This window comes from Mytilus trossulus, chromosome 5 (assembly GCF_036588685.1).
Source record: "Mytilus trossulus isolate FHL-02 chromosome 5, PNRI_Mtr1.1.1.hap1, whole genome shotgun sequence".
NCBI lineage: Eukaryota > Metazoa > Mollusca > Bivalvia > Mytilida > Mytilidae > Mytilus > Mytilus trossulus.
This window is the reverse complement of record NC_086377.1, coordinates 39,955,521-40,027,609: the sequence shown is the minus strand read 5'-3', so window position 1 is coordinate 40,027,609 and position 72,089 is coordinate 39,955,521. Positions and strand designations below refer to the sequence as shown.

The 72,089-nt window shown below is 32.9% G+C and overlaps 2 protein-coding genes across 2 annotated transcripts; one reads left to right on the top strand and one right to left on the bottom strand.

Annotated features, from left to right (window-relative positions):
- The first annotated feature begins 27,024 nt into the window (after positions 1–27,024).
- On the top strand, positions 27,025–33,838 carry LOC134717940 (uncharacterized). Its single transcript, XM_063580440.1, has 5 exons — positions 27,025–27,141; positions 28,218–28,305; positions 30,902–31,075; positions 31,822–32,034; positions 33,027–33,838. Exons 1-5 carry the CDS (start codon positions 27,025–27,027, stop codon positions 33,245–33,247), a joined length of 813 nt encoding a protein of 270 aa, XP_063436510.1. The 3' UTR covers positions 33,248–33,838.
- Positions 33,839–46,555: 12,717 nt separating this feature from the next.
- Positions 46,556–56,815, bottom strand: LOC134719639 (uncharacterized). Its single transcript, XM_063582623.1, has 5 exons — positions 56,393–56,815; positions 55,328–55,415; positions 54,265–54,438; positions 48,677–48,892; positions 46,556–46,861 (listed from the first exon to the last, which is right to left on the bottom strand). Exons 1-5 carry the CDS (start codon positions 56,735–56,737, stop codon positions 46,641–46,643), a joined length of 1,044 nt encoding a protein of 347 aa, XP_063438693.1. The 5' UTR covers positions 56,738–56,815; the 3' UTR covers positions 46,556–46,640.
- Positions 56,816–72,089: the final 15,274 nt, after the last annotated feature.

Sequence of the window (72,089 nt, the reverse complement as noted above, 5' to 3'; positions counted from 1 at the left end):
GCTTCAAGGTACTGTGGTTTCATTGTTTTCCTCTTATAGTTGATGCATTTTCCTAGGTGATAAGTTGTAACCCAGATTAGCTTTCTCTCAATCGATATATGACTTTTGTACCGCAGTATACTACTACTGACTTTATTCATCAGTTCGGAATAAAATTTGTGTTCCTTTCTTAGCTTCGGTTTAACAAGAAGTGTAATGAAATATCCAGGTTCAAATAGTTCCTTATAAAGATTGATCTTACATATGATCAGATCTTCTGAGTTTCAAAAAGTCAGCACTGCCTTCGTTAAAAGAGAGTATTTCGCTAACAATTTTAACACAAAAGTTTTATTTAGTTATTGCTGTTTGCCTATCACCGAAAGGCTGATCGTGAATAAATAGTTAATTAAGGTAGCACAATACAAAGATTGTATACCTCCAACTCACTATTTTTAAAATGCTGTAACTTTCTTTATAATGCTTGAAAATTTATGAACAGATATCAAAGGTACCAGGATTATAATTTAGTACGCCAGACGCGCTTTTCATCTACATGAGAATCATCAGTGAGGCTCATTTCAAAATATTTTAAAAGCCAAACAAGTACAAAGTTGAAGAGCATTGAGGATCTAAAATTCAAAACGGTGTGCCAAATACTGCTACGGTAATATATGCCTGGGATAAGAAAATACTTAGTTTATCGCAAAATTCAAACTTTTGTGAACAGGAAATTTACAAAAATTACCACAGTATTGAAATTCATGTAAACACCGAAGTGTTGACTACTGGGCTGGTGATACCCTCGGGGACGAATCGTCAACCAGCAGTTGCATCGACCCAGTGGTATAAAAAAATATCAAAGGTACCAGGATTATAATCTAGTACGCCAGACGCGTGTATATAAACGTAGTATTTATGGATAGCTAACAGATTACTCTTTCAAATTAATGCAATGGGAGTATTTTACAACAATTATGTAATTAATTATAATTTTAACTCTGTCTACAAAATTTTACAAGAAATTTCCACTTTAAATTGAAATTAGCTTCTTCGTGGAGACCCCGAGAGGGTTTATTTTATAATATATTGTTCTTAGAGCCATTATCTACAAAAGCGTGTCTCACATTTGGATAAAATGTATAGAACAATTTTTACACCTAATAAAAAAATCTCTACTTTTAAGTGGTAAGGATGTTTACACTAATTACAGATTTATGAGAGAATGGAAAACGAAATCGAAAATTTGAGACATGCTTTTGTAGCTCTTGCTGGGTTCATTAGAATAACGTTAAAATTTCGTTTTTAGTTATAGAGATGTCGAAGCTGAATTCAAGGAAGTGAACCGACCAATATTTTGCCAATAATTGCATAATAATTGATTACGTTATGATTGCATAGCAAAAATATTTAAATTCATTTAAAATAGTAATCTTTTATTTATCTGTATACACCTCTTTTATTTATTTGTAAAAAAGTAAAAATATCTTTGTATTGTGCTACTTTAAGTAACATATGGCAATGTATAAAAGAGACAAAATCCCGACAAAAAGGACAGAAAACAGCCGATGGCGGCATTCCTCTGTCCCATGAAGAAAACGTCTTCTTGTTCAAGAAAAATGAACGTCATAAATAGGTCAAATATGTAAGATTTGAATAGGGGTCGAATGGTGGCTTTATTAAACTGTACAGGGAAAAGTATGTCTTGTACCAACTTATAAGCTATAATGTTCCCCTATTTTGCTATCTTGAAATCTTTTGGTGTTTGTGGTTTAGCTTTTATCAAATCTGTTCAAGGGTGGATTCACAATCTTATTTATTTCAAGATTAATTTGATATTCAAAACGACAAATCTTTAAAACAAAAGTGAAAAAAACGTAAAAAGAAATAAGAAAATGTAGTATGAGTGCCAATGAGACAACTCTCCATTCAAGTAATTATTTATAAAAGTATATTACCATGAGAGGTAAATGTACGGTCTTCAACACAGAGTATTGGCTCACACCGAACAGCAAGCTATAACAGACCCGAACATGACGAGTTTATAACCATTCAGACTCTAAACCCCTATGAACCACATTAAAAAACGACAACGTCTAAACATTAAAATCCTGACAGTTACAAACAATTTCAATGGGTAAAAACGTTTCAATAGGAACCAAGCTTCATCAATAGTTTAACATCACAACATAGAAAGACACACTAAAAAATATCAATTGTAACAACGTAAAGATTGTAAAGCTATCTTAAATACTTTTTAAAAAAATGCCGAAAACTCAATGCCAGTATTGTTTTCTTTCTATTATTACATAAATAACTATTATGGAAAGAATGTTGAATTTTCAGATAGGCTTTAGGTTGCGAATTAATAATTTCTTTTAAAAAGTATTCATTGGAGACTTTCCTTTTTGAATTTTACTCGGAATTCAGTATTTTTGTGATTTTACTTTTATTTGATCAAATGCATTTCAAAGACAATGTCCTGTAAATCGTAGTATAACCTATATGTATCAACCCGCAGTCTTCATTATAACGAAATTAATGCACTGCTGTTCCGATGATTACTTGTCTATATATCTTGTGATAGGTTATATATTCATATTGGCGCCTTTATCAAATTTGTAGCTATATTGTGTTTGATAAAAGCTGATGTTCTATATCAAACGTGAGCTTATATAATAATTTTTTCATAAGATGAACTTATAGATGAATTGATTTTAAATGAATTAGTGTTGTTATTTGTGTAGTACCAGTTTAAAATAAATCCTCATTTGAGTCTTTCTTTTCCATTTAAAGGCATAAGATACTTAAACAGCTCGGAATAATGTAGGAGTTATATGATTAAACATATCGGTTTGTATCTTACAGATCAAACAAATAGGTTTGTATATCGTATCTACTTTTCTTGTTATACAATGAATACATAACAACTAAGCTGTTCTTCGACATGTTTTACGGCCTAATTGGTTGCATAATTTTGATATGTTTCTATATTAAGATGTCCTCATATCTTTCAAGTGTGTGAGTGTATGTGGGCCAATAATGCCGTGGGATTGTGTTTTTTTTCTATACTTGGTTTCATAAAAATAGCAAAATCAACTAATCATATATCTGACGTTTTATTATTGTCTTAAAAAGTCTTTAGATTCCCAAAAACTGCACAGCAATCATTATTTCGCACGAGAGTATATCATGTATATTAAGCCCAATAATGTATTCTTAGCACAAGGATGTCCCACATGCACTCTCATTTTCTATGTTGAGTGGACCATGAAATTGGGTTTAAAACTTTATGTCGGTATTAACACTAGAAATTATCAAGTGGATTGGACATCAAAACTAAGTTGACCAGCAATTTTGACCTAAAGCGGGACAGACAGACGGTAGGACGGACGAAATAACGTACATACCAAAAACTAAATGCCCCTAGGTGGGACATACACATTTCAGTTATTTTATTTAATCCACAAGATATTTCTTTTTGTATCGTTGTTTGATTATTATCAGGTGGTAATTGTTCCAAGCATATTCAGAACGAGCACAAATTAAAGATACTAGATAGTCATTATATATTGGTTTGATAAATAAGTCAATTGGCATACAAGACAAGCAAATGCGCTTATAATCGCAGGACAATTTAATTTCGCAAAGAAATGTTCCCTACAACCATAAATATACGGACACTCAAAGTTTTGTTAAGATTATGTTATATTTGAAAGACTTTGTCAGTGATTGCTGTTAACGATTAACGTTTAACAATCTGACCTGTATATTTCAATTCAATGATTGTAAATGTATGTTTTGTTTTTTTAATCATAATCGGGTTTTTTTGCCATATAAATTGGAGTGGACAAGCAGTAATGAAGCAGACCAATACCAGTGGTCATTAAAATATTGTTTTATTTTGAAATTTACACTTGATTTATTTAATATATAAAAAAAAGGAGATGTGGTATGATTGCCAATGAGACAACTCTCAGCAAGAGACCAACATGGCACATATATAAACAACTATAGGTTACCGTACGGCCTTCAACAATGAGCAAGGCCTATTCCCAGTCAGATAATAAAGGCCCCGAAATGACGCTGTAAAACAATTGAAACAAGAAAAACCAACGGCCTTATCTATTTAAAAAAAAATGAATAGTTTATTAAAAAAATGCTTTTAACAAACCGAGAAAAAAGCACCAGCTACTAATTCTGTGTTTTAACGGGACATAACCGCACATCTTAACATCCTACGCAGTGGATGTTTCTGTAGCTTTGGGGTTAATAACTTCGTGAGTGCGTCAAATTTACATTTAAAACTTACGTACGTTCCAGGAATTACTAAATAGTGAACAAATATTCAAAAGTAAAACAAAAATTGTAAATTCCAAGGTCACTGGGTGTCAATTATTATTTCAATTATCACTCGCAACCAAAGGAACAGATGTCATTTAAATATGTCACCGCAACTGGTTTATGCAATTTCAGAAATATTAAGTTTATTTGCAAAATCAAAGGATTCCTTCCACTTCTTTATTAATTTTCTTGGAAATAAAACTTTTCTAGGTCCAAGAAACAAATAAATACTGTTGATGACAAAATCTTGAGCATGTTTAAGGATGGTTTAATCGTTTTCTTTTTAATCAATTAAAAATTTCACTAATAACATGCTCGTTAACAAGTTTTCGTCTTGAAATTTTTCATCTTGTAATTAGATAAAGAAAACATGAATGTTTTGTTTTGGTACAACAATTGATTAGAAAAAGTAGTTTCTTAATTCTGTAACTCGTGTTATAAAAATAATATGATCATTCTGATTATTTTCCGGAAAGTGTTTTGATAAAATTTCATATCAACAGATTATATTAACATGCATGTAAATAAACAGATTCAGAAGACAGAATGAAAGTACAGTCCCTTGTGATAATCCTTTGACATTTAAAGTCGTCAACCAACAAAATCGAAATAAAAAGCAATTGATTTTTTAAACTGTAGTCTGGATCTGTGGTTTATTTAATCTCAAGTTCAGGCAGATATATATCCCAAACATTTGAATTGTAAATGGCAATAACCTATATGTAAAATTAAACAAATTGAATACAATAGTTGGTTTGACAATATCATTTTCTGATAACTACAAGCCTCCAAATTCACTAACCACCGGTACATTAAAAAAGAAAACTTAAAATACTTCATTTAAAAAACAAATAATGACATGAATGATGCAAAGTAAGAAGTAGAAAAAAATTCCATGTTTGTCAATATATGCATTGCTAACATGTCATGATAGTACCATATCGACCGACTCAGAATGGTTATTCAAACCAACAGAAGCGTAAGGTAATGATCTAAATTATTTACCTTTTTTAGTTTATAATTGATGCAACTAATTAAAACTATTCTATGGATACCTTATACGTTTAATAACTGTATTGGGACATATCATTTCAATCTTTGATTATAGATTATTCAAAAATATCAAAGTTAAAAGAGGAAGGTAAAATCGATGTACCTTAGTTAATGAAAGTTGATTTATTACATGTTCTAGATTGAAAAAGAGGTTACAACGATTTGTTTCCTAGTTTTGTTTATTCTTTTTAAGGGGGGTATACTTTATACATGTTTCTAACAATTTTTTAATTTAACATAAAAAATAACTAAATTGAAAGGACATTCATCTTGAAAAAAAACCTACAAAAATTATCCTTTATAAAACTTAAACATCAAAAATACCTATCTATGCAAGGAGATGCTCTGATATATTGAGGTGTTTTTCCGTTTAGTATTATTAGTTGCGTAATTTCTATTACTATGTGATGTCGATTAGAAAGATTTAAGTAAATGAATTGATTGATTGAGTTATGGTTTTATACCGTCCAGTCTGGTATAGTTAATAAATAATGAAATTGTATGTCCGAGGATAGGTATTCTGTTGGTTATATTTCATGTCTATTTTTATAGTACTTTCAGACCTGATATTTAGGCCCAATAATATATGTTTTTTTTTTCTTGAAATTGCTTGAACTTACTTTGATAATCAGGTCCAATAATTGTTCTCCAAATAGCTTCGTCCCTTATTCATTTTTATATTATGTAAACAATATTCTCTTATTTCTAAACCCCATATAGGTCCTCGTTCTCTATAGAACTAGCGCTTCTCTATAAACACGAGCCTGATCTATTATGAGTTTAAATATGCTATCAAATGTTCATACAATGAAACCTGTTTAAACCGAACCTGCTCGAGACTTAAGACTTTGTTTGATTTTGACCAATGTTCGGTTTTATCAGGTTCGCAATGCATACAATTTGACATAACGGGGCTGAAGAATATGTTTGGTTAATACAGGTTTGTGCTTTATGCAGGATTTTGATAAGCCAGGTTTCACTGTATTACTAAATAATAAATCAGGCTATCAGTCAATTATAAATTTCGTTCTGTAAACAACCGATCGTTTTTTTGAACTTTTACATGAAAACGTTCTCAAGGGTATTTCTTAAAGTTTTCATTTATCTATCATGTGAGCTGAGTTAAAAATTAGTGAAATGAAACCATTTGGGGGGTGCATAAATTGATGTAATTTTAAATTTGTCATTCAAATATTAGCCATTTCATATTCAAGAAAAGAAGCATAATATAACATAGTTCAATTTCCGATTATTGACCTTGTATTTAAATACATAAAGTTACGGTCATTGTTCTCTAGTTTTATTTTTCTTCCCTGGTAATTTTTTGTTGACATAATCCATGAAATAAATATGACGTGTTCATAGTTTCCTACAATTTTGTACTTTTCAAAACAAAAATCAACTATAACTTTCAAATAAAATTACATATTCGGTTATTTTCAAGTGTTGAATTTTTTACTTAAGAATATCGTGAAAACAAAAACATGTATCTTTCATAGACAACTTTATTCGGTTTTGCATTTGAATAACCTTCACATTCATTGTATGACTAAAGATACTTACCTTGTACTCAAATCAATGTTTCTAGTTTAAATTACATTTTTGAGTCAACTCAAAGGATTCATTTTATTATCGATGTTCAGCAATTATGAGCCGATGTTAATTATCGCAATATCAATGTTAAAAAAGCTGTGATTCTCATAATACTATAAAAGAGGGACGAAAGACACCAAAGGGACAGTCAAACTCGTAAATATAAAACAAACTGACAACGCCATGGCTAACAACTGGTGGAGCAGAGTCTGATGACCCTTGAACCGAATTTTATCACTGATTATATATGTCAACACCACAAAAATCAAGCTTTACTAGATTAACATAATTGATAGTAATAGGAGAATACTCTTTAAAAAAATCTTAAATAAATTTGAAGTGACCCCAAATAATTGTGTAATTATTTATTTCTGACAATATCTAATGAAGATTATTGATAACCATTAACTTCTTTCGATTGACATGTCACTACATTTGTATATTATTTCTGTTTAAGGTGGTACCTAACACTTTCACTAAAATTAATTTGGCTCGTATAATTTTTATAAAATTTTGTCAAAGTATTTTCTTTGACCCTTTAACAAAAATATAAATTTAAAAAAAAAAGTTTAACCAACCGTTTCGTCAGAAAAAAATACACTGGTTATATAGCAATTTGAAAAACACCAATTTTGATCATTGAGAAGCTTAATATTCCTTTTACAACACAACGTAATTAAAACGTTAAGCCGACTTTACAGAGTTATCTGCCTGTAGTGTTAGGTACCACCTTAAACAAAGTAAGATTATTGTAAAACGACCGTTATCTCTCTTGACATGACTATTATACAGAAATACTAACGTTAATCAGGTCAATGGTTTGAAAGTAAGCCTTGTTTACCATCTAAAGCCGTGGTGTAGTGGTTAGTGCATCGGACTACTAACACAAAGGTTCCTGGTTCGATTCTCGTTCGGGATGAAAATTTCAGGAACTCAATCTTAGGCTCTTCCTTGACACCATTTGCGAGTATGGTCTTGATGAAACAAAGATAGTCCGTCGGAAGTGGACGATAAATGGCTTACCCGTGTTAAGAGAGAGTCATATCTCTTGCACGTTAAAGACACCCTTGTAGATTTCGAAAAAGGGAAGGCGAATTCCACTACAATTAGGCAGCACTCACACCCGCAAAGTGGAAAAGGATCAATATAAGTTGCAAAACTTGTTTCCCAATCCACTATAAATAAATATGTTTAAACTAAATCACACTACCATCAAATTTTTCAAAAAGCTTTTTTTTCTTATCATGGTCGGTAATTTAAATCAAATAATGTCATTCTATTTATGCAATCACATATCAATGGGGATTTTAAGTATATATATCCAAGGTAAATTCAGTTAATAAATCGACTGAAATGCATTGCATTTATGCAACTATTTCTGTATTTTGTCGGGTAAATAAACGTGTCAATCAAAATATATTTAAAAACATCAAGGATTTTTTTTATTCATTCACCAATAAAAGATTGATTCATCATGATTGGTGTTTATGTTTTTATTTCACGAATAAATTTATATGATGTTAAGAATATTTATATATGCTGTTTTATAAACTAATATAATGTCGTTTTCCTGTTTTTGATTGAGATAAAAAAATTAAAAAAAAAGAAATGTTACTAAAATAGCACTTTTTGGTGGAGCAGAGTCTGATGTCCCTTGAATAGAATTTTATCACTGATTATATATGTCAACACCACCAAAATCAAACCGGAACCCATATAAGTGAATAGCATGGTCTTGTTTGTAATCTTTACGTAATTGGAAAACAGAACTGAAACGAATAAAATAAGTCGAAGGAACATAACGACAGTAAAAGACTTAATTTCTATACTACCTAAATTGGATCTAACTATTGTGCAGAGAGCATGTCATTCTGCCAATAAAACCTTGTAGTATATCTGTGCTCAAGGAGTTAGTTGTATACCCTGCTTGTTCATCACACAGTACAACTCAACATTGTAAAGATGATTGACTTGCACGGTGTGGATGATTAAATGACTTTCATAACCTTTGTAACACATTACTATGCTCCTGATGTAATGAATAATTTGTAATTGTAACCTGAACTATACAAATATTCGAATCCATGATTGAAATTAGGCTTTTGCGACGGACGCGCGTTTCATCTAAAAAAAAACTCATCAGTGACACTAGAATCTAACGAAAGCTTGAAAGGCCCAATAAAATACGAAGTTGACGAGCATTACTGGTTGATTTGCGAAGTGAAAATGATTAAGGGATATGAAGCTCTAGCGAGAATTCACTTTTTTTAAAGGAATCCTTTTCGTTTTTATGATTGATTAGATATGCTGTTTGCGTATTTTCTATAACCTTACCAGCAATGACAAATGAGTGGGAGTAAACTTTGCACGATATTGCGTGGAACTTTATCATATATCAATTAAACCTGACAGACAATGATTTACGTGGTTTTACGTAAATGCTACTTAAAAAGTGTTAGATGCTTGCATAAGTGTAAACAAACCTTCCTGTCAATAGTACAAAACATGTAATATTATGTTTTGATTTTATATACATACGTCCGTTACTATCTTGGTTAGTTTATCGAATGCAAAAGTGTCATGTTATCTAGTTGTTTTACAAAAAAACAAAACGTTTCCATATTTTGATAAAAACAACCATTCAATAGCGCATCAAAAGAATAGAACCAGTAAAACAATTTAGGTTTACCTGAGGAAATTGAAACCTTAGTAAAACACAGTTAAATAGTTGTATAAACTGGAACTTTAATCATTACGTTACATGAAGTTATATTTCATACAACATAAAAATGAGGTGACTCTAATTTTATTTACAATTTCTTTTCATCATGGCTTTATATTTCACATCTTTTAGGACGGGAAAAACAGTATTTGCATTTTTTTTAAATAATACAACCCATATTAAAAGGTTCAACTTTCAATTTTCAGATTTTTTAAAGTGTTTTTCACTGTTAGCTAATATGTTTTATTACTTTATTTTTAATAGTATATACATTACGCCTCATGTAGACGTACTAAACAGGATTTAATTATTTTGAAGTTAATTCGATATGTTCGTGTTGCTTTTAAATTGTTTTATATAATAAAAATAGATTAAAGATGACTTGTTTCGAATATAAATAAACTTTATTCATCATACGCCTGTTCCAATCAGAAATCAGTATGTCAGCGGTATTCATTAGACCAATGTCTGTTATATTGTGTTTTTTTGATTGTTTTGTTCATAATGAAAATGTCGAGGCCTTCTGTAGCCGACTTTACAGCATTGGGCTTTCTCATTTTTCAAGACCGTGCGGTTGCTTGTAATAACACAAATTTCAACTTGTATTTATAGTTATTAAATTTGCAATTCTACCACATTTCCTTATGTTTATACTGTTACATCGTATTTGCCGGTGTTGATTACAATTTGTAATTCCATGCGTTAATCAACAATACTTTTAAAAAAACGTCAACATTCATATGCTATCGTTACAAACAAATCTTATTTTAATCTAGTAAAGCCGGTCGTCTAGACTTAGCCGACCGAATTTAATTGACTTTTTTTGCCCTACAGAAAATGTTTGTACTATTATTTCAACTGAAATTTTTTGCGTAATCCGTGAGCCAGTTATAATTATATTTCACAGTCAATTGTGTAAATCTGTTTATGACATTAAGGGTTTGAGTTCAAATAATAAATACGAAAAATACGAATACACAATACAAAACCGTTGGTGTAGAAATGATTGAGTAAGAAAAGTTAGTTTTTACAATACACACGAAATAAACAAATCCAACTGGTTAAGTTTAACAAAATCTATAAGTATTTCATTTTTTTTATAAAAAGGATATGATGATATGGTTTGAATGTGAATAAACTCATCATAGATACCAGGACTAAATTTAGTATAAACGCCAGACGCGCGTTTCGTCTACAAAAGACTCATCAGTGAATGAGACATGTCATGTCAAAGTATAAAATCTAAAATCAATCAATGTTATTTCAGATTATAGCCAGACCATGTTTCAGTAATAAGAAGTTCATCCAAAATTATCGATCTTGCCTTTGATTGTATAAAAAGAAATGAAAACCCACACCTCGATATTTACTTTAATAGTAAGGAAACAAACATGTCCTTTTACAAAAAAAGTTCAGTAACTAAAATACTGACCTCCCAGTAAAGACAGGAAAGTCCCTAAGCAAATTATAATATCAATGACTCAAACGTATCAAACGAATGGATAACAACTGTCATATCCCTGACTTGGTACAAGCATTTTTTCAATATGTAAAAGAAATAATAGTGGATTAACCTGGATGGATAGCTAGCTAAACCTCTTACTTGTATGAGAGTCGCATTAAATTCCGAATAGGAAATGTATGTATATACTTATTTTATAAAAAACTTATTCTACGGCTTATATACCTCAGGAACAGATTACCTTGGCTATATTTGGCAAAGCTTTAATGAATTTGTGGTCATCAATGCTTTTTTACTTGTACTGATTTGGCCTTTTTAACCTTTATTCGAGCGTCACTGATGAGTCTTTTGAAGACGAAACGGGAGTATGACAGAAATACAAAATTTAAATCTTGGTATCTATGATGAGTTTTTTAATCGATAACGATAAACGATATGAAAAGCAGATATGTGGTGAATTCCCCATAGAATAAACCGATATCACGTTACCAATCATTTACTCGTTCGAAGTTCTTAGATTGGGTCAAACTTCTTGTAAATTAATACATTGTCATGATTGATGATCACTTTATATGCATTACATTGATTGCTAACAAGACAATGTAAATTAAGAGTTTCCGCCTATATGATTAATTGTGTTTATTTAGATGTATAAAAAAAATGAATCAAATGCAATATCAATGATTTCTAAGAATCACTCGTTTGTTTGGACAATAACGGTCGCATCAATAAGTCATGGATAACAAGAATTGTTTACACGTTCCCTTTTTTTATTTGTCTAACTAACAATGTCTAGTAATTGACACAATACGTATTATAAAAGGGTTTTCGACTTCGAATATAATTTGATCCATTTTTTTTTTATTCGAGCGCCACAGATGTGTTTGTATAGACACAACTCGCGTTTGATATTTGAAATTATAACCAAACAAATGCATGTTTTATTTTTTCCTGATTTGTTGTGTGTTTGTCCAACTTCAGAGTGTAATTTGGTATGCAAAGATTGAAACCTTCGTAAGAACAGCATAGAGTAGGAAGCAAAAAAATGCAAGTTACCTAAAAAAAGATACAAGTCTACCAGTATACATATAAGACCTAAAACATTGCTTTTGAAGTACTTCTTTAGATATATATTCATCAAATGTGTCAGTGTCGTCAGGAAGCGACTTACCGTTTGGGAAAAGTTGCGCTCATATAATTTAAATGACACTTCATCAGCTAGAAGCGTTCTTCTTTTGTTCAATTTTCGATTAACCTTCATCTGGAACACTAAAACTAATAGCAAATGAATACAAGAATATCTAATCATCTGAAAACTTGATTACTTTACATCTACAATTAAATTGAGAATGGAAATGGGGAATGTGTCAAAGAGACAACAACCCGACCAAAAAAAAAACAACAGCAGAAGGAAGGTCACCAAAAGGTCTTCAGTGTAGCGAGAAATTCCCGCATCCGGAGGCGTCCTTCAGCTGGCCCCTAAACAAATATATACTAGTTCAGTGATAATGAACGCCATACTAATTTCCAAATTGTACACAAGAAACCAAAATTAAAATCATACAAGACTAACAAAGGCCAGAGGCTCATGACTTGGGACAGGCGCAAAAATGCTGCGGGGTTAAACATGTTTGTGAGATATCACCCCCCTATATCTCTAGCTAATATAAAAAAGTAAACGCATAACAATACGCACATCAAAATTCAATTCAAGAGAAGTCTAAGTATGATGTCAAATGAACAGTATATATGAAGAAAAGCTATATTTTCCCCATTCCACTTGTCCTAAGTGAGTAAGAACCTTAATACCTTACGTAGTAGTTTATAATTAGTTAAGTTAAGATTAGTACATGTATACTTTAGACTATTAAATTACAAAATACCGACTACTGCGCTGATTATAAGAGAGGCTATGTTATAATCACATTTAACAACATAGATATCTTATTTTATTTTTGCGGGTGGTGTATTCAATGATTTTTGAATTCTTATATTTCATTTTTGCTAAAATGCTTCGTTTATATACTTTTTTGTGTTACATATGACGTGGTTCTGTTCTGATACATTCCTTCATCTGCAAGGAAATTGAAAACGTTCAAATCTTACATTAGTTAAATTATCGATAAAAAGGATTTTTGATATTTGACAAAGTGGGGTGAATAAAAGAGCATGGTCGCAAGAAAAGTCTGAGAGGAAGATTCGAAAGAAAATTTTAGATTTTAGTCGTCGTCACCACACCACAACTCATTCCTTTAGTGCAAAAACATTTACACATTGTATATACACAAAACTTATCTAATATTTATTCCCGAAAAAGTGTGAAACTAAGTTTTTCAAATAACATTTTTCTCATTGACCGTCAACCATTCCGCCATCTTTGCTTGCTGAAAAAAAACTCAACAAAACTCAACAAATATTCCTTCAACTCCAATATACAACCATTTTTGTGAACAACAATTGTACATCTGCTGTTATATAAACATTTATTTCAAATCTCGCTATCCGAGGAATTACGGAGATTCATTCATCATCATTCATCATTCTTACCTTTTAAAATTTGCATATTTATTTTAACCTGTCGTATATATTTTACGTTTAGCCGTGTGCCTAAACCGTAATTAATTTTTAGTGATAAAAACATTTTTTCAACATATAATTTTTAATATCCAGCTGAAATCAATGTCCGAGAGAAAATTAGAAAAATATCTGAAACGGAAATTACCTGAGATAACCTCTGCAAAAAATCAAGTACTCCAATTCTTATCTCTGATAGTAAAGGAAATTATTTAAAAACTCATACTGAAACAGAAATTGACCACGAAATCAGATGGTACTGTGAACGGGGTAGATCCACTATCGCAGGATATTCTTGGCTTGAATCTATGCTCAACGTCTTACTGATCGTTTGGATAGCATTCATGTATATGTCTGGCTAGGCACTTGTGACCTTACATCATACAAGCGTCCTTTCATCTCGTTAGCTTAACCAACTGATAGTATCCTGCAATCTATTTTTGACACTTATGATAAATTCATCACGCTTCTCGCCAAAAACCCGAACTCACATTAAACTTTTCTGGAAATTCCAATATATTCAATTGTAGAATGGAATAAATATCAAAAGCATCAACAACCATCTTCTTTCACTCCTCAAGACGAACTACTTATATCTCAACTAGAAAAGCTCATTTGCTACATTAAATAACTGAATACTCAATTTTCTACAAATCCTTCGCCTATGTTCTCAGTAGATATTTCTCATAATCAGTCTAAAAATTTTACTCTGTACAAAGACGGCATCCATCCCAGCACTAGTTTAGCAAAAGTCTGGCTTAGAAAAATATCAAATCTGATCATCAAAGACTGTTGGCAACCTTAAAATTAAACTAACAATTATATACTTGATTGGCTTATTTCAACATTTTTGAATATGGATATGATTTCAACATTATCAAAATCAAAATCTACAGGCTCGCTAAAAGGATCACATCAATTAAGCAACTCCAAAGATTTAAATTTAGACAATATATCTACTAGAAGTAAAACTACTCTCTCAATCGCTCCAAAGCCTTGGACAAAAAACAGGAAACATGTCAAAACAACATATTCAATATGAAATGAAACCTGGCAAAAACTTCGTAATTGAATTCTCCACAGCAGCTTTTGAGGTTACAAAAAACTTCTTATTATCACATTTCACTTCTGAAAACTTCAACAACAATTTGACAGTGAAAGAGCAGAAAAATCTTGATTCAACTCACATTACTGTAGATCACTTTCACAGAATTTACAACCGTAAAAATAACGGAAAAATTGGCTTGCAACTGAAATATGTAGTTAATGTATACAATACAACTAGCCTGATCAACGTCAATGGCAGTAGAGTTGAATTATTTGTAAATGGCATTTTCAAAGATCCCTGTGCTTACCTATCCAAACATTTTGATTCTTTTGACATTTTGAATAATGAAATAGCCAACTACCTGGAGGAAATAAGTGCTAATTATAAAGATAAAGATCGAAATTTGGGAAATTCTGCGTCATCCATTCTGAAAGGGAAGTCAAGGCAACCAACAGTGGGAACATTCACGACGTGTTGCCTTGCACTGTCCCCTTCGTCATCTCCACACGTCCTGGACATTTCTTCTGGCTCACCAAAATCTACTCCGTTAGAATCATCCATATCCAAGCCTTTAACCGAAATTTGCCCGATGTGTTTAGAGTTTGTTGTTGAGGAAGGTATAGCATGTGACAAATGTAACTTTTGGCTTCACTTCGAATGCACAGCCATAAACAAAGATAAAACAAACCTAAATAGCATCCAGGAGGAGGATTTTATCTGCATGCTCTGTAACAATGATCTGTTATATGAAGACCGAAACACAAATGAGATTCTCTGTCAAGTGACTCAAGATAATGAGGATATACATTCAGATACTATATTATCAAATGTAAGCGTAATCGACCCGTCTTCTAATACTTATAAAAAGTTGATTTCGAACTCTACAGCAATATACTCTTCTAATGACGCTAAAGGGGAGTTGGGTCACCCAACAGTGGGATTATCCACGACGAGCTGTCCCGACTTCCCCTTGGCAACAGCTTCTGACACTAGTGGTTCACAGAATGAAAACCAGGTGAACATTCCAATTAATGCTGAGGTAATAAAACATTAAACCACAAAAAAAGCTTATAAAACAAAAGATGAAAAAGAAGATATCATCATTAACCAAAAGACAAGAATTCTAACTTTAGAAAACGAAATTTATCAGCTCAAAAATGTAGTGAATAGCCTGTCTTTAAATTCCTCAAACCTTAACGTTCATAGTCAAAATGAGAGTCAACATAACCAAAGTTCGTGTTGCCAACAAAAGATTAGAGATGAACTAATGGAGCAACGAATCAGAATGCTCGAAAATCAAATGGTTCAAAATATGTGCATCAATACAGCTCTAACAACACAGCTTGCAGTGCAAACAAGATCAACTTACCCCATGTCGGCACATCCTCCAAATATGCATTGCGATGCACCACCATTGAACCATTTCCAACATCCAGTTTCAACATCTAGCCACTTTTCATCAAGCCACATACCGCTGCACCCTATCTCATCTTTTCAAGCCTACAATCATCATCAATTTGTTCATAAATTTCAACCACCAGCTTATAACGACCCAAATGCACCTCATCTAAACAACATCCATATGGCTCGTCCATCAACTAACCATATGGACACTAGGGGACTACATGATCGGGTACAACACTTTCAACAGCGCAACTATCCACAACAGGGGCCACCTATTGGTCAATTTCCGGTTTCACATGCTGAAACTCAATCAAGACAATATAGTGCTCATGTGAATAAATCCCAACAACAATCTCATTCGCAATCTTCACAAAGGAAGCCTTCTCATCTGCAAAACAATTCTCAGATAATGGATTCTCATTCTCAACACAAAAGGACTCTTCATCAAACTAACCAAGTTCAACATATTGCTCATCAAAAGTCTAGAAAACTATGTACAACTAAACAATTGCCTCTAAGGGACAGGTTAGGGAAGTCAGGACAACCAATAGTGGAATTATCCACGACGTGTCGTCCTGCACTCCTCCCTACACCAAGTACAGGAGACGGGACATCTTTACAACTGCTGTCAGATTCCATAGACTTATACACAAATGCAAATCATGATGAAACAGTTTCTCACTCCTCTATAAACATTACCTCTCAGGATTCTCCAGTATCGTCAAGTTTGGATGCTCAAAAAAAATGTAATGGCAATACTAAAGGGAAATCTGCTCATCCTTTTCGTCAAACAGGCCTTTTCAAACATCCTCCAAATCAAAGAGTAATACTGAGGTCCACGAGACTATAAATATTCTTTCTTGTAATATTGAAGGCATCAAGTCATATCATCAATACCTACATACACTGGATCTGCAAAATACAATTGTGTGCCTCCAAGAACACTTTCTCTGGGAATTTCAAAAATAACTATGTCAAAATTAATACCATCTCTGGATAGTTTTACTAGATGTTACGATACTAGTGAACCTATTTCAAATTTTAAAGCGCCAAGAGGACAAGCTGGTGTCTAAATCTTGTGGCCCAAACAATGGTCAAGCAAAATTAAGAAACTTGAGGTAGGAAATGAACGAATCTTTGCTATTACAATAGCATCAGAACCTATGCTCTGTATCATCAATGCATATATGCCTACAATAAATACTAACTCTGAAATGCAATATTCTGAATGTCTGGATATAATTTTCGACATCATGGAAAAACATCAATCCAAATATGTTATAATTTTGGCTGACGATCTTAATGGCTCCCTTCTTCAGACTAGAACAAACAAACATGATAAACTGTAATACAGGAATTTGATCAGGAAGTTTCTCTTTTTCGACCAGATCTAATGACACTAAAGGGGAGTTGGGTCACCCAACAGTGGGATTATCCACGACGAGCTGTCCCGACTTCCCCTTGGCAACAGCTTCTGACACTAGTGGTTCACAGAATGAAAACCAGGTGAACATTCCAATTAATGCTGAGGTAATAAAACATTAAACCACAAAAAAAGCTTATAAAACAAAAGATGAAAAAGAAGATATCATCATTAACCAAAAGACAAGAATTCTAACTTTAGAAAACGAAATTAATCAGCTAAAAATGTAGTGAATAGCCTGTCTTTAAATTCCCCAAACCTTAACGTTCATAGTCAAAGTGAGAGTCAACATAACCAAAGTTCGTGTTGCCAACAAAAGATTAGAGATGAACTAATGGAGCAACGAATCAGAATGCTCGAAAATCAAATGGTTCAAAATATGTGCATCAATACAGCTCTAACAACACAGCTTGCAGTGCAAACAAGATCAACTTACCCCATGTCGGCACATCCTCCAAATATGCATTGCGATGCACCACCATTGAACCATTTCCAACCTCCAGTTTCAACATCTAGCCACTTTCCATCAAGCCACATACCGCTGCATCCTATCCCATCTTTTCAAGCCTACAATCATCATCAATTTGTTCATAAATTTCAACCACCAGCTTATAACGACCCAAATGCACCTCATCTAAACAACATCCATATGACTCGTCCATCAACTAACCATATGGACATTAGGGGACTACATGATCGGGTACAACACTTTCAACAGCGCAACTATCCACAACAGGGGCCACCTATTGGTCAATTTCCGGTTTCACATGCTGAAACTCAATCAAGACAATCTATTGCTCATGTGAATAATTCCCAACAACAATCTCATTCGCAATCTTCACAAAGGAAGCCTTCTCATCTGCAAAACAATTCTCAGATAATAGATTCTCATTCTCAACACAAAAGGACTCTTCATCAAACTAACCAAGTTCAACATATTGCTCATCAAAAGTCTAGAAAACTATATACAACTAAACAATTGCCTCTAAGGGACAGGTTAGGGAAGTCAGGACAACCAATAGTGGAATTATCCACGACGTGTCGTCCTGCACTCCTCCCTACACCAAGTACAGGAGACGGGACATCTTTACAACTGCTGTCAGATTCCATAGACTTATACACAAATGCAAATCATGATGAAACAGTTTCTCACTCCTCTATAAACATTACCTCTCAGGATTCTCCATTATCGCCAAGTTTGGATGCTCAAAAAAATTATAATGTCAATACTAAAGGGAAAACTGCTCATCCTTTTCGTCAAACAGGCCTTTTCAAACATCCTCCAAATCAAAGAGTAATACTGAGGTCCACGAGACTATAAATATTCTTTCTTGTAATATTGAAGGCATCAAGTCATATCATCAATACCTACATACACTGGATCTGCAAAATACAATTGTGTGCCTCCAAGAACCCTTTCTCTGGGAATTTCAAAAACAAACTATGTCAAAGTTAATACCATCTCTGGATAGTTTTACTAGATGTTACGATACTAGTGAACCTATTTCAAATTTTAAAGCGCCAAGAGGACAAGCTGGTGTCTCAATCTTGTGGCCCAAACAATGGTCAAGCAAAATTAAGAAACTTGATGTAGGAAATGAACGAATCTGTGCTATTACAATAGCATCAGTACCTATGCTCTGTATCATCAATGCATATATGCCTACAATAAATACTAACTCTGAAATGCAATATTCTGAATGTCTGGATATAATTCGACATTATGGAAAAACATCAATCCAAATATGGTATAATTTTGGCTGGCGATCTTAATGGCTCCCTTCTTTAGACTAGAACAAACAAACATGATAAACTGTAATAAAGGAATTTGTTCAGGAAGTTTCTATTTTTCGACCAGATCTAGGCAATCAACCTACCTTCTTTCATCATGCTCACCATGGTTCGTCACAGATTGATTATATTCTTTCCAACAGGAATAATTTATCTAAAAAGTATTCCATTCTAGACAAATCCTATGCCAACTCCTCAGCACATTGTGCAGTCATTTTATAAACAAATATCAGCATACCTCTTCTTGTCCGCAATACAAATCACAAGAAAATCACTAAAACGAAAATTTTATGGGAGCGAAGGGATGAAGAGAAATACAGGGAAACAATCCTAAATGAGTTGCTTCAAAAAGATCTTCCAACACTGGACATTGATAAACAAATAGATATTATCTCAAATTCGCTTCTTAACGCTCAACAACAATCCATTCCGTCAAAAATTACTCAGCTGAAAGGCCCTAAATTGAAAGCTACCCCTGAAGTTACAGTCTTACCAAAGGAAAGCTTTCACAAACTATTATGAAGATTTGAGTGCCCCTAAACCGGAACAATACGATGATTTATATGTAAATTTATGTAAAATTCGTCAAAAAGAAATGTTGAACATTCGAAGACAAGGAAATACCGTCTAACTATTTTACAGCAGCTGATATAATCAATGCTATTGAAGAATTAAATATGAATAAAAGTCCTGATGAATTTGGATTATGTGCTGAACATCTCAAATTCTCCAAAAATGAAATAGCTCCTTGTCTAACAAAACTTTTCAACAACATAATAAAAACTCTTAAGACTCCAGGCACTTTCAAGACTGACATTCTCTCCCCGTTTTAAAAAAGGACAAGGATCCCTCTGATGTCAACAGTTACCATGGTATTACAGTAACCCAAGTCATAGGAAAAGTTTTCGAATACTGCATTATATCTAAACTCAATCTGCAAAACATTACGGACTTACAATTTGGCTTTACTAAAGGCCTAAATCCTCTCATCTCTAGCTTCATTATATTGGAATCGAAAATATGATCAAACAAGGAAAAACAGTGAATTTTATATGGGTTTCTTGGATGTTAAATCAGCCTTTGATGTGGTACAGCATGACATTATCCTAGATAAATTATTAGACTCAAATATTCCTTCTTTCCTTTGGCTTGTAATTAAAGATTTATATTCTAATCTCTCAACAAAAGTGAAATGGCAAGGCGAACTTAGTGAAACATTTTCGGTCCACCAAGGTGTACGACAAGGTGGGTTTTGTCTACTCATCTCTACAAAATATTTGTACAAGACCTACTTTTAGAACTAGAAAGAAACTCTCTAGGTTTAAATACTGGAAATATTTTTGTCGGTACTCCTACATGCGCTGATGATATGGCTTTTATTGAAACAAATAGAGACAATCTTCAAATTATGCTCAACGTTTCGGAAAGATATTCTAAACAACATCACTACAAAATTCATCCTACAAAAACAAAAATTGTTACATGTGGAAAGGTTACAAATGCTGATTGGACTCTATACGATACTCCGGTTACAGTATCAAAAGAAGCAACTCATTTGGGTATAACTAGAAGTTGGAAAAAGGAAGGAGAAATAAATGTGGTCAAAAGAATAAGGCTCGCAAGAAGAACTTTGTATACATTAATGGGCTCTGGGGTGCATGGAACAAACGGCTTAGATCCAGTAACATCTTATAAAATCTACAACACATACGTTCTACCAAGACTCCTTTATGGTTTGGAAGCCTAATATATCACAGCTGGAATCTTTTCATAGAAAGATTTTAAGACATTTTCAATTTCTTCCTCACTGTCTTTTCTCCATAATTTACTGTCTTCAAATGTTCAAAGAGTTGATGATATCATCATCAGACAAATGTCGGTCAACTATGACAACGTCAACTATGACAACCCGAACAGCTTCTTCTCAACAATTCGAGAAATCCTGTTAAAGTATGGACTGCCTCCAATTCATCTTCTCCAAGAAACTCTTCTTGGTCACTTCTAGCCAAGCATCAGACTGGACAACAGTAAAATATGACGGACCCCGGTTTAGATAATTCAGTAAAGCAAGGTATTGTCCAAGAAGTACAAAATGCAGTATCTGCCTCACAAAAAGATACCCTTAACCAAATCACCGCTTTGATAAATAACAGGCTATCCACATTCCAGGGAAATATCCAGCAGTCTCAGCGAGATATCAGTCAATCCCAGATGTCCAAGATTGAGGAGACTTTGTCGGAGAATTATACTTTCCAACGGAAGGGGAACGAAAACCAGTACAAGCACGAGGTTAAAGTCCTGACGAAGTTAATGGAGGCAAAAGCACAGTTAGACGGACCAGATTTATCCGTAGAATCCATTCATCAAGCTAGAGACAAGATTGTTGAAGGTATGGCAATTGTAAGAGACAGACAAAAACTCATTAAACTCGCTGATTCATCCGAATTAGGTTGGAGAGTCGTGACTGAGTACACAACTAATCCAATTGCCGACGAATCCGAAGATGAAAAGAAAATGATAAGAGCGCAAAAAAGAGCTGAACGTAGGAGCAAGTCAGACAAGCTGAAAAAGTCAACGAAGACGGTCAGGAAAGTGCCCTATTCCACCAAAGAGAGGGATCCAACCCCAACTTGGAGAACAGGGAGATGTTTCAATTGTGGCAACCAGGGCCATTGGGCGAATGATTGTCCGGAGAAGAAAGATAAGATAAGTATATTTAAAAAGTTTGAATGTACTAATTTGTATTATAATATAAAAAAATGTTATATTGGTCAAGCTGAAAATTCATTCAGTGCAAATGTAAACAAAGAAGAAGATAAACATACGATAGAAATTACTCAATCGAAACCAAGTGTCATTGTCATTGTCAAAATTACATGAATGGAAAGCTATTACTACTAGTACACATATTATTGATGTTATTGAAAACGGGTATAAGTTACCGTTAAAAACGGAACCAGAGGTTACGCATTTGAAAAATAACAGATCATCTTTAAACAATGCACAATTTGTTGTTGAAGAAATTCACAAGCTTCTTCAAAAAGGTGTAATTCTGAGGTTTATTCGAAACCAACTGTAATAAATCCGCTTACAGTAGCATTTAATAAAAATAAACCAAGATTAGTACTAGATTGTAGACATTTGAATCCACATCTGTTTAAATTTAGATACAAGTACGAGGATACTAAGATAGCAAGAGATCTCTTTCAAAAAGGAGATTACTTATTTAGTTTCGACATTAGATCTGCTTATCACCATTTGGAAATCTCAGATATTCACAGAACTTTCTTAGGTTTTGCTTGGAATTTTGATGGTAACACGAGATATTTCGTTTTCAATATTCTTCCATTCGGTATATCAACTGCAGGGTAGTTAAGCATCTGCGATCTGAAGGCAAAAGGATAATAATGTTTCTAGACGATGGGTTGGGTGGAGATAGCAATTTTGAGAAATGCATAGAGAGCAGTCAAAGTAAATATATTAAAGCTTGAAAATTTGGGTTTTTTGATTGCACATGAGAAGTGTTTTTGGTTACCAAGCCAGAGATTAAAATGGCTAGGGTATACTTGGGATACAAATATAGGTAAAATATTTGTTAATGAAGATAGAATTATGAAAACTGAGAAAAGATTAGATTTTCAATAGAAGAAACAAACGAAGGGGTAGAAATATTTGGATCTAGATTTTTAGCTAGCATTGTTGGTCAGTTGATATCTATGCAGATATTCATTGGTGACTTAGTTAGATTGAACACTATATACCTTTATGATTGTATCATGGGTAGAGCAAGTTGGGATGCACCAGTCAAGATTTGCAAAAAAGCAATTAATGAAATACATTTTTGGTCTATTTCATTGCAAAAGCTCAATAATGCTGGAGTCGACATTTGTAAAGTTTGACTTCAAGAAGGTGTTACATTACCAAGACCACTTTACCAAATTCAGTATCTTGCATCGATTGAAATAAAAAAAAAGCTGAAGAGTTAGCAAACAATCGTCTTGATAAATTTCAAAGGTGAATTTTGCAAAACATCATAAACAGAGTATAAACTTTGGTGGTTATTTAACCTCAGATTTGAATGCAAAACTTTTTTGCAAGGAAATGTCCGGAAACTGGACAGAACGAGAAAGGAACGAAAGTTCCACATGGCGCGAATTAGAATGCGTCAATAGGTTTGTACAAACTTTTGATAATACATTTAGTGACAAAACCGTCAAAATTTATACAGACAATCAAAACGTACCTCACATATTGAGAGTAGGAAGTAAGAAATCGAAGTTACAAGATATAGCTATTGCCATTAAACAAACTTGTGTTGATAGCAATATAAACATAATTACACAATGGGTTCCGAGAGAGAACAACACACACGCAAAAAGATCAGTCGACACACTGATCACGATGATTGGTCTATTCATTCTGATATATTTGATGAAATCAATAGCTTATGGGGTCCATATACAATAGACAGATTCGCCACACACTATAATACACAGTGTGAACGATTTAACTCTAAAATATGGTATCCCGGTACGGAAGCAGTTGACGCATTTAGTCAAAACTGGAACACAGAAACAAATTGGTTAGTTCCACCACCATCGCTCATTTTCATGGTCGTACGCGAAATAGAAAACGACAAAGCCAACAGCATGCTTGTTATACCGGAATGGAAATCAGCTCCATTTTGGCCGTTGCTATTTGCATCGAACAATCTCACCAAATTTATTAAAGGCACAAAGTTTTTACCAAAACAGCACTCAGTCGTTAAAGGTTGTGGTAAAAATGGCATATTTGGTGAACGTATTCTGAAATTTCATATGTTAGCAATCAAACTAGAATTTTAATGTGATCAATATTATTTGCAGGTTTAAGATTGGAACAAAACGTCCAGGCTGCCATAGACAACAGTGGTATATACCCGGACAACAAACTTAGGAATTTAGCAAACAAGATGTCCAGCTTTATTGTGGAATCCAAAGCCGAAAATACCAGTAAAAAGTACTTTTATGGTTTCAAACGATGGAAAAGTTTTATTAATGAACACAACATGTCAGAATTACCTGCTAACCCAGTTCATGTCGCGCTTTATTTGACATATCTTATTGACAAACATTGTTCTCCCAGTGTAATAGACTCCGCTGTATATTCTATCAAATGGGCTCATGAGCTAAATGGCTTCAATGATCCTACTAACAATTCGCATGTTAAATCACTGACCGAATCTGTAAAACGTTTGAACGGTAGACCAGTAGTCAAAAAGGATCCAATTAACAATATTATTCTTATTGATTTATGTTCATTGTACGAAAGTTCAGAAGATATATTGATAGTTCGTGATTTGACCATGATTTTGATAGGTTATTCAGGGTTTTTTCGTTACGATGAACTTAGTTCTTTAAAATGTAAAGATATCACAGTTTTCGATGATTATTTAGAGATACACATTTCACGTAGTAAAACTGATCAATACCGACAGGGTAATAAAATTTTGATTTCAATAGGTAGAACTTTAGCTTGTCCATTCAAAATGTACAATAGATATATTAAGTTAGCAAGTATAGATGAGAAATCTGATTTATTTGTTTTCAGACCTATATTTAGATCTAAGGGTATAGCAAAATTGATACATAAAAATAAGAAGATGAGTTACACATCAGCTAAAGAGAATATTGTAAAAAAGAATTAGAATTGTCGCCCCTAATCTTAATCTAGGTTTTAGATTCTCTTCGTCCTGGCGGTGCTACCGCTGCTGCCCAGTCTGATGTGAACGAAAGGTGCATTAAGAGACACGGGAGGTAGAAGTCCGACACGAGTAAGGACGGGTACATTGATGATACATTTGAAAAGAGAATGTCAGTTTCACAAACACTTGGTTTGTAAACTGAACTGTGCCCGCCCTTTGTGTTTCTAGTAATGCTGGGCTATCGGCTATATATAGTATTTTAGTATTTATTGATATGCCTAGAAATAGTATTTAGTAAAGTTGATACTTATAATTTCCAACGGTTCGATAGTATAGTGGGACATTATTGTAATAACGGTACTAGTGAATACTTTTGATACGGGTACTTATGTACACATATATACATACATGTATCACGTGATACTGATATTTAGCGGGAATATTTTCCCTTGTTGGTCACTTCTAGCCAAGCATCAGACTGGACAACAGTGAAATAAATTTCATGTTCAATTGAATTGTTATTCTAATTTGTATTTAGTTGGGATTTTTATTTTACTATAAAGTAACTTGATTTATTAATGTAGTCTTTTGACTGCAGTTTAAATGGAGTTTGAACCGAGGTAACTCGTTTTTGTTGGTTTTTCCTGGCCGGCGGGTTCGTTGATGACAGAGCCCATATTTTTTAACACAATTTACTGTTTTTTTCTAAAGAATTCCTCATGATAGTTTATTAGTAGTGCATTGATACTTATGCTTCATGTATGTTGTGTATATATATCATATTTATATTAATAAAATATGGGGTCCACCAGTATTGCTATATATAGTATTTTAGTATTTATTGATATGCCTAGAAATAGTATTTAGTAAAGTTGATACTGAACATGATAGAAACCAAAACAAGGGAGATGTGTTATAAACTGTATATCAAACGCTTAAAGTTGCTTGAGGCAATGGATGGTTGACGGTCTGAAACAAACAGTTTTTATTCCGTATAAGTTGTGTTTTAACGTTTATAAAATACACTCGGATTTAATGTGTAAATAGAAGAGTTTTTTACTGTGTATTATACTGGTGGATATTAACTTTTAAAATATATACAACATACATATATTTTAATGTGTAAATAGTACTTTTACTTGGAGATAATCCTTGTTGTTCCTTATAAAGGAAGCTTATACGGAGAAAAGAAGATATCGTTACTTTAATGTTAGCTTTCTTGTAAGATTGCGCTCTACATTCCCTTTAATTAAATTAGCATTGCTAGATACCTTGTTTACATGATAAAGTAGTCAGGATTATTTTAAACTAAAGTTCAAAGCAATTAAACGAAATGCTGATATCAACTTTGAAATTAACAAATTAGTTTATTGATATTATAGTTTGTAGATACAATTTGCTTTAAATAAACTTTTTTAGAAAACAAAAATATTTGCATGCATCATGTCACTTGGAAAATATGCCATACACGTTCAGGAACAAAAAAATAAACTCTAAATACAACATATAGGTTCTTCAAGGTTGTTCGACCATGATGAAAGGGGGTCGTAAGAGTGTCGGTCACTCTATAGATTGAAAATAAACTGACAACGCCGTAGCTAAAATAAAAAGACAGACAAATAATAGTACATTGATAAAGTAGCACAACCGTATTGATTAACTTTAAATAATATATAAAGTTAACTTCATGTTGTATTAAATTTTCTTAAGAATTTTCTCTTCCGTAACTTTTTGATTATTAATGGTTGATTGCATATGTCTTTAATATTCTATTGTGATTGTATCGGTAGTAGGATGGAATTATTTTAACATTTTTCACTGCAAAATGATGATTCTTAACAAGATAAAGGAAAACAGTGGTATTTTGATCTGATAAAACTAAACCATTCAAATGAAAGGAGTCACGTCATTTTGTATTTTACTATTTTTGACGTCAATACGCTCTTGGTCAATGGATGACGTATGTGACGCCGATGCTATCGAATGTCAAAAGCCACAAATTTCTAAACCAGGGGAGATAATTTATGGACAATGTTATCGCCAGGCTGCCATACGTAGATTACCAAAAGTTAGTTTTCTCACTTGTCTTAAAGAATGTATGAAAACGACCACGTGTTCGAGTGTTAGTTACAGGCGTAACTGGAAAATGTGTGATTTAAATGGAAGCAAAAACCCGGAAGTGGAACTGGTACAAGAACACGGATGTTTTTCGTCGAATATATCTTCATGGTCAAGGGTAAATGCATAAAAAGCTTACTTGATATTAAGGCAACTTTTCTCCAAAATCCACACAAAAAAAATGAAAGATATTTTTATATTATTGTTATTTGTTTATCATGATAGTAAGCGAATATAGGAAACATCAAACTAAACATTAAAACACCTGTTTAAATATCTAAAATATGAATGTGCCAAAGATTACGGATGTCAAGCGGATTTGACTTCAACTTCATTAAAAACTACATCATCTACATTGACCAAGAACTTTAATATGAAGCGGGACAGACGGCCGTCCGAACTAACACAACAAAATATATAATGCTTCTAGGTTGGCATAAATTCAACATAGCATTTAACATCAACCAATATCTATAAAATACATATGAAAATATCCTAATGCAAGTAGATTTTTAGATTATTTTCTCTCGTCGCCATACTTTTTTAATCGTCCTGGCATACTGGTAGTCGCGTATGGGATATACATATTTTAGCTAATTCGTCACGCTAGTGAATGTTACCGTCCGGATCGGATTTACAGAGATTTAGTCTTGACATTTCAAAATCGGCATTACATAGACTATTTAACAGATTTATGTAATTTAATTCTAAGTACTCTGGATTCATTTATATTCGTTGGATACAAATTTTCATGGATTCCATGGATACAAGGGAACCACGAATTTTGATATTCAACGCATTGACAATTTTCTGAAGAAATGTATGCAGAAGTTACAAAAACTACGAATATGCAAGTTTTGCAAAACAAATTACTCACGAAAATAAAGGAATCCACAGTATCTCATAAAGAAATTGTTAGAAAAGTTTCAGTCTAATTTCGTACTTTTCAAAACGTTTCCAAGCAGTTTAATGTTATTCATAGTCTCAAAATTTCAAAACAAAATCTCACAAATATATGTCTTACAGGCACTGGTTGGAAAATGTTCTGGTCATGTTTGTTCAGAGGGATACAAATGTGTTTTAAATGGAGATGAACTGGCATGTGAAATAGCGTGTAAGTATAAAGTGACACAGATACCTTGCGTTGTAAGTAAATGGTTCACTTTTTTCTGACGAAAAACAATGGAAAAATGCCTACGCAAAACTACCGCACAGGTACTTGTCTTGATAATGTGGATGCCAGACAACCGCATAATATCTTGTCTATGAAAAAACGAAGTGTTATTTGAGGTATGTGTTATAAGTTACGAGTTTCTATTTCTAGATTCAAATTTCCTTCTTTTTTTCATAAAATGATATCTTTATGGAACTTTTCTTTGCTGTTATGACAAATTACTCAACCTACATCAGTTGGCCGAGTATCCATGTGAATAGGTCTCTGGATAACCAGGAAATTCATTCAGTGAATTCATATTAATAGATATGTGTTAGTTTCACTATTCATAATCATTTAACACATCTTGCAAAATACAATATCTCATGATTACGGAACATATACAGTTTTGTCCGGTTCTGTTTATTAAGATTAAAACTTTGTGATCATTAATTACAGACTAGGAGAAAAGCTCTGGTAGCATGGATGGAGGCGATTACATTCGGACAGATAAAAACACATCTGCTTCCATTTTCTACATTTTAAATAGACAAAGATGACGTCACAAAAAAATATACAAATTACTGACAAAAGGGGAACAACTCTCGCGTACACGCAGAAACATAATACGACCATACATACTGATACATAACACATTGAACTTAACCTTTTAGTTGAAAACCGTTACGGTTGGTTGATTAATTGTCCTGAATAAGTTATGCGTTTGTTAATTCTCGCGATAAACTACAACTTTAGTTAAAAATTGAATGTGGTAAGTCTCGACATTCTAATCCGAAGGACTTTTATGTCGAGTTTGTGAGTTAGAGACCCGGTTTACACATCATTATATACCTATATGGAGTTATTTTCTTTCAGAACGTCAGGTTATTTTTTTTCCGAATCAACCCGGACGATACCATGTTTGAATGGTATATGCTCCAAGGCATAAAATAATGACCTGTGTAAGATCATTATTTTCCTTGATAAACATGCAATCTAGGATTTACTTCAAAATTTTACTCGTCTTATAGTTTTTTGTTGCCGATTTGGAAGTTTATTTTCTAAAGTTCAACCGATGATAGATGTAAAAGAAACCGTCATTGTAGACCCGCAATTTAATTTTAGAAACAAATAACGTGAAGTTTTGTTGATTTATCGCTATAATAAAGAAACATTATCATATAGGTCAGATGAATTTTAATGTAGACTTTCTTAAAGATAAAACCAGATTTAACATATTCGTGTGTAAGATTTTGAAAATCTTATTGAGTAAAACTGAATAGGTTGTTTGCTTTATGTCCAGTGACAAATATTTCATGCATGTTCAGAACGATACACACTGAATAGGAAATCATACTATGACCTACATGTATTTATATTCGTCTTCGTGTCAGTTCGTAACTTTTTAAAATTAATGTATACCTTTTTCTCTCTCAAATAATCAACTAATAAAATAATCTTATATTCTATTGAATTACATTAACGTACCCCACGAAAGGGTCGGGTGCGGAGGGTATATAATTTTATCCTGATTATCTTTTAATAAAATGTATTGCTATTCGAAAGACGATCATTCTGAAGTTTTCATTCGATTCAAGTAAAATGGTTAAATAAATAACAACTTTTCCGCGATAGAAATAACATAACAAAACGAAAAAAAAACATACCCCTCCCCCTTTTCCATAAGCTAAGTGATACAATAAATAACTTACAATGTGTCTTGTATTTGTCATACACCGTTATCGGATGATAACAATACATTTGTGACTTACTTCATGTAGTTACAGTAATATTTTTATTGTGTATGGATAACAATTTTTAAAAGGTTTATATCTTAATTATTAAGTGAGTTTTATTTCACATATTAAATGAGCCGCAGTGCGTATTAAAACCTAAACGCATTAGAAAGGAATATCCCACTTTAGTGTTGTCGGTAAAAAAGGATACTAAATTTTACAAATCTTTATTAGATTAATATTTGTTTACGGTATATAAGTCAGATAATGCATATTTTAAGTTTGTTCTTGCCATAGAACACACCGAGTGGTGTCAGGATTGATCAAATAAAAGACCAACCGGAGGGAGGTCTTTCTTTGAACAATCCTGAAACCCCGAGATGTGTTCTACGACAAGAAAAACCTTAAAATATGCATTATCTATAACATTACCTGTAGAAAAAATGTGTTTGATCCTTATAATTCTTCAGCCAAACAAACACGGTTAATAATTTACATTATTACTTTGATGGCTACTGTATGTACCATCAGAAGCACAACGGCATGTCGTAACTAAGGAGTACGCCGCCATCTTGACATTCTTAAATATTGATATGTTCGATAAATGGAACAGAATCTAAAATGAACTAGCACCTACCTCAAAAACTTCATTTTAATTAGATACTGCAAGACTGTGTACCGCGCATGAATAGATAACAAAAGTAGTTTCGGAAACATGGTTTATCGAGGTGTAAACCAAGAGAAAAATTCTACTTGACCAATCCAATTCAAATATTTATAGATATGCAAATGATATAAGAGTTATTGACATATATTCTTAGATTGTATCGGAAAACCAAGACTTGTAGAAAATGCTGTGCTGGATGAACCATTTGGACTTTCTAGAGACCTTGGACACGGCATGATGTATAAGTGTGCTGACGGAATACAAATATCTGGGAAACCATTTGCTGTCTGTCGAAATACAGGAATATGGACATCTCTGTTTGTTTGTGGTAAGGCATTTTTCGATTGATAGCAAATTCGACGGTTCATTATTTATTCAAAGGCTTTCCGTTTACCTCAAAACTGAATTACGGCGCTTTGCTTCTCAATTTTTGCCCCTTGATATCTTCTTTCTTTTTTATATCAATTTTTTTTATAATTTCTTGTTAAAATTTTTGTACAAGTATGTGTCTCTTTTTTCTTAATTAAAAATCATGAATAAACACTCGTACTTGTAAAACTAAACAAGAAAATATTTCATTAGGTGTATGAAATGTGAATCAACTGTTTCACAAAATTTGGCACCCAAAGCAATATATATATATATATACACTTGTATATAACTATAATAATTTTTGAAATTTAAAAAATCAATAGCGAACGGCACCCTCGTCCTGTTATTGACAAGAAAGACATTTTGGACATTTTAAACAATCAATGCACATGAATTATGCATGACGAAACATGTTCGATAAATTTGGAGACAGGTTTGTACATTTTTAAATGTTTCACATTCTTGCTGTTTTGTGGTAAAAAGGACATTTGCTATCGATTTGTTTTATAATGTGTTTGAGGTTTTGGTTTTGCTATTTGATTTGAAACTTTCCGTTTTGAATTTTCCTCGGAATTCGTACCGCGTATGAGTGTTATTTAATTTTTAGAAACAAAGTGTACCCAAAATACACAAAACACATGTAACTACTCGCGGAAAAGACATATACAATAATGTTATGATATGCATCTAATATTCATATAGGAGAAGGGCCTCTTGTGTCTAAATTCAAGGCAACTGGACAGAGTACTACCTTACAAGATTATCCACCAGGACATGGGGTTGACGGAATTAAAGAACCTAGCAATATGTTCCATACTCTACTTGAATTCGAACCGTACTGGTGGGTCGATCTCGGCCGTGTATACAAGATACAGAAAGTGATCAGTACAAATAGGATAGGTTGTGATGTATGTGGTAAGTAGATAGTTGTTTTAGATATGGATTTTACATGTGGACGAGTATTAATATTTATATCCATTTGGCTATAGCTGTTTGGCTTTATACAATTTTTAAAATTGTATGAAGGAATGACCAAAAAAAACAATTTTTGAAGTTTGTGAATTTTTCAAGATTTGCCTTCAGTTTCACAAATTACACAGCTCGAAAATATTATTAATATGTACCAGGACAAAATATACGAATCCTTCTACATTTAGTTTTACATTATGGAATTACAACCATTTTTCCAATATTTTCTCAATAAATCAACGGTGCCATAAAATAAAGTCTGCTTTAAAGCATGTCAGCACTTAAGCATTCACTACTGAAATGATGATACCAGTTTAGATTAGCACTTAATCAGCAGCAGGATTAATCTAAAATACTGTTTTTGCTTATTTGTCGGCAGAAAACTCTAAATTTAAAAGAAGAAAAAAACACAATCTGGTGAACAGTTTTATTTCTAATAAATGAATAGTCTTGGGAACATGACTCGAGATTTCGAGCCGGTTGCTGAACCATGACCTATTAGACATTGTCTTGAAATATTCATCAAACTCATATGTTCTGATAAAAATGCAACTGTATACAAAATATAACCAATCTATTAAAAGTAATTCCTATCACACTGACTTGACCAGAAAACAATTGTAGATGCCGCTGCCTTCGCCTTTCCCACAGGAAAAGTGACACCTATGTATAGTTTTACTAGATTTTCGTCTTAGGCAAGACACACATTTCGAATAAGAATCTACAAATCTATTATTTTTGCTATAGCAAAATCATCACAAATCCTTTATTTATAATTTTTATTTGTAAGACACCACAAAGGTTGACTGGAGTATTTAATACTTATCACGTGAACTTCGATATGAAACCCATGCTGCATATGCACATTTTTTTTTATTTTTTGTGCATAGATACATGCAAGACAGTTGGCAACTATTTTCTATGATTCTTTATTCTAGGTGTTAGACTCAGAAAAATGCTGATTCATGTCGGTGACAGCTTAGATACATCTAACATGGAGCTATGTGGTCAGTTCATTGGTCAAGCCGTAAAAGAACAGATCATCGTTACACAGTGTTCTTCACTTCCGGAAGGACAAAAAGTTAGATTAACGAGTATAAATAACGCATTGCAATTTTTTCATCTTGCCGAAGTTGAAGTGTACGGTTTTTATGTGTGACTTTGTTTAATGATTAATATCTTATTTTTTCATATCGTTTACAGCTGATAATCATTATACTGAATTAAAACCATAACATTGCAGTGTTGGTTAATGTAAATACAAAATCTTAATAAAACTATATACTTGTTATAACGTTGAAATAACTGAATGACATGCATCATTGAGATAAGTTAGGATTATGGCTTATGGTAAAGGTTAGACGTCATGGTTAAGGTTGAGTATTGCTGTGAATCTGTTGTTTCGTTGCGTTCTTCTTATGGTTGATTTGTTGCTTTAGTTTTAAAAGAACAAACAAATAATTAGTAGACATCAAACATCCTATGAATTTAATTTAAAGACGTTATAAACAGTCTGAGAAACAAATGCAAAGATACAGGTATAGACATATTGTAGAGCCATGAACGTGCATATGTATATAACGTGATGTTTAGTTTGATTTTTATTTACAACTAAAACATTCAATATTTATACCAATAACACAATATTCAAAGATTCAATTACAGTGAACTAAACTGTGAACTGTACAATAAGCATACAAAGCTTTTTTTTACAAAAAAATAAATCAAATCAAATACGAAACACAACAGAGCGGACAAATAAAGACAGAGACAACATGAACAAACATTATAAAGTAATTTAATTGAATTGTGAATTTTGTCAAGTGTATTTCAAGGTTAGAGTCGTAAAAGCGGCGGTTAAAATGAAGATTAGAAATAATAAAAATCTCATTCTTTTATATGTTTGTTATATATTTATTTATTCCATTGATCTGGTTTTCAAATTCAAGTACTAACTAGCATATCAAGGTCATATCTTTATAAAGGCATATTACTTAATTAACATATTTATAAAACACAACATCTTTTTCTCATGGGAACCAAAGCTTGCAAGTAATCATCTATAAAATTGTGAATTAGTTATTGATAGTTATTTCATACTAATAACTGTTTTACGCATCAAAAAATGACAAAAGCAAAAGAATAAACTGATGAAGTAGCACAACTGTATTGATTATATTTAGATATTGAAAGTTGACTTATACAATATCCAATTTTCAAGAGAATTTTCAAGTGGTTGTTCGGATCTCTCATGCTTTTTTTTTATTTTTATTTTATTGATAAATTAAATATAATCAAATTATGTATTTCACATATGTCACTGCAAAATGATAACTCTGAACATTCTTAAGGGAAAAAGTGATATTTTTAGTTAAATCATTCAAGTGAAGGGAGTTACGTCATTTTGTTTTTTTACTTTATGTGACGTCAATACGCTCTTAGTCAATGAATGACGTTGGTGACACTGTTGAAATGTTAAATATCAAAATTCGCAAATTTCGTACCAAGAAAAGTCAATTTATGGACAACTTTATCTTTGGAATCCACTAAGAAAAACATGTTGAAAATGTTATTAAGAGGGTCGAAAGGTACCAGAGGGACAATCAAACTCATAGGTCGAAAATAAATTGACAACGTCATGGTTAAAAATCAAAATGAAAAACTGACAAATAATAGTACACAAGACACATCACAGAAAACTAATAAAACAGAGGTGATCTCAGGAGCTCATAAAGGGTATACCGATCATGCTCCACATGTGCACACCTATAATGTCTGACCTTATTTGTTGATGATTAGAATTAACTGAAAGCTTCCCACGTATTCTTCAAAACGTTAAAATACTTCTTGAAATACGATTGGTGAAGATATGTTATGAAAAATGTTAATGTTTCTTGTCAACAATGGTCAATATGTGTAGAATTTCTGTTGTTGAAATGGCTAGTTGTCCCCAATGTGATCTATACAATTTATAGCTAGCTAAACTTCTCATTTGTATGAGAGTCGCATGCAGTTCCAAACACGATATACATGTTTATTAAATATGACGATAACGATTTGAATAGATTAAGTGTGGTGAAGCCCTAGAAAATAATGCGTTAACAAGTAACCAATCATTGAACGACTAATTTATGTGATGTATAAAATAATATTCTGACGTCAGACACTCAAATCAATAAATGTGTTCTTAGATAGTAGATGTTTTTGTGTTCTGTTAAATTGTTCCTTTTACAATTGATATACGATGATGACTGATGTACCCATATTTTAACTATTTTATTTATTGTGTCTTTATATTTAACGCATCAATGTTAATATAACGTTATTTGATGAGCCTGTCATTAAAGTGAGAGGGTTAGCGCTATAGAAACCAGGTTTAATTAACCATTTTCTACATTTAAAAATGCCTGTACCAAGTCAGGAATATGACAGTTCTTGTCCATTCGTTTTTATGCGTTTTGTTATTACATTTTAGCCATGTGATTATGGACTTTCTGAATTGATTTTCCTCTTAGTTCAGTGTTTTTGTGATTTAACTTTTTACATGTTTGAAATTCTTAGAATGCGTCCAGTTTCTACGTAAATAAATATATTGTCATGATTGGTGATCACTTTATATTTATAACATTGATTGCTAACAAGGCAATGTAAACTGAGAGTTTCCGCCTAAATGATAGAATTATGTTTACTAAGATAGTGTATAAACGTTGGAAGCAGTGGCAGTATCAATGATATCTTAGAAACCCTCGTTTTGAGGGACAATCATGGTCACATTAATTAGTCGCTGCCAACACCATGAAGAGTAGTATTGTCTAAAACTCTTTGTTTTAATAGCTATTTTAAGTAAATAAGTCACATTATGAAATGTGTTTTCGACTTTTTATATGAATTGCTCCAATTTTGTTTATTCGATTGCACTAGATACGTTGTATATAGTCACATCATGCGTTTAGTATTTCCAACCATAACCTAAAGAAAAAGAAGCAAAATAAGGCATGAGTGACACAAAAAAAGATATTAGTTCACAAAGTATTGTAAATCTTATTTATTGAACATATATAAATTCCTTTAAGGTAGTACCTAACACAACAGGGAGATAACTCTGTAAAATCAGCTAAACGTTTTAACTACGTTGCGTTGCTAAGGGTATATTAAGCTTTTCAATGATCAAACTGAGTGTTTGTCAAACTTCTTTATATAACCAGTTTATTTTTTCTGATATATTGGTTGGTTTAAATTTTTTGATATTTTGATTTTTTTGTCAAAGGAGTCAAGTAAATACTTTGCCAAAATTTTATGAAAATTAAACGAGCCAAATTGATTTAAGTGAAAGTGTTGGGTACCACCTTAAGTGCATCTTTAGGTAGGCATTCTTCAACTGTGTAAGTTTCGTCAGTATCCGACTAACCGTTTAGAGGGAGTTGCTCTTATATAATTTAAAAGACACGTCATCAACCAGAGGCGCTTTTCGTTTGTTTAATTTTTAGATTACCTTTCATCTCGACCACTTAAACACTCAAACAAACAACAAATGAATCTTGTGTTCTATAAATACACGAACAGCTAAATGCTATACATGTACGAACAAAGGGGCTGTATAAAAAAGAACACCATCTTCTCCAAATTATTTTTTTTCCTGAATGAGTAGAATCTTATTGACAAGTTTAAGTAATCCCTTACTTAATTTCTAATTAAATCAAATTAAGAATAGTATACTAAAGATTATTTGAGTACGAAGCACAAACTACTTAGCTGATTTTAAAACAGACTATAATCATGCTCTTCCTGTGATATAGCCTTTAAACGCTCATGCGACGTGAGGCAAACACCAATCAATATAATAACATTCAACAACATACAGATCATGTTTTATTTTGGTTAGAAGATATGTTTTTAACAACGTGTTTTTATCTAGATCAATATTTGATAATTGATCAGAGTTACAAAAGCAGAGGAGGTGTGTTAATAGAACACAAAATAAATATTAACTGCGTTATTTTAATAACTTTAGTTTCTAATTCACAAAAACCTTCATCGAATAAACAACAAAACACTTCAAAATACTATTTAATTTAAAAAGCTGTTTTTTGTATAATTCGATTGATGACAGTATTTGTTATAATTGGAAAACAAAAGAAGGTTTTAGTGAATTAGAAAGTAAAGTCATTAAAACAAAGCAGTCAATATTTTGTTGGTGTTATATTAACACCTCTTCTAATTTTGTAACTAAAATAATCACATTGTTAAGAACACATTCTCCGACCAAAATGAAATATGATCTGAATGTTATTATATTGATTGATTGATTGGTGTTTGTTTTACGCCACATGAGCATAAAAACTATATATCTCGGCTAAAATATGATTATATCCTGTATTATAATCAGCTAAGTAATAAGGGCTCCGTACCCAAATAGTATACGATTCTTAAGTTCAGTTAATTAGACATTAAGTAAGGAATATACATATACTATATCACAGTAGAATGGGTTCGAATCCCGGCGAGGGAAGAACAAAAAATTTGCGAAAGCAAATTTACAGATCAAACATTGTAGGGTTGATGTTTAGACGAGTTGTATATACATTATGTACACAGCCAGGTATCACCATCATTGATGGCGATCCGATGGATAAATCTGTTGTAGGGTTGTCACTGACTCAGACGTACTTATATATATAAATATATATATACAACTCGTCTAAACATCAACCCAACAATGTTAGATTTGTAAATTTGCTTTCGCAAATTTTTGTTTCTTCCCTCGCCGGGATTCGAACCCATTCTACTGTGATATCGTGACACCAAATCGCCTGCACTGCAGCCGTCCCGCTAGACCACACGACCACCTGGGCTCTCAAAAAAAGAGCTTTCCCTGGCCATGTGTTACCTTTCCACGTCAGTTTTAATCTAGCGGCGTACTACAGTACATTATATATAAGGCACGAAGATGTTATTGTTACAGATCAGCTAAATTATCTATAGTAAAGGATCCTACAAATTAATGTAAGATAGTCACAGAAAATAATTATATTCATAAGTACGTCTGAGTCAGTGACAACCCTACAACAGATGTATCCATCGGATCGCCATTAATGATGGTGATACATGGCTGTGTACATAATGTATATACAACTCGTCTAAACATAAACCCAACAATGTTAGATCTGTAAATTTGCTTTCGCAAATTTATGTCCTTCCCTCGCCAGGATTCGAACCCATGCTACTGTGATATCGTGACACCAAGTCGCCTGCACTGCAGCCGTCCCGCTAGACCACACGACCACCTGGGCTCTCAAAAAAATAACTTTCGCTGGCCATGTGTTACCTTTCCACGTCAGTTTTAATCTATCGGCGTACTACAGTACATGCTATATAAGGCATGAAGATGTTATTGTTACAGATCAGCTAAATTATCTATAGTAAAGGATCCTACAAATTAATGTAATATACATTCAGAGAAAATAATTATATTCATAAGTACGTCTGAGTCAGTGACAACCCTACAACAGATGTATCCACATCGGATCGCCATCAATGATGGTGATATATGGCTGTGTACATAATGTATATACAACTCGTCTAAACATCAACCCAACAATGTTAGATCTGTAAATTTGTTTTCGCAAATTTTTGGTACTTCCCTCGCCAGGTTCTAACTCTCTCCGGCAAAATAGGAATTTGGAAAGGGTGGGGATTTTTCCTTATATATCCTCCTTGTTCGTACATATATAGCAGTCGAGTTTTCCTGTATGTATAGAATCTTGTATTCATATTTATTTGTTGTTTGTTTGAGTGTCGCTTTTTGGCTCTATAAATATTTTCATATGAGCGTCACTGATGAGGCTTATGTAAACGAAACGTGCGTCTGCTGTACTAAATTATAATCCTGGTACCTATTCGAGATGAAAGTTAATCCAAAATTTAACAACAGAAAAACGTCTCTGGTTGATGAAGTGTAGTTTAAATCATATATAAGCAACTCCTCCTAATTTGTTTGTCGGATACTGACCAAATTAATACAGTCGACGAAAACCTACCTTTAGATGCATTTAAAGGATTTTATATAGGTCTTATAAATTTTTTTTACCCAGGAATAGATGACCTTAGCTGTATTTTGCAAAGCTTTTAGGAATTATGGTCCTCAATGCTTTTCAACAGTGTTTGGCCTTTTAAACTTTTCTGGATTCGAGCGTCACTAATTAGTTCCTTGTAGACAGAATACGCGTCTGGCGTAAATACCATGTAATTTAGTCCGGGTATCTATGATGTGTTTATGTATTTACAATACTTGGGGTACTAGTATCTTTTTTTAGGTCACTCACGCTCTATTTTGCTACTCTTTATTTGTTGTTTGTTATGATTAGAAACACTAAACGCGTGCTGATTCTATACACAACATATCTGGAGCGCTTGAATAAAAATAAAACTGGAGCAATTCAAATACGAAGTCAAAAAAAACATTTCGAAGTCATTAATGTGATTAATTTATTCGACATTAGTTATTATAAAAAAAGAATTTTTAGACATTAATATTCTTCATCGTGGTGACCTTTACTTAGTGGTGCGACCATGATTGTCCCACAAAACGAGAGAATCTAAAAAATCATTGATATTGCCATTGCTTCCAACGTTTTTATGCCAACTTAGTAAACAAAATTATTCATGCAGGCGGAAACTCTCAGTTTACATTGTCTTGTTAGCAATCAATGTAATGAATATAAAGTGATCATCAATCATGGCATTGTATTAATTTACAAAGAAATTTGACCCGTTCTAAGAATTTCAAACAAGTAAATGATTGGTTACTTGATAACAAGTTATTCGAAAAGGTCTTCACTACAGTTCATCTCTTTAAATCATTATCGTCTAATTAAATATACATGTATTTCGAGATCTTAACTGCATGCAACTTTCAAGAAGTGGGAGGTTTAGCTGGTATGATTCTATGAATCTTATTCTGAAGATCTCAATCGCGAAAACTAGCCATTTAAACAAAATATATATTAAACATATTGACAACAAGTACTAACTTTTGTCATAACATATCTTCTTCTATCGTTTTTCAAGAAATATCGAAGAACACGTGTAAAGCTTGAAGTTAATTATAATCTTCAACAGAGTAGGTCAAATATTATGTGGAGCTTAGTTTACTCTTAAAAGCACCTGAGATCACATCCAACTTTTGTTTGTATTGGTTAGTCTTTAGTTTTCTAACAGGTGTCTTGTGTACTATTATTTGTCTGTTTGTCTTTTCCGTTTTTAAACATGACTTTGTTAGTGTATATTTGATCTATGAGTTTGAATACCCTGCGGTATCTTCCGACCTTCTTTATAGCAATTTCAACATGCCATATTTTTTCAGTGGATTTCGGAAATTAATTTGTCAATAAGTTATTTTCCTTTATTTAGAAATCTGCTGATTTTGACATTCGATACCATTGGCGTCACAAGCATCAATCATTGACTAAGACTATATTGACGTCACAAACATCAATCATTGACTAAGACTATATTGACGTCACAAACATCAATCATTGACTAAGACTATATTGACGTCACAAACATCAATCATTGACTAAGACTATATTGACGTCACAAACATCAATCATTGACTAAGACTATATTGACGTCACAATCATCAATCATTGACTAAGACTATATTGACGTCATATCTAGTAAAATTAAAAATGAAGTTACTCCTTTTATTTGACTGATTTAGTTCAAGATATCACTTCTTTCCTTTAGCATCATGAGCATGTTACATATTATCATTCTGCAGTGAAGTATGTGAAATGAATAATTTAATTGTATTATCAATTCAATGAAAACTAAATAAAAAATCTTGACAGACGCGATCAACCGCTTAAAAAAAGTCCCTGAAGAGCAAATTCTAATGAAACTTTAATATGATATGGAGTCAACTTTCACTATTATTTAAAGTTAATCAATATGGTTCTGCTACTATATCAATTTATTCTTTGTCACTGTTTACTATTTTAAAACGTAAAATGTATGTTATTACTATAAATAACTAATTCACGAAAGACAGCTGAGTTTTAAATGATATTAACTTAAATAAAGACAACAGTACTATACCGTTGTTAGAAGTCATCAATCGATTGAGAGAAAACAAATCCGGGAAAAAACTTAAACTGAAGAAACAAATCAATTATATCGGTGCCTTTTATAGCTGACTATGCGGTATGGGCTAAGCTCATTGTTGAGCACTGTACGGTGATCTATAGTTGTTAATATCTGTGTCATTTTTGTCTCCTGCGGACAGTTGTCCCATTGATAATCATACTATATCTTCTTTTATATATGACGCCCGACAAGCAAAAATGACCCTTATGGCAAAAATTATGAATTATCAGATTTTTAATTAATTGAACAGAAAATACTTATGCCAACACAATATAAAAAATTTGAAAACGATCGGTGAAAAATTAGTTTAGAAATTTCAATTTTGGTAAAACATGAAATGTGTTCTAACGTAAATTTCAACGTAACGTTGAAATCATACACTTTGACGTCGATTTAAGTTTGCTGCAATTTACAACTTTACTCTTCTCCTGGTGCTTGACAAAATATAAACTGATATCCCTTCCTAGCATATGGACGATTTTTTAATACATGTATAGATGTTCCTACGTAACACGTGCAGTTCTGACTGCATGAATATCTATGAAGAGTATCTATTTCTTTTTATTTTGTGCATTTTTTTTGCGAAATTAATTTGTGATTTATCATGAGCAACGATGAAATAATGGTACTTTCTTGTACCATAGAATAGGTTTAATCTAAATAGATAAAATTGGTTTCTAATCTATCCATTTTCTAAGAAGTTTCATCGTTCTCTTGCTTGCAATGTTAACCGACTTAACTTATTGATGATGATTTTGGAAGAATTCTGTCACATGCGATACAGTATCACAGTTTGATCGTCAATATTTTTGTTTAGCTTGACAAAATCTACCAAACGTTTAGTATGACCAAAGGCTTATTTTTCTAATATTGTCCAGTTACATGTAGCACACACAAAGCAAGATAATTAGTCATATACCGATAATTTTCTCCTACAATAACAGAACAATAAAGACTTTCATTTGTTGGATTTCAAATATATATTTTTCTTCTATTTTAGTAGAAATGTCAGTGTCATCTAAAATGTAATAAAAAAACCAACACTGAAGTGTGAACTCCTGATTCTTACAGGGCACTATCTGTTTTTCATGGGTGGTGTCTGTTTGTATTTATTTGATATTAAGGATCAAATTGACTAATTTCTACTCTTATTCGACCTTTCTCAGGTTCAGATTGAATCAATTCATATTGCCAGTTAAAACAGTTTGGCCATTCAAAATCAAATTGACAATAAAATTAGAAATGAAATATAGATAAAGGGGCTCATTGTGGGAAATTGTTGTGGAAGGTCAGTGTTTTGAACATTTAATCTTAGGGAGTGGAATGTATTTTGCCAATAGGGCGTTTAATACTGGTTTTCATTTACAGCCGATTCTATTGAGTGTGAAGGCAAAGGTAATATCTTTGGTTAGCTTGATTCGCGAATAGCTTAACCGTGAAGTCATTTTTAGTTCAGGTAAACTACACTCCTTTAAATGTAAACTCATCCTACAGATAACCAATCTATCTGTCTGTTATAAGACCAGGCTACTTCGAAAGGATGGTCGTATACCTTAGCTAACCAAAGTTAGTACCCTTGCCTACACACTCAATGAATTCGGCTGTAATTAATTTAATTGTTTCATATTTTTCATATCGGGGTCTTTTATAGCCGACGATACGGTATGTTTTATCTCAATGTTGAAGGCATATACGTACGACATGGGACTATTATACTAGTATAAGAGTCCCACCTACGACATAAGAATATATAGATGCAAATACTATGTGCAGACAGCAAGGCGACCAGACATTTGTTCATTCTGTTCAGTGGACAGATCTAGTCTATAAAGGCTCCGTGTTGAAGACTGTGCTTTGACCTATAAGGGTTTACCTTTTTAAATTATGACATGGATGGTGAGTTGTTTCATTGACACTCATACTCATCTTCTTATATGATTATCTACATCAAGTTCCATTTGTCTGAAATGCTGGTACATATGTGTCAAAACCTGACTGTTTTGATTCACAAGAACTTAAGATAACACAATCTGAGGTTCCGAGTCATGTCTGTTATGAGGTACTGTTTGTGGTAAACCATGCAGACTAGCCTAATTTTTCAAATATTGTACCATATTTGAAAATTCACTCAAACTTCTTTTAAAATTTTTATATTTTCTTTGATACTGTTGATGTGTTTAATCAAAGATTTTAAACGGGACTCTCGAATACTATAGGTAATAGAAATATTATACATCTCGACAAACTTATATGTCGTCAAAAGTTTATGTAAAATTTTGTTCGCTTTCGCTCTCCGTATCTAGAACGGGATTTATCTACGCCTTTTTATTTTAATTTACCCAATAAATACGTATGTTTGCCTTCTTTGAATAGTTCATTTCTACATGTATTATCTTCAATGTTATCGTTAAATGAGAACTGCAGCTGCGTGTGCAATTTCGTCCGTTTCAGATATATTTCTTTCAATAAATATATACGCATGTAAATGTTTACAAAACAAACTAAAACGCACGTTAAACTAAAAGTGATTTAAACGAAAAATAACATTTAAACACTTTATTAAATAACATTAAAAATATATCTCGAGTGCGAAATTTCAATCTGTCCGTCTTCGTAATAAATATTAACTACTTTTATGTATTTCTATAATTATAATAAGTTTCGTTGGATATCCCTTATCAAAGAAATTCGATTCGAAGTGAACTTGAAAATTTCATTATTATACAAAAGTAAAATAGATCGTTTTTTAAAATCTAAAGTACTGTATGACATTTCAAGATTGAAAAAAATATGAAGAACAACAAGATTATTTGATGTGATCTAATTATATGTTTTTTTTCAGCTTGTGCTGCCTCAATTAGTCCTTGCTTCATGTTTACAGGTCATTGTAATGTATCCAGCATCATCTTTTTTGAAAATTTACGCAACAGTGCAAAATTGCATTTGTTTCTGTTTCTGATTTGTACATGGCGTTTAAAAACTCCATTGAAAGTTTATTATCGGATTGTTAACCTTATCTTATCGTGAATTTAGAGATTTACACGACGGGTGATACAGTCACTGACTTCTGATCATTAAGTCAAAAACATCAATTTAAAAATTATCTTGTCGTTGTTGTATAACCTTTCGTACTGGAGTTGCATATTTATTTCAACAAAGTTAACAACTCAATTTAAGTCAAACAATATCCCGCATCTCGTATATTCACAATCAAACAAAATTAAGACAAATGAAACTGAACTGCGACCATTAAATAGTATACATATATTTGACAACATTGTAACAATGATTAACCAGCTTAAGCAATCTCGTGTATGCATCCAAAATTGTTTATCATTTTTCGAATCAGCTCAAGCCTCTAGCATCTTTTATTTTCTAATGATTACTGTTGTTCTTTCTTCCTTTCTTTGTTGTTTTGTTTCTTCATGGCCTTCCACACAGACCATTTAGGAATAAAATATTAATATAATATTTTTTCGAATGGAAGCAGAACACATTTATTTTGTTCACTTTTAGAAAATGGAAAACAATAATTACGATAAAACTTGTCCTAAATAAAATTGAGAAAGGAAAATTAATGCAGAATCTGTCAAACTGACAAAATCCTAGCCAAAGAATCGAATTGTTGGTTTATTATAGTTTTTGTGCCATATAAACCGAGTTAATTCCATCCCCTTTCCACTTAGAAAATGAATGCCGGAACCTCTAAAGCCGATTTTGCGATTCTAGTAGGAGATTTAAGTAAACTTTAAAGCATTTAAAACAAGTGAAACTTTTGAGTTACTGCTTACTGATGATACCCCCGCCAAAATATTTCGGTAAACAGGAAGTTGTTGGGTAATGAATCTGAAAACCCATTAAATGGCACGATATAACTGAATTATATAAACCCTAAAACCAAATTTCAGAAATCCTGTAATGAGACGAAAATATTCATGGGACGAACGGACGGACTGAATGGTCATGAATTGACTAAAGGACAGACAGAGGTAAAACAGTATACCCCCACTTTTTTTTAAAGAGAGTGATATAATTATGAACTGATATTTGTTTCATACTTACAGTTTTAAACGCATTGTAAATTTTTATGCCTCACCTACGATAGTTGAGGGTCATTATGTTTTCTGGTCTGTGAGTCCGCCGTTCGTTCGTTTGTCGTACCGTTCGTTCGTCCCAGTTCATGTTTAAGTTTTTGGTCAAGGTAGTTTTTGATGAAGTTGAAGTCTTGAAACTTAGTACACATGTTCCCTATAATATAATCTTTCTAATTTCAATACCTAATTAGAGTTTTTACCCCATTTTCACGGTCCACTGAACATGGAAAATTATAGTGCGAGTGGGGCATACGTGTACTTGGGACACATTCTTGTTTGATATATTTTCTGATAAAATACTCACAGAATGTTTTCATTTGAACAAATTGGTTTATTGTTTTATGTACAATCAAAAAGTAAATATTGCGAATTAAAGCGTGGCAAAATAAAAGACAAAAAATTTCAGACAGACTTTCTTCTCTGTCGTACTTAATTTCTTGTTAGCAAACTCTCTCGTGTGATTAACCATGCAAGATTTTCCGCATTTGGCATGCATAATGATGTTGTGCCAAATATTAAATTATTTTCTTGGGTTCTTTATACAATAACTTCTTGCCGTATTAAAAGTATAAAAGAAATCTAGCTGCGGAACTAAAAACTTTTAGTGTTTTTTTAGAAAATATTTAAGTTTTTTTTTTTTCACACAACAAAGGTATTATTTATATATTGTAGAAGGTTAATACGTAAATCATCACATATCGTGGTACTATGTCATCAATGAGACTTGCTGATGTGTGGAATTTTATTATATTGTTTATAAAACATTCTTCTCAAGACAGTAAGAATATACAGCGTGTCAAAACAAGCATTTGAAAAGTTTTAATAGAAATTTATCACAAAATTAAATTTAAAATCGTAAATACGGCATTATTTTACAGAAGTATTTTAATGAATTAATATAAGAATATACTATTTAGTTCACATGGATAACGCTATGTTTAGAAAAAATATCTCAATTCCAACGTGCAATTTATCGGTTTGTTCTACGTTACATTCTAGCGTTGACTACCGATAACGACGTCAAATGCGATAAGGGTGGTTTTTGCTTGACGGGCGTCATATATAAGAAGAAAGCAACGAAACAACAGATTCACATATCTAAAATACTTAACCTTAACTATTATGTATAACATTTACTATAAACCCTACTCCAAACTTCACTGATGTATGTCATTCAGTTGTTTCAACGTTATAGTTATTATATAGTTTTATTAATATTTGCATTCACATTTGCCAAAACTGCAATGTTATGGTTACAGTTCAATATCTTGATTATCAGCTGTAAAAGATTTGCAATAAATAAGATAAACAAAGTCACATGTTAAAACCGTACACTTCAACTTCAGCAAGATGAAAAAAATGTAGTCCATTTTCTACACTCGTTAATTTAACTTTTTGTCCTTCCGGAAGTGAGGAACATTGTGTTTCGATGACTTGTGCATCTACTGCATTACCAATAAACTGACCACATAGCACCATGTTAGATGTATTTAAGCTGTCACCGACATGAATAAGCATTTTTCTGAGTCGACCATCTAAAATAAAGAATGAAAGTTCTTATCGAATCTAAAAAAATAGTTGTCGACTGTAATCTTTCGTACATGTAGCTATGCACAAACATTAAAACGTGTGACAAGTATAGGAATACCACACAATGAATAAATGATTAACAGCAATCCAAAAAAGAATACTGTGAACATAAGCACGGCGTTTTGTAAGAAAACTTGAGACATATTATCCGCGAAGCATCACGGAAGAAACTGACATTAGATATAACTGATATTCTCTGAACTTTCATTGGTGAGCAAAGGGCAGACAAACGGAAGCAGTAATTGTAGTTGTTAGTAATTAAGTATTATTACCTGTATTGACATGAGTTTACCTTTTAAAATTTGCTTTGGTTTGCATGTGTTTACAAATCAAACGAATGCGCAAAATGTAACCAAAAGTGGCACACAAACGTTATGATTTCAGCGCAAAAATGTAATGGTTACGCGCACAAACGTAATGCACAGGTAACAATTGACCTGATATTTTGGTCATTTATCTTTCTAATATATTTAGAGACAGTGAAAACCGCATTTTTAAACGTTTCCCAATCGGCTTTCCTCGGGTCTCTTCTATTCACATCCATGCTTCATGTCAATATACATTTAACAGAAGCTATCACAATCAGTGAACGATTTCCTTTCTTTGGACAGGCAAATGAAAATTGTACAAGGCCATGATTTTGACTAATCACCTAACCCACATCTTAAAATATGCGAATAAAATTAACTACAATCAGTAGGTTCTTCATACCATGATAAAGGGTTTGAAATTCAGTCTTCGGTCCACTAGAGTAAGATGTTTTGTTTGATAAGGTCTGCGTTTTTATTTATTTCACACAAAATGACACCCATGACAAATGCAGCATATTGCAGTCCACGTGATAAGTATTAAATTCCCCCAGTCAACCTATTTGGTGCCTTACAAATAAATAAAATTTGTGATGATTTTGCTATAGCAAAAATAATAAATTTGTAGATTCCTTAATCGAAATTTTTGTCCTGCTTGCGACGAAAGTCTGACAAAACGAGACATATGAGTCACTTTTTTGGAGGCACTGGCGGAGTCAGCGGCATCTACAATTGTTTTCTGCTTAAATCAGTTTAATAGGATTGATTGATTGATTGTTGGTTGCTTAACGTCCAGTGAGTTGAATAGGAATAACTTGTTATAGATTGATCATATTTTCTATACAGTTGCATCTTCATTATTACAAATCAGTTTAAAGACTATTTTGAGACCATGCTCAATAGATCATAGTCCTTCGACAGGCGAGACTTATTTAGTCATGACCCCGGGAATATTCATTAATTAGAAATGATACGGTTTACAAGATTGTCTTTTTTTAGATTTAGAATTTTCTGCTAACACATTAGTAAAAAGAGTATTAGAGATTAATTCTGCTGCTGATGAAGTGTTTATCCAAATTGGTATCATCCTTTCAGTAGTAAGTGCTGAAGTATTAAAGCATACTTGATATAATTTCACCCGTGATCAATTGAGAAAATATTGGAAAGAAATTGTGTGAATCCCTCAGGCAAAACTTAATGTAGATGGATTCGGATATTTTGCCCAAGTACGTATTTATGATATCTTTCGACTTGTGTAATGAGAGTGGTACTGAAAGCAAATCTGGGGGGGAAAATCGGACTCACAAACTTTAAAAATATTTTTTTTTCATTCACAAATAAAATGAAAATTAAATTAAATTGTAGATAGCCAACTTGTTGGCTATATAAAAAAACATTCAATATATACTCGTTTACATGTAAAATCAATATTTAAAACAAATCTCTACTTACCACAGAGGTACCCACAACCTATCCTATTTGTACTGATCACCTTCTGTATCTTGTATACATTGCCGAGATCGACCCACCAGTAAGGTTCGAATTCAGCAGTAGTATGGAACATATTGCTACGTTCTTTAATTCCATCAACCCCATGTCCTGGTGTGTAAGGTGGCAAATTAGTACTCTCTCCTGTTGTCTTGAGTTTAGACACAATAGATCCTTCTCCTATACGAATATTAAATACATATCATTATATTGTGTACTTTAGTCGCGAGTCCTTACGCGTATTTTCGCGTATTTGGTAGTGTCGACATTTTAAAAAAAACATGAAAAAGACTATCGATTATCCGATAAAAGACGCCTACATCATGAACATTGGTGAAAGTTTGTCCTATTCTTTCTGCTGTTATATAATACAAAGTTGAATGAAATAGTATAACGGTCATTGAGACAACTCACCACAAGAGACCATAGGACACAAACAAAAACATCTATAGGTAATTGTAACAATGAGTAAAATCCATTCTGCGTAGTCAACTAAAAAAGTCACGAAATGACGAGTATTATTTGTTCATGTTCAAAATAATGACAAAAACTATTTTGATAAACAGCAACAAACGACAACCATTGAATTACAGTTTACATTCGATCTATGAGTTTGACTGTCCCTCAGTTATCTTTCGCCCCTCTTTTACCTGATCCTGACTTGAGACAGGCACATTCATACATATAATATTATGATAGAGGTGTTGAACACTGGGCGAAATTGCATCACTTATACTTTTAAAATTTCCGGAAAATTAAGTTTAAATTATGTATATTGTATAGAAATTTATTAAGCCAAAATAAAAAGTAAATATCAAGTTGTTTTTGCGAAATACATTCGAGAAAACTTGGTTTTGTATGATTTTTAAATTATATTAACTTCAAAAAAGACAACAGTAGTATACCCACCGTGTAGAACGCAACATGTGGGATGTTTTCTTTGTTTTCTCAAACACCTTTTCCTTGTTTTCTATGTTGCAGATATAATGGCTTTATGTTCAAGTTTAAGGATTAAAACTACTTTTGACGATTTTGTCCCGTATCATCTATATATAAATGAATTGCTATCAAGTAATTAAACCAAATGACAGCTTCTTAGAAAATATTCAGTTGTTTTAAAACTCAGTCTACATCAACATATGATTTGTCACTCGGGATGTCAGATGTATGTCTCAAGATGGAGAAGCATTTATTTTTTGGTATAAGGGCCTACTCGGTAGTCTGGCATTTACATTAAAAAGACAGGTATCAGTGTGGTAGTATGGCATCCTCAGTAAAAAGAAAAGTGCCAGTGCGGTAGTCTGGCATCTTCAGTAAAAAGAAAAGTACCTGATCGATAGGCTGGCCTCTACATTAAAAATACAAGTGCAAGTGCGGTAGTCTGGCATCTATATTAAAGAGACAACTGTTTTTGCGGTAGTCTGGCATCTACATTACAAAGACAAATGTATGTGCGGTAGACTGATATCAACATAACGGAGACAAGTGCCTGTGCGGTAATCTGGCAGATACATTACAAAGACAAGTGCAAGTGCAGTAGTCTGGCATCTACATTACAAAGACAAGTGCATGTGCGGTAGTCTGATATCAACATTAAGGAGTCAAGTGTCTGTGCGGTAATCTGACAGATACATTTAGGAGACAAGTGCAAGTGCAGTAATCTGACATCTACATTGCAAAGACAAGTGCATGTGCGGTAGTCTGGTATCTACATCACAAAGACAAGTGCATGTGCGGTAGTCTGGTTTCTTCATTAAGGATAAAAGTGCCTGTGCGGTAATATGGCATCTACATTACGGAGACAATGTGTGTGCGGTAGTCTGGGACCAACATTGAGGAGACAAGTGTCTGTGCGGTAATCTGGCAGATACATTTAGGAGACAAGTGCAAGTGCGGTAATCTGACATCTACATTACAAAAAACAAGTGCAAGTGCAGTAGTCTGGCATCTTCATTACAAAGACAAGTGCATGTGCGGTAGTCTGATATCAACATTAAGGAGTCAAGTGCCTGTGTAGTAATCTGGCATATACATTGTGGAGACAAGTGCATGTGCGGTAGTCTGGCATCTACATTACAAAGACAAGTGCATGTGCGGTAGTCTGATATCAACATTAAGGAGTCACGTGTCTGTGCGGTAATCTGGCAGATACATTTAGGAGACAAGTGCAAGTGCGGTAATCCGACATCTACATTACAAAGACAAGTGCATGTGCGGTAGTCTGGTATCTACATCACAAAGACAAGTGCATGTGCGGTAGTCTGGTCTCTAAATTAATGAGACAAGTGCCTGTGCGGTAATCTAACAGACAAGTGCATGTGCGGTAGTCTGGCGTCTACATTAAGGTAAGGAGACAATTGTCAGTGTGGTAGGCTGGCATCTACCTTACAAAGAAAAGTGCCAGTGCGGTAGTCTGGTATCTTCAGTAAAAAAGAAAAGTACCTGATCGGTAGGCTGGTATTTACATTTAAAGACAAGTGCAAGTGCGGTAGTTTGGCATCTATATTAAAAAGACAAGTGCATCTGTGGTAGTCTGGTATCTACATCACAAAGACAAGTGTCTGTGCGGTAATCTTGCATATACATTTAGGAGACAAGTGCATGTGTGGTAGTCTGGCACCTACATAAAGGAGACAATTGCCTGTGTGGTAGTCTGGCATCTACATTAGAAAGAAAAGTGCTAGTGCGGTAGTCTGGTACATGTATCTTCAGTAAAAAGAAAAGTATCTGATCGGTAGGCTGGCCTTAACATCAAAAAGACAAGTGGAAGTGCGGTAGTTTGGCATCTTTATTAAAAAGACAAGTGCATCTGCGGTAGTCTGGTATCTACATCACAAAGAAAAGTGTATGTGCGGTAATATGGCAGATACATTTAGGAGACAAGTGCAAGTGCGGTAGTCTGACATCTACATCACAAAGACAAGTGCATGTGCGGTAGTCTGGTATCTACATTAATGAGACAAGTGCCTGTGCGGTAATCTGGCAGACAAGTGCATGTGCGGTAGTCTGGCACCTACATTAAGGAGACAATTGCCTGTGTGGTAGTCTGGCATCTACATTAGAAAGAAAAGTGCCAGTGCGGTAGTCTGGTACATGTATCTTCAGTAAAAAGAAAAGTACTTGATCTGTAGGCTGGCCTTAACATCAAAAAGACAAGTGGAAGTGCGGTAGTTTGGCATCTATATTAAAAAGACAAGTGCATCTGCGATAGTCTTGTATCTACATCACAAAGACAAGTGCATGTGCGGTAGTCTGCTATCCACATTAAGGAGACAAGTGCCTGTGCGGTAATCTGGCATATACATTTAGGAGACAAGTGCATGTGCGGTAGTCTGGCACCTACATTAAGGAGCAATTGCCTGTGTGGTAGTCTGGCATCTACTTAGAAAGAAAAGTGCCAGCGCGGTAGTCTGGTACATGTATCATCAGTAAAAAGAAAAGTACCTGATCGGTAGGCTGGCCTTAACATCAAAAAGACAAGTGGAAGTGCGGTAGTTTGGCATCTTTATTAAAAGGACAAGTGCATCTGCGGTAGTCTGGTATCTACATCACAAAGACAAGTGTCTGTGCGGTAATATGGCAGATACATTTAGGAGACAAGTGCAAGTGTGGTAGTCTGACATCTACACCACAAAGACAAGTGCATGTGCGGTAGTCTGGTATCTACATTAATGAGACAAGTGCCTGTGCGGTAATCTGGCAGACAAGTGCATGTGCGGTAGTCTGGCATCTACATTAAGGAGACAATTGTCAGTGTGGTAGTCTGGCATCAACATTACAAAGAAAAGTGCCAGTGCGGTAGTCTGGTATCTTCAGTAAAAAAGAAAAGTACCTGATCGGTCAGCTGGTATTCACATTTAAAAGACAAGTGCAAGTGCGGTAGTTTGGCATCTATATTAAAAAGACAAGTGCATCTGCGGTAGTCTGGTATCTACATCACAAAGACAAGTGCAAGTGCGGTAATCTGGCAGATACATTTAGGAGACAAGTGCAAGTGCGGTTATCTGACATATATATTACAAAGACAAGTGTATCTGCAGTAGTCTGGTATCTTCATCACAAAGACTGTGCGGTAATCTGGCAGAAACATTTAGGAGATAAGTGCAAGTTCGGTAATCTGACATATACATTTCAAAGACAAGTGCATGTGCGGTAGTCTGGTATCTACATTCAGGAGACAAGTGCCTGTGCGGTAATCTGGCATATACATTTAGGAAACAAGTGCATGTGCGGTAGCCTGGCATCTACATTAAGGAGACAATTGCCTGTGTGGTAGTCTGGCATCTACATTAGAAAGAAAAGTGCCAGTGCGGTAGTCTGGTACATGTATCTTCAGTAAAAAGAAAAGTACCTGATCGGTAGGCTGGCCTTAACATCAAAAAGACAAGTGGTCGTGCAGTAGTTTGGCATATATCTTAAAAAAACAAGTGCATCTGCGGTAGTCTGGTATATACATCACAAAGACAAGTGCCTGTGCGGTAATCTGGCCTTTACATTAAAAAGACAAGTGCATGTGCGGTAGTTTGGCATCTACATTAAAAAGACAAGTGCATATGCGGTAGTCTGGCATCTATATCAAGGAGACAAATGCTTGTGTTGTAATCTGGCAGATACATTTAGGAGACAAGTGCAAGTGCGGTAATCTGAAATCTACATCACAAAGACAAGTGCATCTGCAGTAGTCTGGTATCTACATCACAAAGACAAGTGCATGTGCGGTAGTCTGGTATCTACATTAAGGAAACAAGTGCCTGTGCGGTAATCTGGCATATACATTTAGGAGACAAGTGCATGTGCGGTAGTCTGGCACCTATATTAAGGAGACAATTGCCTGTGTGGTAGTCTGGCATTTACATTACAAAGAAAAGAGCCAGTGCGGTAGTCTGGTATCTTCAGTAAAAAAGAAAAGTACCTGATCGGTAGGCTGGTAGTTACATTAAAAAGACAAGTGCAAGTGCGGCAGTTTGGCATCTATATTAAAAAGACAAGTGTATCTGCAGTAGTCTGGTATCTACATCACCAAGACAAGTGCATGTCCGGTAATCTGGCAGATACATTTAGGAGACAAGTGCAAGTGCGGTAATCTGACATATCCATTACAAAGACAAGTGCATGTGCGGTAGTCTGGTATTTACATCACAAAGGCAAGTGCATGTGCGGTATCTACATGAAGGAGACAAGTGCCTGTGATTATACATTATACTTACAATTTCAATTATAGTTATATCTAGTCATTGCTGTTGGTGCACAATTGTACGAAACAGGTTATTCTCATTTCATACCTCAATTAGATGTTTAAAGGTATAACTATATTTTCATTTAGTTATACAAGTATGAGTTTTTATTTTTTTTACTTTCAGTTATAAAAGAAGAATAAATATATAAATTAAAACCGGCAATTAAGACAAAGTAAGATAGCAATAAGAAAGAGAATATCAAGAGACAAAACTTGAGAAACAAACCCCTTTTACTGCTGTAATTCGTGTATGGGTAAATGGAAAGCCTTGTATAAGTAGGGAAACCGGTTGTGCTAAAACTACAAAATCCCTTACCACAAATAAACAAAGATGTCCATATTCCAGTATCACGACAGACGGCAAAAGGTTTCCCAGACATTTTCATTCCATCAGCACACTTATACATCATGCCGTGTCCTAGGTCTCTAGAAAGTCCAAATGGTTCATCCAGCACAGCATTTTCTACAACTCTGGGTTTTCCGATACAATCTAAGAATATATTACAATGTCTCATCCTTTCAGATACCTGACCGAGAATGCGGATTTAAAATGCAAAATTCATTTCTTTTTGTATAAATGAGTGAACCATTAATATCACGTTCGTTCCCACTACATTTCATAAGAACAGACTATAAATGGTTTACTTTTTAAATTGTTATTTGGATGGAGAGTTGTCTCATTGGCACTCACACCACATCTTCCTATATCTATATAAAATGTCATATTTCTTTTCCTAAAGAAGTATTTTTAAGTACCATTGCAAATTCACTTGTAATATTTTTCTTAATACACCTTACCTTTATATAACACAAGGTACCTAATTCGCATTTTTGAAAGAAAAAAAATACACCCGGTGGTGTACATACGTTATGTTTCAATTTCCCGATCGTCTGCATCAATAAAACTGTTGTTGACGTCTACATAATAGTGTATTCCATGCCTACCGTTGTTGTCGGAATCATTTGCGGCTTGCCTTTCCAAGTATGTCAACCTAAACTATTTTAAACCACATTCGATTGGAAATATAAATCTCGCAGAAAATGGTTAATTATAATTATACATTTTGTAACTTATTCTTCTCTTACACATCTCTTTCTAGAGTTATCTCATTGTGTGCGTAAAGTCCCGAGAGTATGTGAATGACATTGATGGAAATAGGACATGTAAATCTAGAAAAAGGAACTCGTATCTTATTAGACATACCTCAAGTGACGCTTCGGATTTTTCAGAGACAAGAGACTGTGCGGTTGTCTGGCATACACATTATAAAAACAAGTACTTGTGCGGTAGTTTTGCGTCTAAATTATACATACGTTTTGTCAGAAACAAGACCATCATTTATTTACAACGCAAGATATCTGTACACCTTGATACTTACACGCTTTTTCACATGTCAGTCCATCTCCCTTCAGAACACATTTGTATCCATCAGAACAAATATGTCCAGCACATTTCCCAACCAGTGCCTGTAAGACATAAGTTCATGAGATTTTGTTTTGAAATTATGAGACTATGAATAACATTAAACTGCTGGGAAATATTTTGAAAGTAAGAAATGAGAAAGAAAAATTTTGTAACAACTTTTTAATGAGATATTTAGAATTACATTACACAAATCTGATAAATAGTCTCTGTAATGCCGATTTCAAAATGTCAAGACTTAATCTCTGTTAATCCGATTCGTACGGTATGAACATTCAATAGCGTAACGAATTAGTTAAGATATGCATACCTCATACGCGACTAAAAGTATACCAGTACTACTAAAAAGTATTGCGACGAGATTATATAATCTTATAATCTACTTGCATTATAATATTTTTATATGTATTTAGATGATGTTAAATGTTATGTTGAATGTATGCCCACCTAGGAGCGTTATATATTTCGATCTGTGTGTTCGTTCATCCGTCTGTCCCGCTTTAGATTTAAGTTCTTGGTAAATGTACATGATGTAGTTTTTAATAAAGCTGAAATCAAACAACTTGAAACTATTATTACACAGCTTCTCTTTAAAATGATATGTGTTTACTTTTAATGCCAAATTATAAATTTGACTCAATTTCACGGTCTATTGAACCTAGAAAATCAAAGTGGGAGTTCTATGGCACATTCTTCTTTGAGATAGTTAAACAGGTGTTTTAACGGTCAGCTTGATGTTTCCTATATATATTCGCCAACTAATCATGATAGATAAAGTGCAGGAAATGCTTAACTTTCCGGAACACCTGATTTCACTCGTAGTTTTTAATGGAGTTCGTGTTGTTTTTAATTATTATTCATAACGGTTGATGTAAATGTCGTTTGGTTTTGTGAGTCTTTGATTACTCCTTGGTTTTGATTGTTAATGTCATATATTACAATAATATAATAATATGTTTCATTTTTTGTGTAATTTTGGAGATAAGTTGTCTAAGATATCAAATAATGTTTATGCATTTACCCTTGACCATGAAGATATCTTTGACGTAAAGCATCCATGTTCTTGTACCAGTTCCACTTCCAGGTTTATATTTCCATTTAAATCACACATTTTCCAGTCACGTCTGTAACTAACACTCGAACACGTAGACGTTTTCATACATTCTTTAAGACAAGTAAGAAAACTGATTCTCGGTAATCTACGTAAGGCAGCATGGCGATAACATTGGCCATAAATTATTTCCCCTTGGTTAGAAATTTGCGGATTTTGACATTCGATATCATCGGCTTCACATACGTCATCCATTGACCAAGAGCGTATTGACGTCACATATAGTAAGATACAAAATGACGTTACTCCTTTCATTTGAACGAATTAGTTTTATCAGATCAAAATATCAATGTTTTCCTTAAGCATGTTAAGAATCCTCATTCTGCAGTTAAATATGTGAAACAACTAATTCTATTATCAATACAATAACAATAAAATATTAATGACATATTATGCAATCAGCCATTAAAAAGGAAAAGTTCCGGAAGAGAAAATTCTAATGAAAAGTTGATACAACAGGAAATTTACTTTTAATATTATCTAACGTTAATCAATACGGTTGTGCTACTTTATCAATATATTATTTTGCTTTTGTCACAGTTTTTCTATGTTAGATAGTTATAAGTTTGTAATAATTATAATTAACTATTTCGCATTGGTATAAATCATTACTTCCAAGCTTTGGTATCCACGGAAAAAAGATGTTGTGTTTTATAAATATGCTAATGATTTTTTTGTGAACATATGGCCTGGTCATACATGAAAACAATATTAAGGGAATATATATTTATACATGTGTGTAGATAAAACAAATAAATAATAAAACTACTTTAAAATGTATGTTCATTTTGTAGTCACCTTAATGTATCTGCTTGAAAAAAAAGCTGTATATATATACAGAACAGTATTAATCCATACATATAAGCTTAAAGTAAACACAATCTAATAAACCATATATGGTATAATTGGCATGATATACTTGTGTCCGACTAACTGCATAGCTTTGGGTTATTTTTTTATTAAATTTCCATTTCACTAGACATCCCGTATTCAGTGGTTATTTTTTTCACGAACCCCTAGTGTCCGACTAGTTTTTGTACTCGTATCAAACGGAACTCATACAGAGTCTTATATGGGCGGTTTTTTAATTTCACTTTCAAATCAACTGTAGATGTCTTTTGTTTAAACATATTGATTTATAGTGGATTGGGAAACAAGTTATTACTGTGGACTTATTTATTTTCGTGGGTACCAATTTTCGTGGATTAAGAAAAACTTGCATATTCGTGGATATTCAATTTTGTGGTTTTGCTGAAGACTGCATACACACCTATAGAAAAATTATCCTTCGTTGAATATTTAATTTCGTGGTTTGACTGTGCCCACGAAATCCACGAAAATTCGTATCCAACGAATAATAATGAATCCACAGCACAACATATTATTATCCCTTTTCACTTCACGGGTGCGGATGCTGCCTTTAAGCTGCATCAGCCTACATTTTTTAGAAATCTTCATGGGTGTCTTTTACGTGCAAGAGATATTCTTTCTCTCTTAGCACGGGTTATCCATTACTCGTCCGCTTCTGATGGACTATCTTCGTCTCTCAAGACCATACTTGCGAATGGTGTTAAGGGAGAGCCGAAAATGCAGTGCCTGAAAGTGTAGATGTCTTATCAACCAATAACACTCTATTCAGCGAGTGTTTTCGTCTCATATATCTTGATGAACGTGTTTTACAAAAACAAGTAATTCACAAACAACAAAATAGTGTCGAAAGATACAGGAGAAAAAGTCAATCCATAAATTGAAAATACATTTACAACGCCATGAATAAAAATGAAAAAGATAAACAGACAAATACCAGAACACAAGACACAACATAGAAAACTAAAGACTCAGCAACACGAAACTCACCAAAAAACTGAGGTTCATCTCAAGTCCTCCGAAAGGGTAAGCAAATCCTGCTCCACATGTATCACCCGTCGTGTTGCACATGTTATTTCAAACCCGGTAAATAGTCTTATTCGGTAGGTCACATTAATGAAAGGGAAAGGGATTGTAGTTATGACGTGAGGAACATATCCGATATCATCTATGAAACGGTTATGCCATAACGGTCAACCAACTAGTGATGGCGTTCTTAAAATTTACTATGGGATGATTTCAACTTATTTATCTGGGACTCTTTGGTTAATAGCTTACTTGAGAGCAGCAACCCTCTATCAAGGATATCATGATAGGACATATAAGCCCGGGAATATTGTATCAATTGGGAGACTGTGCAATACCCATCACACAACATTTAGAGGGATATCATATGCCTCACAGCATATCTTGAATTTAATAAACTCGTCATATATAACAGACTAATAATTGACTGAGAGATATACTACCTTTTTTAACCATTTATTTATTACAAGTATTGTATTTTTGCAGTGGCATCATTCTTACAAGTAAACATTTATATTTAAATGTTTTTAAACTAAACGAACCAAGTGTTCTAGGTAATTCTACTTAAATCACAAGCCAGTCACCACTAAGTGTGTCGAGTTGGAACCCCGCTAGTGCGGGTGCACTCGACTTTAATCATAGTTAACTAGAATTGTCAATTTCCACATCGAAGTTTTGTGGTTTCTCTATACACTCCGTCTTTCTCCTCCAACAAAAACTGGCCGCAACAAAATAACCCAAAGTGGCACTCAAACGTGGGGTTAAGGAGGCTCGCGGATATAACATTTTCAGGGGAAAAAAAATAAAAAAATCATAACAAATGTTATCTATCACCTTCATTGAAACGCAAAGTTTAGAATATAACCTGTTATTTTTCTCAATTGACGAAGAACCCATTGTAGAAGAGACAGAGGAAAATAAAGTAACAGATAGTAAGGAGGCTGGTCATGTGGTAGGGTGTCACTACGAGAAAATGAACACTGTATGGAAACATTTTGAAAATTTTGGAGAAGGAAATGAAATTTGAAGATGCAAAAAGCTTTAAAATGGAAAAGGCGTACCGATTAGGGAGACGTAAAGATGGGGCGGATAAACCGAGGCCAATAGTGGTGAGATTTAGCAGCTTGTCTGATATGTCAAAAGTGAAAAATGCATCGAGAAGATTAAAGGACTCGAAATTTGGTATAAGCCCTCAATATCCTCGTGAAATAGTCGATCGAAGGAGAAAACTTGTCCCTATAATGTTAAAAGAGCGGAAAAAGAAGAAAACGGCATATATTGTAGGTGACAAATTGTACGTTAACGGAGAATTGTGGGAAGGATAGGAAAAAGCAGAGTGTGATGAAAATGTGCCTGATTTACGGAAAGATGTTATTAGTATCTTTTCTTGGAATATTTCTAAAGGTTTAGTTCGAAAATTGTCTGATCCAGAGTTTCTACAAATAGTGCTTAAATATGATGTGTTGTGTTTTTATGAATGTTGGGTCAAGTGCCCAGAGCAGTTTGAAATAAATGGTTATAGTAAAAAACACCTGCCTAGAGCAAAGTACAATGGCGGGGGTATAGTGTTATTCTATAAGAAATGGCTGAATCAATATATTGATATAATAAAATGTGAAGCAGATTGTATGATTTGGTTGAAGGGGTTTAAATTGTCGCGCCGTCTGCGCATAAAGTTGCGCATTGATATCGTAAGTGATGTACATTGTCGTAATTTTCCATAACAGTAAAATATGATCATTAAAATAATCTTTTTTATTCAAATGCATTGAGAAAGAGTTGAATAACTTTTAAAATGCAATTTTAGAACTTAATAAAATTTATTGTTACAATTGTCATTGTTGAAATAGGACTTCCGTTTCAGAACAATATCCGTGTCGAACAACAAAACAATGACCCCCCCCCCTTTTTCAGGCTAATAATTAATTATAAATGCAACCAAAGGCATAGCTCATGGTACTTTTATCATGTAATAGATTTGAAATTTGTGGACCTGAGAAATATGTCATCTGCATAGGGTTCAGACCATTGAGGTTTGGAGAAAAGGTCTGATATGATTAATGAAAGTAAACAGGTAAAGGTTTGTATACATGTAATACACCTTATCGCTATTTGTCCGCTAATACTGGATATCAGACAGGTTCCCATAAAATTTTGACGTCATAAAACAAAATATCTGATGCCACAATGGAAAAGTGATTGTTGAATGCGTCAAAAGGTCAAGCGACAAATGGCCGGCCGAGTAGGTTAATAGCGATAAGGTGTATTGCATGCATATGCAAACAAAATGTTCTTGTTGTAAACCTGGAGTATTCGAATGTGAATACAGTTGATTTTGCCCGGATTCCAGTTATAACATTTTTGGTTAAGCATGCACACTTAAAATTAAGACATGTTAGAACAAATTCATCTATATAAATAAGATGTGGAATGGTTGCTTGGATGAGACAACTTCAATGTATCCAAAAGGGACCAAAATGGCACCTACATAAACAGCTATAGGTCACCGTACGTCCTTCAACAATCAGCAAAGCCCATACTGCATACATGTATATACTAGTCAGCAATGAAAGTAGATATAGGAAGATGTGGTGTGAGTGCCAATGAGACAACTCTCCATCCAAATAACAATTTAAAAAGTAAACCATTATAGGTTAAAGTACGGCCTTCAACACGGAGCCTTGGCTCACACCGAACAACAAGCTATAAAGGGCCCCAAAATTACTAGTGTAAAACCATTCAAACGGGAAAACCAACGGTCTAATCTATATAAACAGAAAGGCCCAGATTTTACAATGTACATAATGTACATGTACAACAATTCAAACAAGAAAACAAACGGCCTTATAATTATTTGTATATAAAAAAAAATGAAAGAAAAACAAATATGTAACTCATAAACAAATTACAACCACTGAATTACAGGCTCCTGACTTGGGACAGACACATACATGAATAATGTGGCGAGTTTAAACAAGTAAGCAGGATCTAGACCGTATAAATTATTTTTTTAAATGAATCATTTCACAATTAATCTACCTTTCTTACCAATGGTCTGGATTGAGGGTCCTTCATTTCATTCCTATCTAATTCTTTATACCATTTAAATCATTATGTTTCGCCATTTTTCTGTACCTCTTATAATTTAACAACTAGTTTTTCTTCATTGTATGTATGTCTATTTTCTTTATTTATAAATGTATTGTGAACATTACATGCATTATTCTCTATTCTTTAAAACTTTTCCTTACCCCCCTATAATATATTTGATCCTATAGAATCTTCATGAGAGAAAAACAAAACGTTTACTACCTAAACAGGAAAAGTGGTCTTGTCATAAAGTGATATTTTTCTAAATTTAAAAGTTTGTTAGGGGTCTACACAGTTATTTCGAAGTGCATTTCTATAAATTTGTTAAAGACATTAAATGCAAACTTTAAAAAATTACAGCTGCGCTAAGTGGGTGTCATATTCTCTTGATGGCTTAAGACATTTTTTAATGTTTTTTAGCTGGTTCATTCATGATCAAAAGTTACAGTATAATATATAATCTTTAAATACTTTTTCTTTAAGGCATATTTATTAAAGGTGTATGATAATAATATTTCAAGATATGTTATCAAATTTACAAAAATGATTATATAATTGATTTCCATGTGAATCTCACGGTAATGTTCACACAAGAGTAATTATTTTGTAAATAAAGATAAAATCAAAGGATGTTCCTAAAATGTATCTAATAGGATAGTAGGAACTAACATGTATCTGACATGTAGAATGTTTAATAATTATTCAAATTATACAAATGTATAAGTATGTGCCTTTTAGCATGTTTAGAAGGTTTTAGAATGAAAAAAGGGGGAGGCTTGTATGAAGAGGTGATATTTTCCTGCAATTTAAAACCTCGTGAATGTTTTTGTTGTATAAAAAATCCCAGTGGCGGATTCAGAATATTTCAAAAGTGGGGGCTCACTGACTCCCCAAATGGGGGCCCGCTCAGGTCATGCTCCAGTGATTCCCTATATAATTAACCAAATTTTTCCGAAAGCTGCCTCTGAATCCTCCCATATGTTTATAATGTACTTTAAATAAAAAGGAATCTTCGAACAATGAACAACTTCTGTCATTTATTTTGCTATAAATAATCTCTTGGATGGCCGCTGACCCGCAAATTTTATTTCAATTTTATAAAATAGAGACATCAAGCTTTACAGTATGAAATAATGAGCAAGTTCTGTCTTTTATTTTGCTCTGAAAATTCAATCAAAGAGATTTTATGTCTGTTTTCCCTATATTTAGCCTATTTGCACTTATTTCAGAGGTCAACAAATCTCTTGGATGTCTGCTGACCCCCAAATTTTGTTTCAATTTTATAAAATAGAGACATCAAGCTATACAGTTTGAAAACATTAGCCACTTCTGTCATTTATTTTGCTCTGAAAATTCAATCAAAGAGATTTTATGTCTGTTTTTCCTATATTTAGCCTATTTGCACTCATTTTCAGAGGTCAAAAAATCTCTTGGATGGCCGGTGACCCCCAAATTTTATTTAAATTTTATAAAAAAGAGACATCAAGCTATACAGTTTGAAAAACATAGCCACTTCTGTCATTTATTTTGCTCTGAAAATTCAATCAAAGAGATTTTATGTCTGTTTTTCCTATATTTAGCCTATTTGCACTCATTTTCAGAGGTCAAAAAATCTCTTGGATGGCCGGTGACCCCCAAATTTTATTTCAATTTTATAAAAAAGAGACATCAAGCTATACAGTTTGAAAAAAATAGCCACTTCTGTCATTTATTTTGCTCTGAAAATTCAATCAAAGAGATTTTATGTCTGTTTTTCCTATATTTAGCCTATTTGCACTAATTTTTAGAGGTATAAAAATCCCTAGGATGGCCGGTGACCCCCAAATTTTATTTCAATTTTATAAAATAGAGAAATAAAGCTATACAGTATGAAAAAATGAGCCACTTCTGTCATTTATTTTGCTCTGAAATTTCAATCAAAGATATTTTATGTCTGTTTTCCCTATATTTAGCCTATTTGCACTCATTTTCAGGGGTCAAAAAATCTCTTGGATGGCCGGTGACCCCCAAATTTTATTTCAATTTTGTAAAATACAGACATCAAGCTTTACAGTATGAAAAAATTAGCAACTTCTGTCATTTATTTTGCTTTGAAAATTCAATCAAAGTGTATTTGTGTCCATTTCCCCTATAATTCCCTATAACCTATTTGCACTCATTTTCAGAGGTCAAAATATCTCTTAGATGGCCGGTGACCCCCAATTTTTTTGGCATTTTTTCATTTACAATACTTCAAAGTTAAATTTCACAAAGTATAAGAAAATTCTGTCATTTTTTTTCTATACCCCTGAACTACCTTAAATTTGATAAATGTAGTATGCCAAATAGCAAAAATTCATATATATGTGCAATTTATATGCCTCCAGATAAAAATGCGTATTACAAAAAATATGATATAGACGTTTTTGATGTATTACAAGAACAGATCGAACATTTCTCAAACTTAGGGACTGTTGCAGTGATAGGCGACCTAAACGGGAGAGTTGGAAGAGAGAAAGACTTTATTGAATGTGATATTCTGAATAAACAATTAATAGATAATATACAGTTTGTTGATTGTATCAGTGAAAATTGTCTCCCAGATAGAATTACAGAAGACGTAAAGGCCCCTAATAGTTTCGGGCGGCGAATATTAGAACTGTGTAAATCATCTGGTTTAAGAATATGTAACGGACGATATGGTGTTGATAGTGGTAAAATTACATTCCAAAATAAAAACGGTTCAAGTTTGATTGACCATTTATTAATGTAACATGATAGTATTGATTATTTGATTAAACGGTTAAGTGTAAAAGATTTAATTTTAACAAATAAATACAATTTGTGAACAGTATACTAAAGTTGAAGTTAAAAAAAGTAAACAAATGCGGCTTCTGTGTTGACAATAATATAGCTAGTACCAAAAAGCCCGTATTTAAACTTGACAAACCATGGATTACAAAGAACTGTAAAACTTTACGTAGACAATATATATATATGCGTTAAAAGTTTTCAATGAAAAACGTTTAAATGAAAATAGAATTAAATATTGAACATTGCTTAACAGAAATACAAGCAAACAGAGATGAGACTCAAGAGACAATACAAAAACCAACAAGGGAATATGTTGAATCGGTTGCGTCGAAATAACCCGAAAAAGTTTTTCCGGAAATTTAAAAGAACACTGAACAATAATGTGAATTCTACAACACTAGAACAATTTCAAGTGCATTTTCAAAATTTAGTGTCGGGAAATACGCATAACGAAAACGAAAATCAAAAAGAGTCTATACAAAATGAGTTTGAAGAATTAGACGCCCCATTCACTGAGAATGAACTTAGTTATGGAATACGACAACTAAAACGAGATAAAACTCCTGGATTTGACAACATACTTAACGAATACCTTATTACTGGTAAAGCTGCACTGACACAAGTCCTGTGTAAACTGTTTAATAACATTTTAAATACTGGAAATTTCCCGCAGGTGTGGGTTAAAAGCATAATGGTTCCTGTGTTTAAGAAGGGGGATGTGGATGATTCAAAAAACTATCGTGGTATTTCGTTGGTTTCACACATTGGAAAGCTGTTTACTTCTATCATAAATACCCGACTGTTGAAATGGTGTGAGAGAAACAACGTACTAACAGATGCGCAATACGGTTTCCGTCCTGACCTTGGAACTACAGATGCTATCTTTGCCCTTCATTCCATCATAACAAATAGTTTAAGAAAAGGGAAACGTTTGTATTGTTGTTTTAAAGATTATAGTCCAGCTTTCGACAGTGTAACACATTTTAAATTGTGGCTAAAATTGATAAGATATGGTATTACAGGGAAGTTATTTAATATAATTAAATCAATGTATATGAATTTGAAATCATGTGTTAAGATGAATGGTAAATTATCTGACTTTTTTTAATGCACTGTTGGCCTTATGCAAGGGGAATCTTTATCTCCTCTTTTGTATTCTTTATATGTAAATGACATGGAAATGTAGTTAATAAATCAAAATTGTAAACCTTATGAGCTTAAAATGTTAAATTTATATCTTCTGATGTATGCAGATGATATGGTTTTATTTAGTGAAAATATACAAGATTTACAGCATATGATTGATAGTCTCAACACTTACTCGAATGAAAACAATTTATATATTAACTTTACAAAAACAAAGATTGTAATTTTCAGAAATAGGGGTAAGCCTAAACAGGAAGAAAAGTGGTTTTTAAATGGTGATACCATTGATATTTGTAATGAGTTTATGTATTTGGGCTTACTTTTTTATTACACTGGTAATTTTGTTAATACACAAAAGAGATTGTCAGAACAAGGAAAAACAGCAGTATATAGTATATTTAATAAAATACAGGATGACTATTATAACCATGAAACTTTATTGACTTTATTTGAAACTTATGTTGCAAGTATTTTGAACTATGGCTGTGAAATTTGGGGGTTTCATAAGGCACCAGATATTGAAAGGGTTCATCTGTATTTTTTTAAACGTATACTGAAAGTAAAAAAGAGTACTGTTAATAACATGGTTTATTGTGAACTGGGTAGAATACCTATGTGTATAGAGAGAGAATACAGAATGGTAAAATATTGGATAAAATTATTATGTACTGATAATTGCATATTGAAAAACTGTTATGATGAAATGTTTAGTAGCTGTAATACAAAACCAAATGATAAACAGAACTGGTGCTGTAAAGATATTTTAGGTAAATATGGCTTTAACTTTATTTGGTTAAGTCAAAAGGTAGATAATGTAGATTTTTTTCTCAGACAATTAAAAGAGATAATGGTTGATACATTTATATGCGAAGCAAATGCTTTCTTTGAAGTCTCAAACAAATGTCAATTATATAAATAGATTTTTTGTACACATAATTTACAATTTTACTTAGACAAACAAGTGAATTACATATATAAACCTTATATTTGTAAATACCGTATTTGTGCACATAATTTGAATATAGAGACAGGAAGATATTATAATATTTTTCGACAGGGTGGTGGGTTAAGGTAGTTCCTTGCCTTAAGTTGATTTGGCTCGTTAAATTTTATAAAATTTTGATAAATATTTACTTTGACACTTTGATAACAATATAAAAATTTCAAAAAACTTGAACCAAATACTTTCTCGTTTAATTTTATAGGATGCATAGCAGTTTGGTAAACACTAATTTTGATCTTTAAGAAGCTTAATATTTCCTCCACAATACAACGTGATTAACACGTTTATATGATGTCACAGAGTTATCTCCCGGTAGTGATAGGTACCATCTTAAACCTATCAATCCACATGGAATTTACGGGTCCAGTATATATCGTATTATGTAAATAACATACTGTGTAACGAATTTATCTTACGACTATCCAATAAGCTAGGGAATTAGATTTCGTGTAGTTCTTAAAACAAGTTATTGTCAGTTGATTTTGTGTTGGTGATATTGGTCAATATAAATGTAAGTCATCTTTTTTTTTATCTGAAAACTTGAAAAATTATGTATTTTACCAACATATCTTCAATTTCAAGTGACAGCAATATTTCTCACTTTTCATCATGGTCGACCAACCTTGAAGAACCTATATTTCATATTAAGTGCTAATTGTTTTCTTCCTGAACGAGTATGCATGCAAATATGTTATATTCTGAAAAAAAGTTTTTTAAAGCATATTGTATCTACAAAACCTGATTTGTTAATTTCAAATTTTGTATCCGCATTTCGTTTATTACTGTGACCTTTAATTAGAAAAAAGTTCTGAATACTTTCTTATATTTACAATGTATTTTACAATACTAATGTTGTTTAAAGAAAGGTAGGGCGCAATCTAACAAGAAAGCTAACATTAAAGATACGATATCAAAAATCCTTTTTATTGATAATCAGACTAAAGGAAGATTTGAAAATTTTCAATTCCCTTGCAGATGGCCGCATGTGAGGTACAATATTGGTGATTAAGATGTCAATTGTTTACAGAAACTGTTTTTTTAGAATGTTCAATCAAATGATACGAAAACCAGTTTCTTAAATTAAATACTATTTTTCAAATGTTTTCTTGTGTATGTTATGACGGTGTTTGTTATAATGGAAAAAAACCAAACATATAAAATAAAGTTATTTAAGAAATAATTCCTTCATGTCATGCTCTATACTCATTTTAATATGCGTAGGCATTGAATTTTTCGATATTTTACACTGAGGGTTAGCCTACCCATGTTAAAATGAGCATAGAGCATAACATGAAGGAATTATTTCGATTCTGATATGACAAATACAGTATTTTATAGGTCGAAGCGTACGAAAATACCTAACAAATGGCTAGCTGTTCCCGTTTTTCCCCGAGGAGTCTGTACATTGCATTTCATATTCAATAAGTTAAAAAAAATACGACCAGGATAAATATATGTTGTTCGATATAACATATATTATAAAAGTTTATGTAAGCTACATGAATGTATATATTTTATAGGCAACGAAGGAAATAACTTTAATATAAACATAAATTTGTGTCATGTGTCAAACATATTTGTGTTCATTAGAACACGACTTAGTTTACAAAGCGTAATAAGGACGTCATATAAGAATAATTGGTTATCAAAGGTACCAGGATTATAATTTAGTACGCCAGACGTCATTTAACACATCCCCAAACCAAAAAGGAATATAATCTGCATGTTGTTAAATATGATTACAGCCTCTTTTATAAACAGCTCAATAGTCGGTGTTTCGCTTTTAAATAATCTGTAGTATACTATTTTTTACTTAATATAATTACAAATTATGTGAGGTATTACGGTTCTTACTCATTCAGGAATGTGAAATTGGGTGAATATGGTTTTCTATGTGTGTAGTCTTCGTTGGTACATGTGTAGTCCTCAAGATTTCAATTTCTTGTATTTATTTGCTGTAAGTTTTAGTGTTCCAGATGAAGGTTAATCAAAAAAATGAAACAAAAGAAGAACGCCTCTAGCTGATGAAGTGTCTTTTAAATTATATGAGCGCAACTTTTCCCAAACGGTAAGTCGCTTACTGACGACAATTACACATTTGATGAATGGCTATCTAAAAAAGTACTACAAAAACAATGTATTTAGGTATAATCTGTAAACTGGGGGTAATAGTATTTTTTTTTACACAACTCGCAGTTTGTTGTTTGCTACTCTATTCTGTTTTTTGAATGTTTAAATCATTGCATACTAAATTTACAATACGTTATAAATTAACCCCCGCTCTATATTATGTATTACACTATGGAGTTGGACAAACCTCCGACAAATTAAGAAAAAAATAATAATGCATTTGTTTATTTATAATTTGAAATATCAAAGGCGAGATGTGTCTATATGCACATATCTGTGGCGCTCGAATAATAATAAAATTGGACTAATTCATATACAAAGTCGAAAACCCTTTTATAAATCATATTGTGTCAATTTACTAGACATTGTTAGTTAAAACAAATGTACTTGTCAACAACCGTATTATTGATACTATTCCTCAAAGTGTTATCTGTGACAAATTCATACGACTGTGATTGTCCCACAAAACGATTCTTAGAAATTATGGATATTGCATCTGATTCGAACATTTTTTTACATCTTAAAATAAACACAATTCATCATTTAGGCGGAAACTCTAAATTTACATTGTTTTGTTAGCAATCAATGTAATGCATATAAAGTGATCATCAATCATGACAATGTGTTAATTTACCAGAAATTTGACCCATTCTAAGAACTTCGAACGAGTAAATGATTGGTTATGTGATATCGGTTTATTCTATGGGGACTTCACCACAGTTATGCTTTTCATATCTTTTATCGTTATCGTCTAAATAAACTCATCAAATATACCAAGATTGAAATTTTGTATTTCTGTAAGACGGTGTTTCGTCTACAAAAGACTCATCAGTTACGCTCGAATACAGATAAAAAAAGGCCAAAATAAGTACAAAGTTAACGAGCATTGAAGACCAAAAATTCCTAAACGTTTTGCTAAATATAGCTTAGGTAATCATTCCTGAGGTAGAAAAGTCTAAGTAATTCAAAAATTCAATTGTTTAATAAATTATATTTGTATATTTCATACTCGGAATTTAATGCGACTGTTATACAAGTTAGAGGTTTCGCTAGCTATCAATCCAGGTTTAATCCGCATTAATTATTTTACATATAAAGAAAAAATTGCATGTACTAAGTCAGGAATATGGCATTTGATGTCCATCCGTTTGATATGTTTGAGCCATTGATATTGCCATTTGCTGAGGGACTTTCCCGTTATATGTTTTGTGGGAGTTCGGTATTTGTGTTATTTAACTTTTTTATTAAGAGGATTTGCTTATTTCCCTACTATCCAAGTACAGATTGGTCTGCAGTGTATATTTCTGTTACAGGCAAGACCGATATGTTTTGTTGGTTTTTTTTTTAATAAAATTCGGCTTACTAAATAATGGTCTGGCTATTATCTAAAATAACATTAAATGATTTCAGATGGCTATACTTTGACATGACATGTCTAATTTACACCCACACAATATCATTTTTTTTATAAAGAACAAACCAATAGATTTGTTTTAAAATAACCAAATATAGATCTGTGTATTCAATGTGTATTGTTCAACATGTTTAAAGTTTTAACAAACAAAAATGGTTTCATCGTTTATTTTTTCTACACCAAACGTTATATATTGTGTTTTCTGAAAGAAGCCATAAACAGATTATGACATTACTGACTCTCGGATTACGCAAAAAGTTCCGTTTAAGTAAAAGTACAAGTATGTTCTACAGTGCAAACAAGTCACTTAAATTCAGTCGTAAAAGTCTAGACGATCAGCTTACCTAGATTAGTATAAATTGAGTTAATGAATGTTGACGTTTAATTCTAAAAATAGTGTTTTTTATTAAGTCTTGGAAATCCAAATTTTAACCACTACCGGTTAATACGAAGAAACAATATAAAAATAAGGAAATTTGGTATGATTACCAATGTGAGAACTACCAATCAAAGTTGAAACGAAATGGATGTAAGTAATAGGTGACCGTTAATCGGTTAAAGAAGGCCCATATGTGCGACATAAGTAATCTTTAATCCGTTTTGATTAAACCAATAAAAAAGCCACCAAAAAAATCGAATAACTTCAAAATAATCAGATCATTTTCAGTACGTCTACATAAAAGGATAATGTATATACTCAAATAAATTTTAAAAAGCACATTAGCTAAAGGTGAAAATCATTTAATCTGAAAATTAAAAAAATTATGAACGCAATTCAAATTTCAACATTAACATGATTAAGTGAAAAGTGTTCTTTAAATATGGTTTGTATTACTTAAGAAAAATGCAAATACTGTTTTCATGTTCTTATAGACGTGTTCGTGAAATATAAAGCCATTACGGAAAGAATTTGTGATTTAGATGTTAGTAAGCCCAATTATAATGCTGTATGAAATACAATTATTTCAGAGTATTATGATTAAAATTCCAGTTCATAAAACTATTTAACTGTGTTCAAATAAGGTTTCAATTCCCTCATGTAAACTTAAATTGTTTGACTGGTTGTTTTTCTATTGATATGCTAAAGAATGATGTTTTATTCATAAGCTACATTTCATGACATTTTTGCATACTATAAATTAACCAAGGTAGTAACGGACATTTCCCACATGTATACATATGACATTAAAACATAAATTTATAGGTTTGTAGTATTGACAGAATTACACTTATGCAATCATTTATTCGTAAATTTCATTCGTAAATTTTACGGACGCCATCATGAGTTGGTTGACCGTTATGGAATAACCGTTTCACAAATGATATCGGATATGTTCCTTACGTCGTAACTACAATCCCCTTCCCTTTCATGAATTTGACCTACCGAATTAGACTTTTTACCGGATTTGTAATCACATAAGCAACACGACGGGTGCCGCATGTGGAGCAGGATCTGCTTACCCTTCTGGAGCACCTGAGATCATCCCTAGTTTTTGGTGGGGTTCGTGTTGTTTATTCTTTAGTTTTCTATGTTGTGTCATGTGTACTATTGTTTTTCTGTTTGTCTTTTTCATTTTTAGCCATGGCGTTGTCAGTTTGTTTTAGATTTACAAGTTTGACTGTTCCTTTGGTATCTTTCGTCCCTCTTTTATTACTAGTCATTTTAACGAAATAAATACGTAAAACCACGTAAATTGTGTGTCATATTTAATTGATATGATAAAGTTCAACGCAATATCGTGCAAAGTATACTCCCACACATTAATAGTAATGTTATAACAAATACGCAAACAACATATCTAATCAATCATGCAAAACAATGGGATTCCTTTAACATAAAGTCAATTTTCACGAGGGTATTACAAGCCCAGTAGTTAGCACTTTTGTGCTGACATGAATTGTCATTGATATGGTTAAAGTTATACATTTGCAGTTTACAAAATTTAGATTTTTTTGGAAATACTGAGGCTTTTCCACCTCAGGCATTTATTACCTTAGCTGTATTTGGTAACACTTTTATGAATTGTGGTCCTCAAAACTCTTCAACTTCGAACTTTTTTGGCCTTTTTAAAATTTATGGATTCGAGCGTCACTGATGAGTCTTTTGTAGACGAAACGCGCGTCTGGCGTATAAACAA

Excerpts from the sequence above, each read along its gene's own strand:
- LOC134717940 (XM_063580440.1), top strand. The coding sequence starts at position 27,025 with ATGGATGACGTATGTGACGCCGATGCTATCGAATGTCAAAAGCCACAA. Across the intron at positions 27,142-28,217 it reads CCATACGTAGATTACCAAAA|GCACTGGTTGGAAAATGTTC; the intron begins GTTAGTTTTCTC and ends TATGTCTTACAG. Across the intron at positions 32,035-33,026 it reads GATAGGTTGTGATGTATGTG|GTGTTAGACTCAGAAAAATG; the intron begins GTAAGTAGATAG and ends TCTTTATTCTAG.
- LOC134719639 (XM_063582623.1), bottom strand. The coding sequence starts at position 56,737 with ATGAAAGGAGTAACGTCATTTTGTATCTTACTATATGTGACGTCAATA. Across the intron at positions 55,416-56,392 it reads AGATATCTTCATGGTCAAGG|GCACTGGTTGGGAAATGTGC; the intron begins GTAAATGCATAA and ends TATGTCTTACAG. Across the intron at positions 48,893-54,264 it reads GACATCTTTGTTTATTTGTG|GAGAAGGATCTATTGTGTCT; the intron begins GTAAGGGATTTT and ends ATATTCGTATAG.